The sequence below is a fragment of the Chinchilla lanigera genome, unplaced genomic scaffold (genome assembly GCF_000276665.1).
Source record: "Chinchilla lanigera isolate Chin_1 unplaced genomic scaffold, ChiLan1.0 scaffold00008, whole genome shotgun sequence".
NCBI lineage: Eukaryota > Metazoa > Chordata > Mammalia > Rodentia > Chinchillidae > Chinchilla > Chinchilla lanigera.
In genome coordinates, this window is record NW_004955409.1 from 8924831 (window position 1) to 8996919 (window position 72089).

Genomic DNA, 72089 nt, shown 5'->3' on the forward strand with positions numbered 1-72089 from the left:
CCAGAAAGTGCGGTTTCCTGGTGCTTTCCGTAACTGGAGCTCTCACTGTAAATTCATACTCTACACTGCTAGGTGCATGTACAGTACAAGCTTAGCCGGCTCTACATCGGCACTGGAAGTGACGTAATTCCTTCCCTCCTCCTTTCCCTCCTTCTTTCTTTCCTTTTCCTCCTCCCCTTCCTCCTCCTTCTCCTTCTCCCTCTCTTCCTCATCCTTCTTCTGACATCCTCCTCCAAGCAACCCACACTTTAATCTCCTGTGGACTTCTACAGCTTTAGAGACCAAGAGGGACTTTGTCACCAGAACAGGGTTCTGGTCACGGTAACGTGGGTTCTCCCGACGGCAAACACGAAACAGCCCTGCTCGTCAGCACGCTGCCGGCCTCTAGCGCCCCGCTTTCCGGCCTGCTTTCAGCTCCTCAGACACTGCAAGCTCCTGGCTTCCCCAGACCTTCACACTTACCCCTCCTGGCACCCTGGGTCTCCTTCCACCATGCTCAGCGCGCCCGAGGGCTGATGCCCTCTTCAGGAGTTGACTGAAAAGTCACCTTCGTAGAGAGGACTTCCTGCGCTTGCTGAGGCAGCGGCCCCTTCCTCGTGGCAGCATTCACATACTGCTTGGTCGTTTGCTTTGTGTCTTTTATTATCTCTCTTCCTTCATCAGATTTTAAGACCTACAGGCAGATTCACCCACAGGATCCTCAGTAGCTTTATAGGGCCTGCCACACAGAGATGCACTGTGAATATTTGTGAATCCAGTGAGTAAGTCCTAGGGTAGAAAGTACCTCAGAGGAAGCCAGTTCCAGGGCCTGTCCTCTGCTTAATCAAGTAACCACTACATGTGTTACGAGACCCAGCCCGTGAGGATGTCCTTCCCTACACTGCAGCTAGCAAGACTGATGAAAACTATGCTCTTTCATTGTCCTCGATATACACAACCTAAGGACTTTCTTCAGAGATTATGCTTTTTCATTTGGGGGTATTGAAATGTCTTCTATTAAACCATGGTGACAGGGAATAGTATCTGGCTGCTTGGTGTATGTACTTGGAAAAATAAAAACATGGCAACTTTCACTGGGCTTCTAGTTTTTCTGGCCTATGAAATTCAGAAGTCTGGGCTGGGTGTGGTAGCACATGCCTATAATCCCAGCACTTGGGAGGCTGAGGCAGGAAGATCGTTGCAAGTTCGAGACCAGCCTGGGCTACAAAATGAGCTCAAGGCCAGCCTGAACTGCATAGTAAGACCCTGCCTCAAAAAGGCAAAAAAAGAAATTGAAAAGTCCGGAAGCCACAGGTTTAGGGGTGGCTGCAGTGGCCACTGCGCCCCCTGGTTGGCTTTGGATTAAGTCTGCTCTGATTCACGGTGGCTATGGCGTGTGCCGCTCAGCTGTCCTCCTGGAGGCTGCTGCCACAGGTGGTGGCTACCTCTAGCTACCACACTTGGGGACCAATTCCATGGTGTTCATGCCAAAGTCACGCTTCCCCAGGGGTGGCCCCAGCCCACGGGTGAGCACAGAATGGGTGCTAAGCAGGTCCCTCCCTGACCAGTGTGAGGCTCTTGCAGGGCAGCCTGCGCTTGGGGAAAGAGACTCTCCGGGGGTGTGCTGTGTCCTGAACCTCCTCCCACCAGCCTTTCCGCCCTGTCTTCTTTCACAGCTTCCATGGCTACATTCTACTTAGAAGGCTCCTCCCGTCTGTTCTCACTTCCTGCTCAGGAGTTACCATCCTCAGGAGCTCCCTGCAGGACATGGTGTGCACGTCTAACTTCTGCTGGGCATTTACCTGAACTGATGCACTTAACAGCTTACGGTGACTCAGCAAGGGACAGGGCATTCCAAGTGTCATCTGCGTGAGCACAGACAAGTTACGTAGGGTTTCACCCACCTATAAATTGGGGATAATTCTATTCCCCTTATTTGAGATAGCATGTGTGGTGCCTAACAGTGCCCAGCACTGGTTAAATGGTTCCAGACAGTCCCACCCATGGCTCCTGGGAGGGAACTGCACTATCAGTTCGAAAGCTGTTTCAGTTGATGAAAATGCTTCTTGCATGTTCAAAGAAAAAGCAAGCCAAGCTGGGTGTGGTGGCCCATGTCTGTAATTCCAGCACTCCAGGCTGAGGCAGGAGGATTGCTGTGAGTTCAAGGCCAGCCTGGGCTATAAAAATGAGTTCCAGAGCAGCCTGAACTGCATAGCGAGACCCTATCTCAAAAAGACCAAGAAATAAATAAATAAAAGAAAAGCAAGCCAAAGCACAGAATGTTTGGAAGTTGGATCTAATAAGGGACCTGGACGTTTCCTAAGATTATCAGTGTGTGATATCCATCAATCTAACATGAAATGAGTTTTAACATAGATTCTCATTTCCAAAGCGGAGAAGCTGGGAGGAGTGCATTTAGGTCAGCTAGAAACACAGCCGGCGGGCAGGGAAACGCTTGTTGGTTGGCAGGAGGCCCGCACGGGTGATTCCTGGACTTGGCCGGGGAAGGCGCAATGACACACTTGCACGCGAACGAGGGCAGGAGTCTTATGGTAAGACTTGGGTGACGAACAAAGTGCCCAGGCTGAAGACATTTGAACGCTGATGTAAAGTGAGCCAAGCTGGCACCTGCACCAGAGAGACTCCTGCAGATGATCTCCAATTCACCGTGGTTCAACTTGTAATTGATTTGATTTCGCCCTTGTGCGAGAATACTACGTCCACCTACAGTGGAAACTCTGCTTGGAATGTTGGCGTTGGCCTTCTCCTAGGCAAGCACGCTGTGCTAGGATCTCCTCTTGACATGCTGAGCAGCGGCAGCAGTGAGCTTCGGCTCCTGCTCGGCCTCACAGAGGGTGAACAGCTGATGCCACGGTGTGCTGAGTTACTAAGCTAGAATGCCTCATGGGTTAGGTGTTTTCAGTGCATTTTCAACTTCTATTTCCGGTTTATGATGGGTTACCTGGACAAAACCCATCCTAGGTTGAGCGGCATCAGTAGCATGCTTCCCATGGAAAGTAGTTTCTATATTTAAAACTATTATTTAAAAGTAAGTATAAGGCTTGCTTTTATAAGCTTGTTAAGAGGTCTAAAAAGAACTGGCACATAGTAGGTACTTGAGAAATATTAATTTTCCCTTTTATATACAAATCAGAGTGCATAATGTGGCAGTTGTACAGCTTGGGTCTGTCTCCCATGGGCACATGCTTTATCTACCCTGGTAAGTCATGACAGACAGCCACGTTCAGACACATTCAGGCTTTGCGAGCCCAGGGTGATGTGGAGGTTGCCTGCACTAATAACCTGAGTCTCCAGCACGGTGGGTGATGGCCGAATAATCCAAGCCCAAACCAGTACTGCAAGTTGGCCCAGGTTAGACTGGCCAGAGAGCGCCGCAAGTGAAGCTCCAGGACTCTTGAGACCATTTACATTTTTTAAAGTTCTTTCTACTCTGACAATGATTTTTAAATATTCTGCAGTTTCTCTAGAATTTGCCCAGAGAGAAGACTCCTTACCCCTAGTTTTAAGTCAATAGAAAGCACTAGCCACAGGCCATGAGCAGCTGGGATTGCTCTTTATAAGTCAAGGTGGAACGTGAAGTGGGTAAGAATATTGACTCCATGAAGAAAGAAAAAATGTATTGTGGCAAAATATGTATACCCTTCCTGCCATTTGTAAATGTAAATTTCAGCGGTACAAAGTACATTCATAATGTTGCGCAACCAGCACCACGATCCATCTCCAGGACTTTTTCTTTTCCCCAAACTGACACTCTGTATGTATTAGTTCGGGTTTGCTAGAGGAGTCGAATCATGAAAAATATCAGTGAAACAAAAGGGTTCATTAGGCTTACAGGACCAGAGTGGAAGAGTCCACAACAGCAGTCTGCGCACGGGAGAGCTCGAGGATCCAGAATGGAAACCACAGGACAAGACAGATGAAGGGTGCGGCACCAGTCCAAGGTCGAAGGCCCGGGAGCTCGCCTGAGAGCTGCTGGTGTGAGTCTGTGTTGTGCTGGAAAGCCAAAGAAACTGGAGATCTGGGGACCAGTGTTCTAATGTGGTGACAGGAAAGAGTGCACTGGCTCAGGAAGACTGGGGCTCTTCAAAATGGCTACACTTCCTTCTCCTTTCCCTTTTTTTTCCACCCAAGTCACAAGCCTATTGGTTGATGCCCTGGACCTATGACCAGGGAGGGTCTTCCCCACTCAGTTTGCTAGCCTTCACGTCAGTCATCCATAGACACACCCAGACTGCAGTTTATGATCTACTAGGTGTTTCTTAATCTATTCAGCTGACATAACATGATTAAGGGTCACACTCTACCCACTAAGCAATAGGTTTCCATCCCTCTTCCTCTCAGCCCTGTTAACCACCATTCTTTCTGTCTCTACGAATTTGAGTACTCCAGATACCATATATACATACAGTCGTACAATATTTGTCCTTTTGTGATGGACTTATTTCATGTAACATCATGTCATCAAGGTTATAACACATATCATTACTGCACTCCTTTTTTTCTTTTTTATCTCCAACACCTGGCTCACTGGGTGTCGTATAATAGTACTCAGTAAGAGAGGCTGAAAAATAGTCCAGGAAGAAAATTTTTGAAGCAGTTTTCTCCAGAATGGAGTTAGATAAGAAGAACTAACTCTAATTTTTCAAACTCTTAAGTATACTGTCATTTTGACTGATTTTAAAATAATAAATCCAAGCCAATTAACTGGCGCAATTATTCAAATAAAATAAAAATATAAGCGAATGAACCACAATTTCAAACATAAATGCAGATGGGTTCACACATCTTAAAAATAAACAAATGTGTGAAGCATTAATTATAGTTTTTTTTATAATCCATAATGTGTCACATTAACTCATAATGTGTCATAATGTGTCACAGATTAACTTTCAAATAAATTCAGACAGAAGGTTACATGTAAGCACTGCAGAACCATTCCTATTTACAGGAATTATTTAGGTCAGGATTATAAAAGTGGGGTTTTTGCATTCATGGAACTTGTGGAGAGAGAATTTGCTCCCAAATGGCATGAAAGAAAGAAAGTAAAAATGGCTCAAGCTGGAAGTCATCAAATCCTTATTCTGGCTTTGTTAATGATTCAAGAACTGTCTCTAACTTTTCCAATTGAAAGTACAATTGAAATGTATCCACAGGCTTGAGTAGTTGGAATATAAATCTAGGGTCATAGTTTTATAACATGAACAAACACCAGAATCCCCTTCTCTGATATTTTTTTTTTCCTCTCTGATATTTTTTTAAAAGAACCTTTGTATGTCAAGAACATCCCATAACTGCTGGCACCAACAGTTTCCTCCTAACCGGGGACTACTGTCTCAGAGGATACTTTACAATCAGTAATGATTAACCCCTGGGCTAGTCAGTTTTCTGTCACTGCAACAAGTACCTGAGACAAAAGGTTTGTTCTGGCTCTCGGTTTTAGAGATTTCAGTCCATGGTCAATTGCCCCATTTCTTTGGGCTGCAGCAAAGCAGCACATGAGACAGAGGCCCTGGTCTCTTGGAAAGGGATCATAAAGGAAGCACGGAGAGGGCTGGACTGCCCCCTTCAGGGCCACGCCCCCAAGACTTGAAGACTCCGGTGAAGCCCCACCCCTTAAAGGGTCCCTAACTTTCCAGTAGCACCAGTCCATGGGGAGCACCTTTACCACCATAGGCTTTTGGGGGATAGTTAAAATCCAAACTATAGCAACCCATCTTTTCTACATCCTTGAGACAGTTTCAGGGAGAATTTTATGAGAAATGGCTTCATTCCGTACTTAAATTGTAGGCCAAGCTTCCTCAGTCTTGGTTGTGCTGATGTTCCTTGTGACTCTTCTGAAGAGTACTCAGTGGTGATTCGTAAACTTCTTTGAGTCTGGAACCTGTATTTCCCAGGTGTTCCTGCAGTGCTAGAGTTGCCTGTGCTATATTTTAGGATATTCTGGGTCTGATAATAGGTAAGAGGAAAGGACTGGGAAGTTGTACCTATCAATTCCATTTGGAAAAACTATGTTTTGCAGATAATATAGAGAGCAACTGAGCCCAAGCGTCAGGCAAGAACAAAACTAGGTTCAAATCCCAAGTCCAGCACCTAGGAGCTATGTATGATGGGTTGATTATCTAACCTCACGCTGTCTCTGTTTTCTATCTGTCTTAGTAAATTGTGCCAGGACATGAGATAATATCTCATTGCATCAACTGATGCCCAGCCAGAAGATAGGAAGCATACCAATTATTTCATCAGAGATTATTAATATAAAGAGTTGCTAATGGAAAAGCCAAAAGGAAAACACAGGGGTTCCACAGAGGTAGCAGTTGCAGGAAGAAACTACCATCCAAGGGCTGAGGAAACAAAGTAAATTTGGACTAATAAAAATGTAGATGATTGGAGGCAGGGCACCCACAGAAGGACACTCAGAGCCCCAGAGGGGAGGAGCCATGCTGCGGGGCTGGGCTGGGGTCCTGGTGGGCAGGCAGAGGGGTGAGGGAGCGGGTTTGGCAAATGTGGGAAGAACTGCAAGCCAGATCCCACTGCTGCTTCTGGAGCTGATTGTGACAACCAAGGTCAAAAGGTAAGGTCCTCACAGCGGCAGGGAGCAGACAGGAAGCCCACCGGAAACAAACAGGAAGGGGAAAGTCCTGCCTACCACCTATCTTCCCATCTCTCTCTCTCTGCTGCTCGGATTTGTGAAGCCTCACCTGGAGGCAGCTTGCAGAGCACAAATGTGGTTTGCAGAGTCCAAAGCTCAGCATCCAACGTCACAAAGTGGAGGACGGCAGGTGGGGTTTAGAGCTGAGAGACAAAACCTGTTTGCTGAAGCAAATGCAAAGCATTTACAGCAGAGAGAACAGAGACACATGCATTCCTCCTTCTCCTAACCTAAATGACTTAGGCCAGTGTTTGCTGCATATTTTTTGCAGAATTTCTGGAGAGCCTAAGTATGATAAAGAGCAGAGATTGGGTGGCTGGAGGTTCATTGATTTAAATAAAACAAATATGTTCAAGATTTCTTTTTTCTGTTGCTATGCTGAGGTATCCAATCCAGGGGTTTGCGCATGCAATGCAGGTGCTTTACCACTGAGCTATACCCCCAGCCCAAGGCAGGCTAAGCATTGCATCTTACATTTAAAATGACCCTCAGACCAAACTCTTTGACTGTGCCCGCCCCCTCCACCAGATCCCCACTTTCCTCCCTCAGGCTTTAAACAGTGCGCTCAGAAAAGCTCAGCTCCTGCGATAACTCTCTGTTGCCTTCCCCCACAAGGAGACGATGCTCGCTCCTGCGCAAGGCCGAGGCCTTTCTCCAGCTCCACCCACTCCGAGTCTCCTTCATTTAGTTCCGGGGGCACCTGCCTTTCCGTTCCTCTCATACCCCAGCTCCTTCTCACTCTGGCACATTGCCCTTCCTGTCCCTTCCACCCTCAATGTTGGACCTGGGCTGCTTCTCTCTAAACCCTCAGGACATCAAAATTGTAGGCTCCTCAGAGAGGCCTTCTCTGACCCTATCTTGTCTGCAATTATGTGGCCTACACGTTATGTTATCTGATTTTGTTTGCTGTTTCCTGTTAGCCTCCCCTCACCCCAACCCATCTGCGTGAGTTCCATGAAGGCAAAGACCAGTAGAGATTTGTTCCTTCTCTATCTAAGCACCAAGAACAGAAGTGAGTTAAGAGTAGACCTTTTAAGGCTTTATCGAGTGAATGGATCCTTGAATAAATGAATAGTATTCTGAGAAATAGAAATGTGAATAAGACAGAGTCTGGCTTCTGAATAGAAAAGGTGAAGTTATCACCCATTTTTTCATCGCTATAATGAATTACCTGAGGCTGGGAAGCTTTATAAAGAAATGAGGTTTACTTAGCTCCATTCTGAAGGAGGTTCAGGGGCCAGGGGCTCACAGCTGGTTACTGACTTCTTGCTGAAAGGGTCTCAAGGCACCACATGGGAAGACGGGCAACACGGTGTGTGTAGTACATGTGTGTCCTCTGGGTCTCTCTCTCTCTCCTTATAAAGTCACCATACTCAGTCATGGGGACTTCACCCTGACCTTATTTAATCCTAGTCACCTCCCAAGGCCCCACCCCAAACACCATCGTTGGATTGTTTCTACCCTCTTAATACCCCCAGAGGGTTTAAATTTCAACACCTGCACTCTTGGGGCCACTCAGACCATATTCAAACCATCATAATGGACATGTGCTCCCAGATTCACTGATACCACCTTATTGAGCACGAATCACCCCCAGAGCTCTCACCCTCACCATCAAAAGCCAAGCTCTTGGACTCTTCCTGTTTCCTCACCTGCTGCTGCAATAGCATCTTGATCCTGATTCTCTTGCCTCTACTCTTCTCCTAACTCAAATGCTAAGCCACCCTCCCAACATGTGTATTTATAGTCTGCAGCTAATCCAAGTGACTAAATTCAATTACTAAAATTTAATCTCTTGTGTAGCTAAAAGTAAACATGAAGCCAGGTAGAGCACACTTGCAATCTCAGTACTCAGGAGGCTGAAGCAGGAGGATTGCTGAGAGTATGAGGTCAGCCTGAGCTACATACTGAATTCAAAGCCAGCACGGACTACATAACAAGACCTTGTCTCAAAATAAATAAACAAACATGAGTGCCAGTACTTTCCCCACCTCCCGATGCAGACTGCTACACTTCGAGCCACCTTCAATGCTGCTATCTCCAAAAGCAAATACGGTTATATTGCTGTTTAAAATCACTGTGGTGATTCCTCAAAAAGATTCACGTCTTTAGCAAATATTTGTTAAATGGTGAGGTCTGTGCACAGCACTGGGAATACACGGCTAAACAAGTCAGTCCCTGCGCCGAGCAGTTTCTAATCCTTCGAGAGACAGAGAAGTAAACAAGCAAATAACCCACTGTGCCTTAAACACCAAGACACAGACAGCAGGGGGACCCGCTTCGGACCTGGAAGGGCAGGCGAGGGCTCCCGCAGCAGACAGAGCCAGACCTGGGTGCTGGATGGACAGCAATCGGCGTGCGCAGGTCACGGTGGGGCAGGGACAGCCGTGGCTATAGCGCAGACTCACGCAGTGAGCATGCGCAGGGAGCAGGAAACAGGGCTGGGGGACAGCGGAGGGACAATCCGGAAGGGGAGAGGCACAATCCAGACTTTCTCTGGTGGTAAAGGGGAGCCATGGAAGTTTCCATCAAAGTGACTTGATCTGCTTTTCACGGAGACCTGTACCACGCCGAATGTGGAGGACGAGTGGCTATTTTGGGGGGCACTGAGGGGCCACAAGGCTGTCAGGAGAATATTTCAAAGTCATCCAGCTGTGGAGTGAGAAGCCTGGCACGTTCTAGGCTGCGGGGCTGAAGGAAGAGTTGAGAGATAGAAGATTCCTCAAAAACCTACAATGAGAAATTCCATTTGACCCAGCTGTACCCCCACCAGGTATCTTCCCCAAAGAGTTAAAGGCATCCTATTACAGCAATCTGTGCACACCCATGTTCACAGCAGCATAATTTCACAACAGCTAAATCTTGGAAGTAGCCTATATGGCCATCAGCAGATGAACGGATAAAGAAAATGTGGTAATTACGCACCAGGGAGTACTACTCTGCCGTAAAGAAGGATAAACTTGAGGCATTTGTAGGAAAATTCATGAACCTTGAGACCATAACGTTAAGTGGAATGAATGAGACACATAAGCTTAACTATCACAGTTTCTCATACATGAGAACCCAAAATATAAGTAAAGAGCAAAATAGAATAGAATAGGAAATAGGGAGACAGATCTTTTGCAAAAACAATGGGGACCAAGACACAGGAGGAGGGAGGGCGAGGGGGATGAACAAAGGATGCAGATGTGTTATGTTCATTTACCAGCTCTCCGTGAGGAGTGCAATTATGTACCCTAAACAAGAACTAATAAAAAAATGGAAAAAGAAAGAAAGAAATGATAGCCATGCTTCTGCTTGGGACCTCATGTGGGGATGGTACCTCCCCGGAGAGGAGGGCCGGGGAGTCCCAACGGTGTTAAGGGGAAGGTGGTGAGCTGAGCTTTGCACACGCTGTGGAGCCGTGAGGCCGAGGAGTGACAGACGGGTGGGGCTCAGAAGACAGCGCGGGCCTGAAGACCCAGCTCAGGGACCGAAGGAATCAGCAGGAGATGGAACAGCAGAGGTTACTGAGGCCTGAGCCGAGATACGCTGACCTTCAACAAGCTGAGCAAAGAGGAAGGTGGTTTAGGTCAGGGAAGGAGACAGACATACAAATTCATCCTACAGGGCAGAGTCAAAATTTGCTACCTGAGCAGGTATAGGGGAAGGCGCCAGGAGCCTGGAGGGGGCGTGGGGGACATAATTCTGAGGTTTTACACAGTTGGAAAGACAGCAGTGCTGCTAACTCAGGAGGGGACAATGGGGGACAAATAGGTCCTGTAGGAAAATACGCTAGAAGTATCCAGAGGAGACCTGGGTTGGGCTGTCCATTAGCCATTGATGTGAATGTCTGAAACTCAGCAGAGAGCGCAGAGATAGCGGAATGGACAGGAGAAGAACTGCTGGGAGTAAGAGACGAAAGTGAGGAGGAGAGGGCAGGGGCAGCAAGCTCTTCGAGAGCAGCAGGTCCACACTGGACTCGTGGGTGTCTACACCATGAGAATGGTGCTCAAGGACGAGACACAGATCCAGGCAGTGATGCCGAGGCCGTCAGAGAGTGGGAAAGCAGGCATCCTCAGCCACGCTACCTGAGGACGTCCGAGTCACACTCACCTATGGGGTCCTTACTGTAAAGCACCCCGGTGCCACTCCAGTAATGAATCACAAGTTTGAGACTGCTGGATCTCAGGAGCCGCAGTTGTCCCTGACTCCCTTGCAGACACAATTCTTTTTTTTTTTTTCAGTCTTTTTGAGACAGGGTCTTGCTGTGCAGCTCACGCTGGCCTTGAGCTCACTTTGTAGCCCAGGCTGGTCTCAAACTCGCAAAGATCCTCCTGCCTCAGCCTCCTGAGTCCTGGGATTACAAGTGTGCGCCACCATGCCTGCCTTCTCAGACACGATTCATAAACACCCCTTTAAAGTGGGGGAGTGGGGTGACTCAGAAGCCAAGCGAAGCGAGTTTCTAGGAGTAAAGGAGTCCTGTGTGGGACCCTTCAGAGGGGCCGAGCAGAATAAAGAAAGAGAAAAGACCCGCTGGGTGGGGAAGCTGGAGCTGACACAGAATAACGGGGGTCTGAAAGGAGAAGTGGAGTTGATGGTGGAAGAGACAGGGAAACAAAAGCGGCTGCAGCGAGGGCCTCAGAGGCCCCCAGAGTCCCCACGGTGTTAGGGTCACCTGGGGATCTTCCAAGTCAGTGTGTCCAGGATCTCATTTGTGCCGGCACTGGGGAATCGCTGGTGTAGATGGCTTTCTCAGGATGTCTGGAGCTCGGGAAAATAGAAAAACGAATGGAAATCAAGTAAGAGCCACAGGACTGAAGAAGCGGGGTGGGGGAGGGCTTTCTTTGTATCGCCGATGTCTAGCACAGTTTGAGGCTGAAGGAAGTCGGTTTCGCTGAAGACATTAGAGAAGGGAGGGGCGCAGGTATTCTTTCACAGCACATCTGATGCCGGCAAGAACGATCCAGCAAGAACGATCCAGCAGAGGGGGAAATTGACAGTGCTACGGATAACAGGAATAATCGATGGACTGCCGTTCTCGAGAAAGCAGAAAAGCCTCTTCTCCTAGATAATCCTAGTTTACTCCCTAGCCTCCTTCAGACCTTAGAGACATTCCTAAGGCCTTCCCTGGCCCCGGCCATGATTTGAAATAGCGAGGCCACCTCTTCCCTGCACATCCTTTACCCACCTAGGCGGCTTTCACTTTCTGCACAGCACGGATCTCCACCTGATACGCTAGCTTTTACTAACTGACCTCTCTACAAGAATGTAACCCGTGAAGGCAAGGGTTTTACCTATTTCACTCAATGCTATCTCCCCAGTACACAGAGAAGCTGTAGTATCTTTAACACTCAGTTATCATTTAATATTCAGTGAGCAGAATCCAGGGAGGAAGCAGAGAGCAGATCAAGGGCACAAGTATAGAGTTAGCCTCAAAAGGAGATGTAATACATTCTTCTCGTGGGGAAGGATGTTTACTGGCTTTGGACCCCTGAGTAAAGCTGTGACAGTAGAGCCATTACACGCAGGGCGTGTCATGGGCCATGCCCAGGTCTGTGCATTTCACACGTGTTAACTAGTAGCCTCACAACAGCCTGCTGGTAGGTTGTATCATCTCCGTCACACAGATGAGGAAACTGAAGTGGACTGAGCTTAGGTAATGTGTCCAAGGTGAGCAGCAAGTCAGTGGCAGAAGTGGGATAGAAACCCACAATGATCGGACCCCAGGACCCATCGCCTCCACCTCCACACCCTACTACGTCTTCCATGTTCTTTGGTGAGAGGGATACAGCAGCAGTGGGACAAGACACTGAGAAGAGATTTGGAACAGCATCTGAGAGCTTACTTAGTACAGGACCACCTGGGAGAAAATGAAAGGCTTTGCTGAATAGTGCGAAAGGCCAGGACACAACCAGACATGGTTTAGTGGTGGGCTCCATCCGCTGGGCAGGTCACTGTAGTAACAGTGACGCAGTTACGCCAAGTTTTTGGGTTGGTGGAACAGGCAGAGTGGTCAAGCAAGCAAGCTAGGATGGAAGCAAGTCTGAAATAGTTAACAAGGAACCCGGCAGCAAGTTAATGAACTTGGAGCACTGGGGACCCGGGAAATAGAGGTCATAGCATCCAGGAAGAAAAGACTTTGGAGAAATATAAGGGAGACATGAAAGCGACATTGTCAGAGACAATGTGCAAGTGTGGGGAATGGGACGAGGGAACTGTCCACAGGGATGAGGGCCATCTGAGGCAGGGCTGAGTCACTGGGTTGACCTCATGTTCTCCTCCCTTTGCAAACCCCCACTGTCTATGTTGATGCTTCAAATTTCCACAAGCCAAGGGAAGCTCTTCCTCCCGTAACTGATGGCAAAGCTCAGAAGGGAGATAAACCAATGCTTTGCGTCAAGTCCTCAGGTAAGGGCTTTCAATTCCTTCCCTAGAGCTCGCTTAGCTACCAAGGATGCTCAGTAGGTGCCAAGGTGGGAAGAAAGAGGTGAGGGCCGGAGGAAGGGACGGGTAATCACTGGGCCAGTCTGTGTAAATGCAGCCCTAGCTGGGACTTTTGGAAAGTAACAACTAATCTATATAAACCGAATATTTTAGCTTTCTAATAATGCATCCAAATCAAATGCTTTTACGTGTGCTCTCCTACCACGTCCCTGGTCACTGCTACTGGAAAATTCTGACCTGAGCTTCCAGGAGTCAGTGTGCAGATGATTTTTGCGGTGGGGTTGTGTTCCAATAGCAAAAGGTAAGGTGAGAATGCTGCATTGAATACACCACCCCCACTGAACACTTTAACTTAGCACAGAACACTGTACACTGTAGTTGCCCGCTGTTTACCTTCATGAGGGTACAGCCACCCAGGCCTGTGGCTACCTGCATGTGCTGCACGTTGTAAGAGGCTATCAAGCTGCGTATGGCAAGCTCAGGAAAATGTAAAAGCTAAACTTTGAAGTACGGTTTCTACTGAATGTGTATCACTCTTATAACATCGAAAAGTTGAAAAATGTTATGTGGAAAGCAGCTTTATTAAGTCAGAGCATTTGTACTTGTTTTTCTGTGATTGTTCTCTGAATTCTTCAGAGTTATCACCACTCGGGGCAGGAAAAACAGCTCCTTTAGCTGCAGCAAGAACAGAGGACATACCGTCTTTACAAGTGAGAAGTAATGGATAAAAGGTATCAAAATGAGTATTATTCACCCTTAAAAGGGATGAAATTCTGAGACAAGCCACAATACGGACAAACCTGGAAAACACGCAAAGGGAAGCGCGCCAGCCCTGAGGGACAGATATGGAAACTCCACTCATACAGGGAAGCTGGCACGGCCAGGGTCACGGACGGGAGGTAGAATGCTGGTGAGCAGAGCCAGGAGAGTGGGGGCGGAGAAGGGGAGTTGGTGTTCTGTGGGCACAGAGCTTCAGTTTGGGATGAAAAAGTTCTGAAATGGATCACGGTGATGGTTACACAACGATGTGAATGTATTTAATGTCTCTGAATTTTACACCTAAAATGGTTAAAATGGCGGGGCATGGTGGCGCACGCCTGTAATCCCAGCACTCAGGAGGCTGAGGCAGGAGGACTGTTGCAAGTCTAAGACCAGCCTGGGCTACACAGTGAGCTCAAGGCCAGCCTGAACTGCATAGCGAGACTCTGTCTCAAAGACAAAAAGACCAAAAAAAAAAAAAAAAAGGTTAAAATGGTAAAACTTATGTTTTGAATATTTTACCGCAGAGTTATAAAAACAAAATATGAAAAGTAGAGAATTACAGGGTTGTTAAAATCTACTTCCCAAAAGAAAGCAACCAGGATTCCAGGTCGGCTGAGGCACAAATAGCTATGGAAAGAAAGGCAGGATGGATGGCCAGGCTAGAGGACATGATCTGTGTATCCCAATTTCTAGGACACAGTGCGTGTTCAGGATTCTTTGTTACACTGCTAGTGACTGCAAGCAGGGGCTGTAGTGACTTCCGGGGCAGTGAGGATGTGTGTCCAACTAGCCACCAATGCTCCTTTTGTGCACAAATATTTTGAGGTCAAGAGCTTTGCCTGACCCTTTGTAGCCGGGTCCTACAAGTTATTTACGGTGTAGTTATTGAGTGCAGGTCAAAGCTTGATTTGGTTTACATAAATGAAGAACAGATTTTGGGGGGCAGCACTGAGGATTGAACCCAAGCCTCCTAAATGCTAGGCAATAGCTCTACCCCTGAGCTACATCCCCACCCCTCAGATGTCCTCCCAAAACTGCACCGTCTGACTGGAATGAAGTGAGATTAAAAACACCAAGACACAGGCAAACCACTACTCTTAATACAAGCAGGACACAAAAGGCTTGAAAACTCTCCCTGAATGCTATAATTTATTTTCCCTGGTCTACAGTCGTGGTGCGCCGAACGTTACGTTCGTGGGAGGCAGGGGAAGTTCAGTTTTCCCTTTATTCCAACTCAGTCATGGCGAACCTCTGACAGCTTTCAATGACGACACACAGCTGGCTGCGCACGGGTGGCACAGGTTCACCACCACCATTCTAAGTCATTCTGGGAAGTGGCATTTTACCTGTCAAGTTCCTCAACTCTCAGAAGGATGTAATAAGGGGTAAGCACAATACTTTGTAGTTCAGAGAGACACTGGGTTTATTTGGAATAAAAATACACTAGAAAAAAATGGCTGTTTCTTTTACCAATTTTTTGAAAACCCTTCTTTTTGTGAATAAATTTGCTACAGGAGGAAATCTAAGGGAAGGCATTACCAGTCTCACAGATCTTCCCTGATAATTTTGCTAATCTAACATCTAACAAGCAAGCTGATAAATTTAATTATCCAAGAAATTTTATTACCTGGGTTTCACATATCTGCCACCTATGGATCAGTATCATTTTAATATATGATACATTGGGACAGTAAAGAATCGTATCTTGCATTTATGATTTAACAACCTATATTTAAAAATTAGGATTTGTGCTTGTGTAACTATGATGTTAAGGGCAATTAGAAACCAAAGAGATTGACATTTATAAAAGCGTGTTTCAGGAAAGGACTTAAGCCCTTTCCAACTCTTTTATAAACTGAGGTACATACAATTACTTTAAAGAGAAATAAGTTTCTTCCAAATTTCACTCCAGATTACGTCAAAGGCAAAATATCCAGCAATCTTTAGACTTTTACCTTCCCAAATTTCAGATGGATTGCTTTTCAGAATGATTTTTGCAAATGATTGTATGAAATCATCTAGTGACAAAAAGCTGAATGTTTACATTCTTCTGAATTTTATGTATTAACGTAGTATTCCAGGGTTCACCACACTGAGCAGAAGGGAATCATTCACTTCCATCGTCCACGTATTGCATAAATAAAGCAAAAACCAGAATTTTCTTTATGGTCAATACTGTTGACCCCGCATCAGGATTAATGCTAAGGACACAACTGTCTGCATCTCAGGTAGAAAGTGTGTTTTGCAGTTGCAACAGCATTTCAAAGAGTTTTCAGTTTGTCTCTGTCCTGCTCTTTCTGACTGCAGAGTGCAAAGGATTCCTGCACAAACTGCCTGCACATCGGGCACTGCTGGAAATACCTGACGCAGGCATCACACAGGCACGCGTGCCGGCAGGGCAGGAGCACCCAGTTCACGCTCCCGTTCTGGCACACCACGCAGTCCTTGCTGGTCTCCTCCGCTGGCTCCGCCTCGCTCTCACACAGTCCGGCCTTTTCCAGCAAACTGCGGTCCACGTTCTTTTCCTCTGGTGAGGGATTGCTGGAGGGAGTGGAATTATTACTTGCAGACATGAAAAGTTGCTGGAAAAGAAAGTGTAAAGATAATTATAAATAACAATTACACTTTAAGTCTGGGGGTCCTAAGAACTACATAAAATTTATGAGCTAGCAAGTCCAAGAGCAAAGAACAGTTACTTCATAGTCACTGAAGAGTATAGTTACTGCTTTATAAACACCCATTCTTTGAAACTCTGTAAACAAAAGAGATAGAATAAGGTACAACTTACCTTAAGATCATGAAATTGACCCTGAGCCAGGAGTAAATATTGATACAATATTCTGCAGGGAAGTTTATAAGTCTTATCAGGAATATGAATTACTGATACCATGGAAATCTAAAATAAAAATTGAACACTAGTCAGTACTTAAGCTTCTTATATTATTTCACAAACATTAAAAAATACTTCAATAAAAATAAGAGACCAATATAATTGGGAATGCTTGTGGTTTATATGAAACCACAGAAAAATTTTTAAAAACCTAAGCACCACAAAGAAAATGCATGTGTACACATTTTGCAAAGATACCCATGCCCTAGAGAAAAAAACAGTCGAAGTCTGAAAGGCAGCTGGCCCTGATGGACTACCTTCATGTGATGGCCCATAATTGATCCTTGTAATATCTTCTCATATGTCAAATTTTTAATTAAACATTATCTTTCAATTTTTCCCATTATTTTAAATTGTCAGCATGATTCTTACAATTAGCTATGCTGTTTTCACCTTCACATTACTTCCAATACCAGAGGTACAAACCGTGTAAAGCCTTTCGGAGAGTTCTAATTATTTATGTATTTTTCACAAACTGGAGTCCATGGACGTGAACACTGACTTTGTGAATGAAAGTACTGTGTACAGAAATGTTGAAACTTCTCAATAAAGATGAAATGTCCTTTATGCACATCTGCATTTGTGAGCAATAAAATTTCTTGAGTTCTCAGCTGTTTGGAAAAATGCATACAGTAGGGCCCATTAGGGCTTTTTTTTTTTTTTTTTTTCTTCTGGTACCAGGAATCGAACTCACGACCTTGCGCTTGCCAGGCAGGTGCTGTGCCACTGAGCTAAATCCCCAGCCCAAAATATTTCCCTTTTTTCTCCCTGGTACCGGGAATCGAACTCAGGATGTTGTGCTTGCCGAAAGGCGTTTATGCCCCAGCTCATCAGGGCTTTTGATCCCTCTCATCACAGGACGGAGGTACTGGTCAGGGTACTCAGATGAACAGCAATAAAAAGGCAGTACCCACACTTACCACTGATAGTGGTATGTCTTTGGACAGTTTGCTTTGTGACCTCTTTCTCTCTGAATATAGCCTGTGTGCTTAGAATTGTTACACCTGTCAAAAGCTATTCGTATATTTCAGGGCTTATGGTTGCAAAAATATGTAGGGGAAAACGGCTTGATGATTGGTTGATGAATTCTCACACTCAGACACTCATCATGAAAAGAAATCATGAACAAGACAGCCAAGAAATCTGGGGCACAGTTAAAAGACCAAATATATGAATGTTTAGTGTACAACAGGGTGCAGAGGTTCAAACTAGTGGCACAGAAAATCTACTCAATGAAATAACAAATCTTCCCATGTCTTGTAAAAGATAGGACATCTAAGTTCAGGAGGGATTCAGAACCCCCAAACAGGCACGAGCTAGGTCAGATTCTGGTTAAAAGGTCAAGAGTACAGAACAAGGAGAGAATATTGAAAGCTGTGAGACAGAAACGCCGCGTCACTTATGGTGGTGAACCCAGCAGAACAACTGCAGACTTCTGTGCAGAAACTCTAAGGCCAGGAGGCCATGAAATGATGTACTTAAGCCCTGAAGGAAAATAACTGTCAGGCCAGACTGCTATACCCACCAAAGCTATTCTTTAAGACTGAAGGAGAAATAAACATCTTCCAAGATAAGCATCAATGAAATAAATTCATGACTACTAAGCCAGCATTGCAGACCATACTTCAAAGAACCCTACATACAGATGAGAAAGAGTAATTAAGGTATTGAGAATTAGAAATAATTAGACATTAGAAAAATGTAAGACACCTGAATCTCTGGGATACAGCCGAGGGAAGTTACAGCTGTGAGGGCCTGTATCAAAAAATCAAAGCGAAGTCAAGTAAATAACCTAGTAATACATTCTGAAGTCTTAGGAAAACAAGAACAAATGAAAGCCAAACCTGGCAGAAGGAAGGAAATAATCAAGATAAGAATGAAAATTAATCACACAGAGAGTAAAAAAGCAATACAAAGGATCAGTGAAACAGTGTCGGATCTTTGAAGAGATAACCAAAACTAATAAAGCCTTAGCCAAAGAAAAAGACAGAGGAGACCCAAATAAACACAATTAGTGATGGAAAAGTGAGATGCTACAACAGACAGCATTGAAACTCTGAGAAGCATTAGGGACTACTTTAAAAGCCTACATTCTAATAAACAGGAGAATCTAGAGGAAACTGACAAATTTCTAGACACATAAGACCTACCAGAATTGAGCCAACAACACACAAAAAACCTAAACAGATCAGTAACGAGCAATGAGACTGAAGTAGTAATAAAAAGTCTACCCCCAAAGAAAGCTCCAGGATGGATTCACCGCTGAATTTTACCAGACATTTAAGGAAGGACACCAATGCTCTGCAAACTACTCCAAGTGATAGAAAACTCATTCTATGAGGCCAATATTATCTTGGTAACAAAACTGGACAAGGACATTACAAAGTAAGAGAAAACTACAGACCAATATCCAAAATGAATGTAGATGCAAAAACTCTTAATAAAATACAAATTGGATTCAACAACAAATTAAAAAGCTCATACACCATAATCAAGTTGGTTTCACCCCAGGGATATAAGGATGGTTTGACATATGCAAATCAATAAACATAACAAGCCACATAAATAGAATGAAGGGTAAAAATCACATACTGATCTCAATTGATGCACAGCCTTTGACAAAATTCAACATCCTTCCAAATTCAACATTCTTTCCTGAAGAAAACAAGAACCAAAGGACTGTACTTCAGTTTAATATGCTACCTACAGCAAACCCACAACCTATATCATACTAAATGGGGAAAAACTAGAAGCATTTCCTCTGAAATCAGGAACAAGACAAGGATGTTTGTCCACTCTCATTACTCCTATTCAGTACAGTACTTGAAACTTTAGCTGGAGCAATTAGGTAAGAGAAAGAAATACAAAGGATACAAATAAGCAAGAAAGAAGCTACTGCAGATGATATGATCCTTAATAAACCCTAAAGACTCCACCAAAAGACTTGTCAAGCTGATCAATTCAGCAAAGTAGCAGGATACAAAATCAATATTTTAAAAATCTGTGGCTTTTCTATACACAAGAAATGAACTAGCTGAGAAAGAAATCCAGGAAACAGTTCCACTCACAATAGCTTCAGAAAAAATAAATAAGGAAAATACTTAAGAATCAACCTACGTAACAAAGAGTGCTAAGAAAACTGGATATCCAGCTCTAAGGAGTTGAAAGACGTCCACAATGAAAATTACAGAACACTGAAGAAAGAAACTGAATGCATTAGAAGACAGAAAGACTTCCCACATTCCTGAATCGGCAGAATTAATATTGTGAAAATGGCCACATTACTGAAAGCAATCTATAGGTTCAGTACAATCCCTATCAAAATTCCAATGATATTCTTCACAGAATTAGAAAAAACAATCCTAAAATTTAAATGGAAATACAAAAGAGCCAGAAGAGACAAAGCAATTCAACACAAACAGAGCAAGCTAGAGGCACCACAATACTCAATTTCAAATTATACTACAAAGCCCCAGTAGCACAAACAGCATAGCATGGGCATAAAAGTATACATGTAGACCAACAGAATAGAATGGAGCACACAGAAACAAACAACTGCAGCCACCTGATTCCTGACAGAGGAGCCAAAAAGGAGTGTTGGGGAAAAGTCAGCCTCTTTAACATACAGTGCTGGGAAAAGTGGATACCCAAATGTGGAAGGTTGAAACTAGATCTCTATCTCTCACCCTGTACTAAAATCAATTCAAAATGGACCAAAGACCTCGGTATGAGACCTGAACCTTTGAAACTACTAGAAGACAGAAAGAATACTGGAAGCCACAGTCACAGGCAAAGACTTCCCGAATAGGACCCTTAACAGCATAGGAAACAATAGTAAGAATCAACAAAAGGGACTACATGAAACTTAAAAGTTTCTGCACAGCAAGGGAAACAACCAACAGAGCAGAAAGAGCCATAAAAGGCTGTGGAAATGTTGCAGGTTAAAGGAGGCTAAAGATAAACAACAAATATAAAACCTGATTGTGGACTGGAATCTGTCCTCGAGAGGAAAATACCGACACAGGCAACAGGTTGGATAAACTGTGACAGCAATGCTAAACTGTACCGTGGTTATATACAAGAACATCCTTATTTGGAAACATACACTGAGGTATTTAGGGATGAAGAGTCATCAGGCATATAACTTATTCTCATATCATTCACTTACAAATACGAGAACACAGGATGTTAATACAGATATGGAAATAATAATATTGCAAATGGCAGAAATGTTAATGACTAACAGGTGATGGGGATTATCTCAGTTTTAGTTTTTGCAACTTTTTGGAATTATATACAAATAAAGGTTTAAAGCCTATTGTGGTTGTAAAAACACAATTATTATTTAAAGGTTGTGAGTATTTATTAATTTAGTCATGGCTTAAGAGGTTTTTTTTTTTTTTTCTTTTTGAGACAGGTCTCACTATGCAGTTCAGGCTGGTCTTGAATTCTTGAGTTTACTTTGTAGCCCAGGCTGGCCTCGAACTCACAACGATCCTCCTGCCTCAGCCTCCTGAGTGCTGGGGGTGGGGGCATGCACCACCATGCCCAGCTTAAGAGGCTTTTAATGCTGAAGCAAAACAGGACTGGCAGAGGGCAGTCTAACAAGCCTGCAGGGGGGTTTGGTGTGTTCGTGAAATTCCTGTCACACTGGTCATCCGCAGGCAGCTGCCCCTGCCGCAAAGATGCTGAGACACCACTACTAGTGAAAGCAGGTTACAAAACAGAATGGACAACCTGACATTTAACAAAAGTACGTGTGGAACTGTCTGGAAAGACCCAGGCAAATGCAGTTGCCTTTGGGTAACAGGACACAGGTGGTTTACTTTTCTCTTTTAGTCTATCTAGATTTTCTTATTTTTTTCTGCCACAAATGTGTTCTTTAAATAATACAGAAGAAAAACCCTAATGTAACTCAGTAAAAAATTTTAAATCAAAATCTTATAACAGTTCTTGCTTTTCATTCTTTATTTAAACAACAAACTGGCTCCTAACTAGACTAGGTAATTCTTTCCTGTTACAATGGAAATGGAAGCGTTATTTTTTCTTTCATTTTGATCTAGAGTGTATGACCCCACCATAAAATGCTGGCAAACCACATATGAAGAACAAATATGAAATAGTTTATGTTAAAAATTGTGAACTGGACATAGTGGCGCACTGGGGAGGCTGAGGCAGGAGAATCACTGAGTTCAAGGCAACCTGGGCTACAGAGAGAGTTCAAGGCCAGCCTGAACTACACAGTGAAACCCTGTCTCAAAAAAATTTTTTTAACTAAAAAAATTAAAATTATGAACAGAGAACAGGAATGCAAAGTACACCAACAAATACGCTTCGGCACAAATGCTAGCCCAAGCTCGGAGGTTAAAGACAAGCAAAGATCAACAGGAAAAGGCAAGGGAGCACAGAGATTCGAATAAGACACAGATGGGACGCAGACAGCGAAACATGCAGAGGACAGGAGCCAGGCGCCGGGCCGTGAGAACAAGCTCGCACAGGGACAGGCCGGCCGCGGCATCTCTGTGGCAGTGCAGCTGCGCAGACCCTCCCGTCTGCGCCCCGGAACCCTACCCGACAAAGTTTAAAGGGGTAAGTGTTCTGGAATAGTTTTCCACGCCCAGAATTAGCTTTTCCTGTTCAGATACAGGAAGAAAGTTAGACAACCAGAAGAAGCCCTGAGCTTGTAAAGGGACGGCGGGCACCTGAGAGAGGACCCAGGAAGCCCGGGGGAAGCGATCTGACCCTGCTGATGCAATACACAGAGAAGCAGAGAACTGGAGGCCAAGGGACCCAGGAGCGACAGACACAGCGTGGGACGGGTGGCTTTGGCAGGTGAGGGACGAAGAGCATGGAAATGTGCAGTGCCAACGCAGCGGGTCTCATTCATCCGAGCTGAAAGGGAGGGAGGGAACAAGGCAGGAAAGGCGGCTTTCTCCTCCTCACCGCCACACGCGCACTGCTGCGGAGTCCCTGCTGCCAGGTCTCAGGAGAGGCGCTAACACTGCTTGCAACGATTCTTTTCTCCCACTTGCCTGACCTTAACTGAACCTCTGCTGTGTGCCAGGTAACGTACTCCTGTTGCTGTGAGCTCTTCAAAGACTGCGTGCCTTGAAGGTATTCAGCATGCTTTGATATTCACATACTATCCATGGTGAAAGCGTTACTACAGTCAAGCAAAAGAACGTAGCCATCACGTCACCATTACCCTTTCCCTGGGGCGAGAGCACTTCATCTTCTAGTGAAAGAACCCAGACAACATTACTAACCGCAGTCTCATATTGTGGAAAGCTCTACACTTGCTTATCTTACTACCTGCAACTTTTTACCCTTGACCTGCATATCTCCGTTTCTCCCCTCCCGCCCCCATAACTGTTAATTCAGACACAATCTCTCTGCAGAGTCCAGGCTGGCCTTGAACTCACTCTGTAGCCCAGGCTAACATTGAAGGCAAGGCAATTCTCCTGCCTCAGCCTCCCAAGTGTGGGGTGACAGGTGTGTGTGTGCCACCACTCCCACCTTTCATAACTCTTAATTGAAAAAAAATTGAAAAGCTGACTTCAGCTCCACAGATCTTCAGTTTGACAATTTAAAAAAACAATCACGCCTCAGATAAATCTCATTGGCTACGATACTGCCACTGTGCAAAGCTGTTCTTTTAAAAGAAGTTAGGGACGAACTTGGGATGCAGTTTAGTGGTAGAACATCTGCCCAGCGTGAGGCTGGGGTTTGATCTCCAGTAGTGAACAAATTAAGGAAACAGCTGGGATTTTTGACTCTGCATCAGCTTCTATAAGGGCATTTGCCCTAACACTCTAGATTGTTGGAAGGAAAAAGTAAGCAAATATTAGTGAATGTACTTTATACATTACACAAGTTCATGAAATTGTTACTGTATTTTTATCAATGAGCATGTCTATATGAAGCACTTCAAAACTGTAGTAAATTGTGTATAAGGGTATTATTACACTGATAGATTATTACAATTTCACCACAAGTTTATTTCATGTACAGGATGTAACTAAAATGCTTAAGACCATATGTGCTTTGGACTTTGGATAGTTTTCAGATTTGAGAATTTTGTATGTATATAAAGATGTCCTGGGATGGGGCCCAAGTCCAACTGTGAAACTCATTTCCGTCTCGAACATACTTTATACACAGAGCCTGAAGAGCATTTTATCCACTATTTTAGTATACATGAATTTAACTGTGACGGTCCACACACAGTCAGGTGTGGAAATTTCTACTTGCAACAAAAGTCAGTGCTCAAAACATTTCAATTCTTGAAGTATTTTGAATGGTGCAGTTTTAGACCAGTTATGCTCATCCTGTAAAAATTCCCACCATCCTTAGATGCTTGCCAAGGCTCAAGTCCTCTTCAAGCGCTAAGATGCTTTTATCTTCCTAGCAGGGTTCACCTACCAGACTAAGGCATCATTAGCACATAACGAGAAAACGAAGTCACTGCAATTACTGAGAACGTAGGGACCAGACACACAGCGAGCGGCAGGACACTGAGGAAGCAGAGTGACTACAACTACCCAGAGGAAAATGGAGCTCTCTGGGTCACCACGGTGCTTAATTATTCCGTACTAAACTGTTAATAAACATTTCCCAACAGATTTCTTCCATACAGCAAATTAACAGGATACAGACAGAGACACTTAACTTAATTCAATAATAATGTATCTTTTATTTTCTAAATAAAGTCATAGTCTGATGACCCATAAAGAAAAACAGCTCATACCCTGAGGGTGCTGTTACACGTATAAAAACCACAATGGCACACATCCTATATTATTACTTATCAAGAAAAATGTGGCCAGGATGAATGCATATCTTCAGCAATTAAAATAATTTTTCTACTTTAAAAAAATAATGAAGAACCGCCAGTTAAAGGTAATGCTTTCAGAAGCTTTAAATTACTTACAATATCATAAACTTCTCGGTCATCCTCATCAGCTAACGTCAACAGCGCCACTAACGGGTAACGAGATCTGGGCACTGTCCCGAAGTCCTCAATTTTAGTGTCTCTTGGTAACTGGCAATATATTTCTTCTCTGCTGTCCTTTTTAATACTTTTTGAAAATGTAAAGGCAAATCGCCACTATAGCCAAAGGATAAAAATATACCAAAAATAAGGAATAACTCAGTAACATTTCATTGTACCATCAGAAGTCTGGTTCTCACAGGCTAATGGTGGTATTAGGTCAAAGGATACAGATACTGCTCTTGGTGGAGATACTCGCTGTACAGGGCATCTTCTAAGGCCTGGGGGGTGCTGATTCGGAAGCAGTACATGTGCTTCTGCAGGGCTTCATACACTTTTTGGACACTGCAGCCCCAGTAGCATGTAAGGCGACAGTCTTCAAGGCAATCTGTTGTCAAGGTTATGCCAGCTGCAGGAAACAGAGCAGGAGAATGGGAATCGCCTTGTGTACTAGAGGTGCCACTCCGCAGGGTGAGAACCATGAGCGTCTTTTCGGGTGCGGGCATGCTGCCCGTGGCTATGGGGACAGCTGACAGGTGTGGGCTATGTACCTAGAAATGAGGGCGGCTGCCTCTTTCACTAGCTGTTTAATTTTTGTGCTCTATCTTTCTTCCTCCTATGTGTTAAGCCTAGAATTTATCAGTTGGATCTTCCTTTTTGGTGACTCCAAGATGCGTCCCGCTCTCACAGTGCAGAGAGCCCGAGTGACAAGAAGCAGGGCAGCAGGGCACAGTGGTCTCCAAAAGCGGACACACGGAACCCACGGGCTGCAGAAGAGGATCACGAGGGAGGAAAAATATTAAAAAGAAACTGAGTTTCACTAATATTAATAAACACATCTGTACCATTTAATAGTCTGTCACATAGTTAATGTCCCATGTAATATGCAAAATAGCCTGAGGAAGGAGTGCAGATTCCAAAACTGAGGTGGTTTCATAGCAATATCCTTGTTGTTTGTTTTTAATGGAAGAATGCAATTTAAATACGTTGAAAAGTAAATATATTAATTGTAAACAGACATGCAAATTATATAGTTATTTACTTTGCATTTATATAGGACCAGGTAGGTGTTACCAATGTGGTGTTTTCTCCTCACTCGCGGCAACTATACATTATCAAGTTCAAGGACAGCGATGCCCAGGACATCCGTGTTCCACACTGTGGCCGAGGCGAAGGACACTAGACCACGGAGCACACAGTTTTGGGCATTGTTCCCCGCTGAGGAGTCTGGCTTCTCTGTTTCTCTAAACCTACCAGCAATTCTACGAGCTACTCAGTATCATTTCATTGGAATCTTTTCCGTTACTCGCTAAGAAATTCTGACTGACACATTACTCATTTTTTAAAAATGTGATCAAAAGTACGTGTGTGGAGCAGACGCATGTGTAAGCGAACGCTGCACAAGATCCTAAACCTTGACTTTATCTTTTCTCAGTATTCAGTGGTATGAAAACAGGGTCCAAGATTCTGGGTACGCACAGCACCAGTGCCGTGGCCATTTCTAATTAGTTGGGGGAAATTTTTAATTGGTGGAAGTTCTACATAAGTAGTTGAAGCAGAATTTGATTTCAAGTTTTTATATGATTCTAATCATCAGGCATTCATTCAAGAATAGAAAGTTCCACTAGCTATTACACAGCTGGAAAAACACTCTGTCTATACAAATTTATATACAAACACATAAAATCACACTGATTCTTCTGTATCACTGCAGACCCTCCCCAACATGAGACAGGAGAAAAAGTTGGATGTAGATAGGAAAAAGAAAAATAGAAAAAACACATGAAAAAGGGGGAAAAAATAAACCCAAAAAGTAATTAATATTATTGTCCTACTGACAAAAATGTGGAAAGATTATGTATTGTAGGGTAGACCATCACAGCAAAGTGTTAGAATCAACCCTGGGGCCCATCAGTAGGGATTATATGAATAAACACTGTACAGGAAGTACTCTCCCGCTATTAAGCAAGAATTGAGGCATGCAGGGGATGCCGCTCAGTAGTAGAGCACTTGCCCTGGGTGTGCAAGGCACTGGGTTTGAGGTCCAGCACCACAAAAATACATATACACGTACATACATTTTTTTTAGGCTGGTCCCGGTAGCACATGGCTATAATACCAGCCACTCAGGTGGCTGAGCCAGGAGGATTCCAAGTAGAACCCAGCACTTGCTTTTAGCATATGGGTGGCCCTGGGTTCAAAGCCCACTACCACCAAAAAAATTTTGTGAAGCATACTGGAATAGGCATATGTACTAATATAAAATGATCTTCAGAATACATTATTAAATGCAAAAGCAAGGTAGAGAAAAGTACACAGACATACACATATATATGTATGTATGATAGCACTGTTTATCTCGTAAGAGGATACCCATACATATTTGTTCACATTTGAAAAGAACACCGGGGGCCAAAGGTGTAACTTGGTGTTAGAACAGCCGCCTAGCATTGCGGGCTTTCATGGGGGGGTGAGGTGGGGGAGGCCAGACAAAAGCCTTAAAAAATAAACTCAACTTACAAAACTTACACAACTACCAAGTTAACTTGCTTTGTAAAAAACCAGAGCTCAAAAAAGAGCCTAGAGACTCATAAAACAAGCATAAAACACTTGTTTACAGACTTTGTATATTTGACTGGAAGGACATGCCTGAGACCTTTGACAATGGCATATGAATAGACATGTGCCTCTTAAAATAATATCAGAAATAAAAATAAAATAAAATAAAATAAAATAAAATAATATCAGAAGTTAATAAAAAGAACTATAGGAAATCTTTTTTTTTTTTTTTTTTTTTTGGTGCAGAGAGTCAAACTCAGGACCTTGCGTTTGCCAGGCAGGCACTGTACCAATGAGCTGTAGCCCCAGCTAAAAAGAACTATCAAATTTTCTTCTCTATATTCTTTCACAAGTTTGACCCTATTACAGAAAAGAATTATTGACTGATACCATCTGACAGTAGTTGAAATACTCCTATGCAAGACTACTCCCTCCTTAGTTTTCTCCACTTCTTCTGCAGAGTTCCCCACTTTTACATTATCTTAGTCTTCTAAATTCCAGTGCTCACACAAAACTATCTTTGGTCAATACCAGAATTGGGACATAATTGTAAAGCAGAAAATTTAGAATCAAAATTAAGTGAAGAAAATAGTGCAACTTCTCTCAACCTGCTCTTATTCAGCAGAGCTGCAACAGGGAAATAAAGCAAAGTATGAGACAATTTTGTAAAAAGCTGAAAAATTTTGTAGAGTATAAGTCTAATGCACTGTGTCAAAAAAATAAAAAGAAACAAACAAGTGGACAGGAAAGCCACAAATCTTCTTGAGGAAGAACCCCTCAAGAAGTGAGAGGGGTAATGTGTAGGAGACCATGCATAACGATAATAAGGATGAGGCTTTAGACTGTGGGAAGGGAATTCCACAGACTCCTCCCAGAATGCTGTGCGCAGCAGTCTGCCCAATTCTCCAGCTCTATGTTAGCTCTTATTATGGGAAATAAGCTAAAAATTTAAAAAAGCTGTTTACAAAATGACAGAATTTCTGAACCAAATTAATTCAACTCAACAAATACATATCAAACACCAAAATTTTATTAAATCCTCTATACTGGTAACACAGAAACACAAATCCAAAACACAGCATCAATATATAACAATAAAAAATATCCAATAACCTACTCCTAGTAAACAACTAAGTAACTAAAATTAAAACTGATTCTCTCCTTTGTTTTCAAGTTAAATCAGGTTTCTAGATGTTTTCCCCTTTCTGCCTTATGTCAGATACTTTGGGGAGAGTGGTTAAAAAAATCCTGAATTACTAAACTATCTATATATCAAATGAAAGAACCTTTTAAAATGTCACAAATATTGTCACAAGATTATCTCAGCATCCTGTGTAGACATCTTTAATGACACCCCTCCTTTCCACAGATAAAACAAATGAATTTTTATTCTGTTAAGTACAGCTCCCACCAAAATCCTTATTTTCCCTATAGAAGATAGATAATAAATAATAAGCATTGGCATTTTAAGGTGCAGTTCTTCAGTAATCATGCCAAAGTGCACACATTGAAAAAAATGTCTGCATGTGCTTAAGTAATACTACATCTAGCGTGTGGGCACAGCTGGGAGGTCTATGTGTGGGGCTGGCTCTGCCTGGGACTACCTCTGCCGACTGACGCGTTTCTGGACACTCTGCAGCTCACAGGTGTCCCGTGTTTTGCTTACACTGTAGCAGCTCTCATCACTTCTGCAGTATTGGCAGGCTGTGGAACTGTACCATAGGAAGGACGCCTCCTGGTCATAGGTATGTTCGTTTGCAGTCCTGCTCACTGGCCACATGCGACCCTGTCGAAGTTCAGGTCCAGAGCTGCAGAGGTGGAGCTGAACCATCACCATTCTGTATTTATCAAGTATGCAGAGCTGGCTGTACTCTCAACAAATTAGTGTTCTCTATGTCCTATCCTAACAGTTACTTTCCTGAGATGCAAAATGTCAGAATGAAGTCTTCTCATCTATTTACTAATGAGTAAAAAACATCCTGGTTCTTTCAATTCATGGTACATTATTTACACCCAGTGCAAATAATGTTAGGGAGGAAGAATGTGACATTTTGTACTTTTTTTCTTTTAAATCAAGCTTTACTCAAGGTTAACTATCAACAGTGACTAAACTGATTTCTGACAGGAAGTCAAGAGTCATGGGGACTACATGTTAAGAACATTCTCGTTGCAAACTTTCACAGATGCAAACAGACCTCACATTATGAACATTTGTAGATTCAAACAAATCGTGGAAGTAGCTCAGGTGTCTGCCGGACACTGTCACGGTTGTGTGCTTACTGCAATAGTGTACAGTAGTAGAACCCAGGATGTCCGGGAGCAAGAGGAAAAGCAGCGGCGATGTGGAGGGGACTGTTAGGAAGCGCAAAGCAGTAACCATGGAAACAAAAGTAAAAATAACTGAGAGATTGAACTGAGGGGAAAAGATGGTAGATATTGCTTGTTTTCTTTTTAAATTATTTTTTTTAGGTACTGGGAATGGAACTCAGGACCTTGTGCTTGCCAGGCAGGCACCTGTGCCACTAAGTTGTATCTCCAGCCCCTGCTTGTTCTTTTAATACGAATTGTTCAACCCCTGGCATTATTCTAAAGAACAAGGACAAGATCATAGGACATGTGAAGTTTTTTATGCTTTATGCTGTGTATTTGTGTCAAAAGTGTGTAAGACTCACTTTGTTGGGCTTATAAACCACTCTGACTTATCAACCAAGTTGGGGGCTCACTGTACTAGGTAAGAATGGGTTGCAGACCTGGGCATGGTGGCCTGTAATCCAAGAACTCTGGGAGGCTGAGGCAGAAAGATCATCATCCGAGTCACTAAGAAACTTAGTGAGATCCTGTGTAAAAATAAAAGATTTTAAAAGGGCTGCGGATGTAGTTCAGAGCAAATGCCCTGGGGTCAATCCCCAATTCTATAAAAACAAAACAAAACTGGTCCACAGAAGTCAGGGGGTATGACTCATCAACTCTGCCAAACACCAAGAGATCACATCAACTCGGGCCTGAGAAGCTTCCATGAATGTGATGACCACTGGCAATCTGAGGTCAGGGACAGAGATAGTAATCACGGATCTTGAGAAGCCATTTCAGTACAGGGTTATAAGGAAAGTCATTGCACTGCTCAAAGGAGTAAAAGGGAACAGAAGAGCAGAAAGTGAATGCAACTAGCTTTTATTTTAAGAGAATGGCTGAGAAGGTGTTATGACTTGTGTCTAGATGTTCCCCTAAAGCCTCATGTGATCATAAGTTTGGCTTTTTCAGAGGTGGCCGGATCTAGAATGGGTGAAGCCGGAACTGATTCATGGTGTGATGCTAGGATCAAGGGCACTAGCGGTAAGACAGCGAGTGCTGCCTGCCCTAAGTAGCCTGGATAAGATGTAAGGGACAGAAAAAGCTGTTTACCCCTTGTTGCTTTGCTGCCTTCCGCCCACCATGAACTGTTTCTCCTCTGTGATGCCCCTCTGCCATGCCATTTTGTCTTCGAGCCAGCTGATTGTGGACTGAAACCTCTACAAACTGTGAGCTAAATCAACCTTTTCTCCTTTAACTTTGGATGTTGGGTATTGTCACAGCAACACGAAAAGTAACTAAGATAGAAGGAAAGAAGAAAAACAGGGCAGTAGCTAGAATAATCTGCTTGTAAGATACTGAAAGGTGACAAGAATAAAAGGTGCACGTCTCAGTCCAGAGCCTTTTAGAGGCTACAGAACTGTACTTAGAACACCCTACTCTCAACTCCACTGGACGCATCCAACGGCATTCTGGAGGCTACAAGTTCAAAACTGCACACTTTCTTCCAACCCTGCCATTCCCCGTTTTCCTTAGCTCTGGAGCAGGATCTCCCTATAGAGACCAAGGGAGAAACCGAGTCTCCAGAGGCTAATCTCTCACCCATCCCACCCTGTGTATTCCCAACAAGCGACTTCTTGTTTCTCTCACATACTATACTGTTTCTCAACTACCTCTAAACTTTGTTCCTGCTTCTCCCGCTACCTAGAAGTTTCTCAAACCTCAGGTAAACACCTACTTATCTTTTAATCAACAGGACTCCAAAAAAAGGAAAAAGAAAGAAGGAAAACAATTTTTAAAAAAAGCCTTAGCGTATTCTTTTCTATGAAGTCTTTCCTGAGTAGATCTCTTCACTTCAGCAAATGCAACCATTTCTTTCTTTATAATTCCCTACAATGGTTCCTCAATCGTCCTCTCAAAAATTTATTTTTTCAAGTAAAATACAGAAACAACTGCCATCCATTATTATCAGCTACAAAAATAACATTTATATGAAAAAAATTGTACCAAAACACCATAATTTCAGATTAAAAAATCACTGTTCTTCAGAGTACAGCAACCTCACGTTAATTGTCGATAACTGTCATTTCTCACTTAACTGAAGACCAATAGGAATGGCAGTGTCCTAACAGACGTCTCTGGTTAATACTGGTGATACTTCATCCTTCTCTTGTGTATGAGTATGTGCCTGTTTATTAGCTGATAAATTCCTTAGAACAAAATTGTTAAATTCTTAATCTATATATCTGCAGTATTCAGTCTAGACCCTGGAAAAAAACAGGTGCTCAGTAAATGTCTGATAAAAGTTTAAAGAGAAAGCAACAGAGAAAGAAAAATGAGGCTAAACGGGGTGCACAGTAAGAGGAAACCCTTGTAAAATACCACCAACTTGTAATTGAAGCTGTGGATGGATTAGTGATCTCCAAGCCAAAAGGATTCTTCACTTGTCTCATTTGCTTTTTGAAAACTCTTGTGCTGAACTGGGTCTCTTCTGAATTTCTCAGAATTACTGGAACATCCCAGCCAAACCTGAAGAAAGGAAAAAATAAAACATAATTTTAGCAAGTACTGAAACTTTATGCCAGCTTGTAACTCATTAACTATTCTTTTAACCTGTCAGAGAAAGAGGTTAAGGTACTCAATTTACACTATTTTAGTAAATCAATTTAGAATTCTGAAAAATTTAAGGTCCCATATAATTGCAATATATTGTTCACGTGGCTGAATTGACATACTCTTAAAACCAAAGACATAATTCTTAATATTAGCAATAACAAGAAAAAAGCATAGTGATTACAAATAATACTTAATATAAAAGCAAACATTATAGAATTTTAAGTACTTTACAAAGATGTTAAAAATATATATTCAATATGATTGGCAATGCAAAAAAATTATTAAAACACCAAACATAGTGCTTCATTTATATATTGTCTACTTTTAAATTTCACATAAAAAGAACTCTAACTGAATAGACTTGAAAGGAAAATGAAACAGACTAAACTCAATTTCCAGTAAAATGAAAAACCAGCTAAGTTCACTCAATTTTAATAAAGTAACCTAAAATGAGTATACACATTGAACTTGGAGACTTCACTTAGGTTCATACTTTGATGAACTTCCTTGTCTCCAAGTACACAGAACTGACAGATGAGAAATAAAAGAAAAATCAAAATGATGCTGTTGAAATAAGTGAATAAGCTGACATATTTGAACGAAGGAATAGTAGTATTAAGTACTGGGGAAAAAAACAATGTTTTGCTATAAGCACCTACGTAAATTTCAAAACATCCTGCTGTGCAAAAGAAGCCTCACATGCAGCATGAGTCCCTACTAGGAAATTTTAAAGTAGGCAAGCAAAACTAACCTAGGGGAGAAATAAAAAGGAGAACAGTGGTAGCTTTTGGAGTGCAGGACCAGGAAAGGACCAGGAAAGAGCATGAGGAAACTTTCCTTGGTAACGGAATCTGTATCTTGATGGAAGTTTGAATTGTGTGCATTATTTGTTTAATGACACTCAGCAAATGGGACCCGTAAGTACTGTACATTTGATTGTATATAAATATCACTTGAAAAGAAAACAAACTATAAACAAAAACAAACACTGGACTGTAGCTAATAATATTCACGCTCCAGAACTTGTGGGTGAAAAGTACAACTTATTTTGAAGTGCATACTGAAACAAGATGGACCGATGGTTGGACAGAAGGATGAAGGAATGGGCAGATATGTAACAAAAATTATAGTAAAATGTTGATGGGAGAATGGGTAAATGTGGGTTCCCTGGACAGTTCTTCCCAGTGCTCTGAATGTTTGAAAATTTTTGTAATGAAATGCTGGGGGAAAAAGAGACACAGCTGGGTGTACGACAAGTGTATGTATGGACCAAAAAATAGAAACATATTAAGTAAGACTGATTCATGTTTGGATAGGCTCTGAGGCTGGTAGTGGGAAAAGGCAACTATGACTTCATGTACCAGGAAGGCAGGAAGGCTGTCCACTCTGGTTCCAGGAACTGGGTTAGGTCAGTGTCAATCTGGGACAGAACCGTCATTGTAAGACCTGGTCCTGAACTGGGGAAGGGTGTCTAAGAATCGGTACAGATCATTATAAAATGTCTAAATAGTGAAGGTAAAGTTAAGGGGAGAAACAACAACAAGAACAAAAAACAACTCTTCACTAAGATTTAAGTTGCAAACTAAAATTTGAAAACATACCAATAAATCTAATGCTAAGAGAAGGCCAAGAAAGTTAACAAATAAAAGAGAAATTCACTCAAAATGATGCATTTAACTTAGGTAGGTAGGGCTGCTCTCTCCCCAAGTAACTTCACTATAACCCAGAACAAAGCTCAAGGATACTTACAGGAATACAGACATGCCCAGCAGCCTATAAGGTAAAATTCACAATGTTCTGCAGTTAATAAAAACAATTAATAGTCACGCAAAGCTGCAGAAAAACGTTACCATAGTGAGGACAGAAACTAACTTATAGAAGTAGATCAGAAACGATGAAGATACTAGAATTAGTAGACGAGGACACCAAAACAGTTGTTACAGCTATAGTCCATATGTTCAAGAAGGTAAGTGAAGATTGAGCACGCATATAGAGACATGGCATATAAAACGCCCCGATCCATTTTTAGAGATGACAAATACAATGTCCGGAGATGAACAACACACTGTGAGGGATGAACAACAAACTACAAACTGCAGAACAAAAAATGAATAAACTCGAAGCCAACACAATTTAGAAAGTACTCAAAATGAAATAGAAAAAAACAGTAAACAAAAATAGACGAAACACGAGTTGCTCAAGGGGCACCTTGAAGCATCATCATATACAGCCAATTGAAGTCTTCACAGTGAGAGCATGGAGCATTTGAGCACATAATTGCCCAATATGTTGAAAACTATGAACGCACAGATCCAAAAATCTCAATAAACTCCAAGCATAACAAACAGAAAATTACACGAAGGCACATAATAATCATACTGCTCAAAAGCAGCAGTAACGGGACACTGCCAGGAGCGAAGGTATCACGAGGACTGGGCAAGGTCTCGCGGGGTTTGAGAGCAGAGCAGTAGGTGGGCCGGGAAGGATGGGGCAGGGCTGCAGCTACCCAGCTATCTTCTGCTAGGGAGGATGTCGGGCTCATTGTTCCCCATCGTCCTGGTCCTTTGGCTGTTGCTGGTCTCTGGCTCCTTCCTCCCAGGGCTAGGCACCACTCAGAATGAGCCAAGGATTGTCAGCAGTGAGGAGGTCATTATTGGAGAGACCCCTGTCCTGGTCACCCGGCAGTGTAACCTCACTTCTGGTTCTCACACCCTTGGACTAAGAAGGGTGGAACTCACTGCCGCTCCTGAGAATGCAGGCAACGCGATCAACAGGCCGAGAGCAGCGGATTCGGGCGAACACCACCGCTGCCTATCATTTTGGTCAGCACTCCCGGCGCAAACGCCACCATCGAAGTGAAAGCAGTTCCTGACATCGCTGGCCACAAACGGCTGAAGAACAAGAAGGAAGGGCAGGATGCCACGAGGTACTGCGCGTCAGCTGGCTGCCCCCACCCGGAGCAGCTGGCACAAGCAGGGGAATGGTACGCCCGAGCCGATGCTTCCGGCCGTCATCCTGGAGGAGACCTACACTCAGTTAAGCATTCTGAATCTCCAGATCACAGAGGACCCCGGAGTACAAATGCCACCTCCATCAGCTCTGCCTCCGTGGTCACCATCCTCGGAGCAGGAAGCCGCCTGGCCTCACTCTGGTTTTTCTTGGGAATTTAGGCAGAAATCATCATCCTTGTGCTGATCCTCGTTGTGTAGGTGAAGAGGAGGAGGCCAGATGAGATTGGTTTTTTTCTTTTGTTTAATCATGTAAATTCTTAAATCCTTCTGCACTGATGTGTTGAACCTTACTCTGGTGCGTTCAATCAAACCAAACTTTCATAATGTACCTTTTTGTTTCCAGTGACCTTGACATGTTAGAGCATGGTTGAGATTCCATGCAACTAATTACACTTTTTGGGTTGACCCTGTACTCTTTCACACTGATGTAAGAGTGGATGGCAGATTTTATAATCTGACCAGGCTCTCATGCAGAATGTAACAGGCACAAGATACATGTCCTCGTATTCTATGTAATTGTTGAAAGAGTGGATTCACCTGTTTTTAACAATAAAACATTTATAAAGGGGGGGGAGGATATCTTAAAAGAAGCCAAAGAAAAAGATATACTACTTACAGAGGAACAAAGAATGACAGTTTTCTTATTAGAATTACTGAAAGCCTGAATGTCTTTGAAGAAAAAAGTGTTAATCTAGAATTCTATACCTATATTTTTCAAAGGCAAAATAAATACCTTTATGCATAACAAAGCTAAGCTAAAAAGAATCATCAACAGACATGCTTATTAACAAGAAATATTACAGGAAGTCTTTGGGAATAAGTTGATTGATAACCAAATGGCAATTTGTACTGATACAAAGACATAGCACACAAATGGTAACTGTGGGAAAATACAACTTTTTTTCTAGCATTTAAACATCTTTAAAATGCTACTGAAAGTTAAAGGTATACTACAAACCCCAAAACAACCACTAAAACAAGTGACTGCTGATAAATCAACATGTTAATTAACTATTGCAACTAAAGGATGAATAAGAGAGCAAAAGAAACAAACTACAGATTGGGCAAACAGAAAGCAAACAGCTACATGGTGGCCCTACACTCTGCCCTGACAGTAACTCTATCAAATGTAAACAATTTAAACTTTAATTAAAAGATAAAGACAATCAGACTGGATAAGAACACAAGATCTAATTATAAACTGTGTCTAAAAAACCCACTTTAAATATAAGGACAAAAATAAATTGTAAGTAAAGCACAGACAAAGATTTACCTTGTAACACTAGTCACAAGGAAGCAGGAAGGGCGAGGGATATAGCTCAGTGGTAGAGGCCTTGCCTAGCAAGCACAGGACCTGGATTTAATTGGCAGCTTGGCGGAAAAATGCTGGAGCGGCTATATTAATAGTGCTCAAAATAGGTACCAGGGCAAAGACTATTACACAGAGTAAAGCGGGTCCATTTCATAATGATATGGGGGTTAATTCATCATGCAGGTATAAAGATTCTAAATGATTATGTATCTATTCAAAATATGAAGCAACTTCAAAATATGAAGGAAAAACATATGCAGTTGCAAAGAAAAACACACAGAAATTCCAATTCTCCCTAATAGCTCAATAATTGGTAGTACCAACAGACAGAAAATTAGAACTGCAGACTTAAATAATGCCATCAACCAATTTGACTCAATTGATAGTCACACAACACCTTGCTCAACAGTAGCAAAATATATATCCTTTTTAAGTTACTAGGACATTAACCAAAGAGGGACCATATTTTGGCCTATAAAACGTATCTCAACTTACAGTAAGTCACATTATAAAAAGGATGTCTCTGACCACAGTGAAATCAAATTATAGATCAATAACAAAGATACCTTTAAAAATCCAAATATTTGGATTACATAACAAGCTTAACTAACCCAGAGGTAAGGAAAAAATCATAAAGGAAATTTTCTAAATTATGAACTGAATAAAAATGAAAACATGTACCAAAGTTTGTGGGACACTGATTAAAACAATACGCTTATAGGGAAATTTAAAAACCCTAAATGGTTTGATTTCCAGAACCAAAACAAAAATAAAAAGCATGAAACACCTCTATCCCTTATTACATAGAGGCCACCACTGAATCAATCGAGTTTCAGTTACCTAAGCAAACGAACATGAGTTAACATTTTGGATCCAGGATTTCTCAAGAATATATGCAAATGAGTAAATTTGGTTTGATTTTACCCTTTGATGTAATATGCTAACAGTCTATTCTTACACATAATTCCCTAGGTTCCTGCACATAAAAGGTTACAAAGTTTCACAGTTCTTTTTTAGAGGTCAGATTTTTGCTCCTGTTCCTTTGAACATCAGAGATCTTGGTCCCAGGGAGAAAGGTAGGAACTAAGTGAGGTATGGATATTCCTTTGCAACTACCAAGTTGAGGTTGTCACAGGAACTTCAGGCAAGGGAAACCTAGTTTTCTTCACACATGGAAGGCAAACTGCCCTGCCGGGGTCTCAAGATTCTCAGCTTTGTCCGTGTCTATCTAGACATCCCCATTCCAAGCCTCGGGGTTCAACTTCTCATCAGTGTCCTAAATGAGATGTGAAAAGCCTGTGCAATTCTATTGGCACCATAATTAAAACTGGGTTCCAGGTTTGGAAAGCTTTATTCTGTGGCTATACAAAATAAAGTGCTTCAGAACCACAGAAACTCTAACTTTCTAAGGCCTGGGCTTGTTGTTTTCTCTCTGAATGTGCCAGCAAACTCAGACGCAGTCGTCTCACCTCTCCCTCAGTCCTTAAAGTCACCACTACTGCCATAACCAAATGCTTTAACCACTTACTTGGTACCCCGAGGCACCTGCTTCAGAAATCATTTTATCGCACACAATCAACCAATGGTAGTAATTTAATTAGTTATGGTGCCATTATGCACCACAGTGAGCCTGATTACTCATTAGCAAGGAACTGAAGAATGAAACAACCCCTAAATGCTTTCTTTGAGGGGTTTTTCTCCCCAGCATCCCATTCTTAGTCACAGACTAGTCAAAAAACAAAAACAAACAAACAAAAAAAAACCATAGCAGTTATTCTAACATAGAGAATTTAATATTAAACAATGTGAACCAGGGCTAGGGCCATGGCTTAGTGGTAGGGCACTTGCCTAGCATTCAGTAAGGCCCTAGGTTCAGTCTCCAGCATTGGGGAAAAATGAGCCAAATGCTCAAGAACTAAAAAGGCAAAAGGAGCAACTAAATGTCAGAGCTGTAGTAACAGCAGGAAGCAGCTATTATTCCCAGGACAAAGGAATAGAAACGTGAGAATTACTACAGTTTAGAAATTTGGAGTATGGCTCCCATGGAACTAGAACTCGGATCTAAAAAGCGGGTAACAGTGAGTCTGGTTCTAGGGGAGTAGAAAATAATAAACTGGAACACCTGACACCACTGCTAGAGTGAAGCATCAGTGCTGTGGGAAGACAGACAGAAAGCAGCCGGGCCCTGCCTCCTCTGCCAGCCCTCCGGCCTGTCTCCCTTGTTGGAGAAGCCTGATAAGCAGCCAGCTGGGAAAGGAGAAATGTGGCTTAAAGTTCCGGGGCACATCTACAAACAGTGAATCAAGGTGGTGTGAAGCTGACACATAGCACAATAACTTATCCTTGGAAGTAGCTGCTGGGTCAGGGTCCTTGTTGAAGGGTGTATGTGGCATTTGGAGCCTCTTTCTGCACAGTGCTTGGCAGGAGCTATTAAACCTCACAGAAACCAAAATACCATACTTCCGGTTGCATGATTCTTTGCTATTGCGTTGGGATCCCATAAGCAGGTGCTCCTGTTCTTTCTCCACCCCACCAATGCGGGTGGACACAGTGCAGCGGACAGACCCAAGGGGAAAGAAGCTCAGCAGTACTGAGGTAAGAAGCATGACAAAGAAAACAGAGGACCAATGGGGACTGTAGAGGGCTATCTATTTGGTTCTTCTGGCAGGAATACTATTAGAAAGATGTTTTGTGAGATCAAAATTATATCCAAGTGTTCAGTTTCTGGCTAATAAGTCTGCAGCTTTGGCTTAATCTCAGAGTCACACAGTAGAGTTTATCTACAGAGGTAAAGCTAAATCAGGTGGAAAAAATGCGTGCATTAGGCTCAAGATGACTGGTTAGGCCCAAATCAGAATGAAGTGACTGTACTTTCATGGCCCTGTGGCCTCAGCAGTGCTTAACCCAGATTTCCAGAAGTTTGAAAATTATCTGAGCTTCCACCCTTATAAAAGTGATTAACCAATTAGTATTAAATGTGTAAACCAAGCTTTAAACCTGGCAGAACTGGGATCTGAACCTAGGTCTGTGTGACTCCATCAGAACCAGTGCAAACATGAGGTTCCTGTTTCCCTTCAACGCCGATGTCAGAATCGTTATCAATGTGAATTTCATTAAATTTCCTATGCTAAATGCTAATGTCTAAGATACCTAACTACCTGGCCTATTTAAAATAAAAATGCAACCACAGAATGTAATTATCAACTAGGTAATGATTTTTTTAATGGAGAGAAATTATGTTGCTTTAGGAGAGTAACACCAACATGAGAGTCATTTAAAAATCTTGTGTTAAGACTGCTTTTCTTGCTGGGCATGGCGGGCGCACGACTGTAACCCCAGCACTTGGGAGGCTGAGGCAGGAGCACTGTTGCAAGTTCAAGACCAGCCTGGGCTACAAAGTGAACTCAAGGCCAGCCTGAACAGCAGAGTGAGATCCTGTCTCAAAAAAAAAAAAAAAACAAAAAACAAAAACTGCTTTTCTCATCTGACACCTTCCTAATTCGGATTACAAACTCTCTTTAAGGAGTAACAGCATTAAAACCTGATGGGTCAAGAATAACAAAATATGTCCATTGGTCTTTATCTTCCCCCAAACAGGGATTTTATGTTCACCTACTGGCAGGGGGAGGAGCAGTGTGAAAATGTTAAAACTTTAGTTAGTTGCTGTTTTAAAGTAATGACAAATATGTAAACAAAAGAGATTTGTGAACTTGTTTTACCCTCTGCTTGAGTTACTAACGTCCTCCTCTGCTCATGCTGTGTTCTTGAAAATGCTTCTCTTCACTGTCCACATTCAACTACTCTTCAAAATATTCATTCTCCAAATTACAGCTCACGTCTCTTTTCAGTGGGGTCCTCTCGCAGCTCTTCAGGCCATGGCTTGTTATCTACTTAGGAAAGCTGGCACATTTTGAACCTCATCTTTTCTAGAGGCTAGGAAGGCTAGAAAACGGTTGTGGGCTAGTAAGATGCTTTTAACCAGTGTGTGTTCATGAGGCTTTCCTACTCACGACACAGTGCCATCTCTTTAAGAGAGGAATTGGAGACTCCGTGGGCCGAGGAACTGCTTGCTCAGTGGTTATCCAACAGCCTATTCTCATCGACATCAGGTAAACTGCCTCCACCCCCTAGTGCAACTTAATGCTAAGACTTCTAGGGGCTGGGGATTTAGCTCAGTGGCACAACGCCTGCCTGGCAAGCGCAAGGTTGTGAGTTCGATTCCCGGTACCGAGAAACAAACAAACAAAAAATTCTAAGATCTCGTCCAGCTCCACAATTTTGATTTTTATAGCTCCACTGGCTAACTATTAACTCCAAAAGTATACAGCGAGTATAGTATAAACGCTCAAAAGGTAACCGAAGTCAGCTGTAAGTTCCGCAGAAAGACCTGCGGCCAAGTTTCCAATTCAGGTCAGATACACAGCGACCAGCCCGGTTCACGGCGGGGGCCGCTAGCCCCGCACACAGGGGGCCCCGAGCCGGGACGCAGCCTGCTGGACCAGCACTTTATCCCGACTCCAAGTCCAGGCGCTTCCTGGCTGCAGTGTCGCCTGGGAACAAAGCTGGTACCGTACGGAGCCGGAGACGCAGGTGCCGGCGCGGCGCACCGGGGACAGCGGGGCCCCACCGACCGCGATGGCCGCGGGCTGCTCGCGGAGACCCTCCCTCTGCCCGCGTGTGTGCCCCTCCGTCCCCTGCTCCCCGTCCAGGCACACTCACCATCCCAGTACCAGGCCGGTGGTCACGATGAAGCAGGTGAAGACTACCGCTATGTAAAACAGCGGCGAGTATTCATAGAGCGTCACCAGAAACACCGCAGCCATCAGGGCCGCCTGGGCTGAGCCCGGCTCCCCCGCCTCGCCTAACCCAGCTCAACCCACCCAGGCCGGACGTAGGGGGCCGGGAGGGTAGTGGTGGTGTCACAGCCTCTACGGTGCTCCGGAGGGGACAAACTTTGAAGGTCTTGCTTGCCTAGGGTTCCGGGGAGCTAGAAATCAGGATCAGCTCGGGCAGTGGAACCAGCGAGCCAATCATGACATCACTAGCCAGGCGCGCCACGCCTCCTTCGAGCCCCTTCCAAGTTATTGGCTCTGAGGAGGGGCGGGGCCCTTACTCGCACCGCCCCGCACTTGCCAGGATTGGTTGCCGGCAAGCGCCTTAGTCGGGCCGAAGGGTCATCGCTGCTCTGTCCACAAAGTCTAAGTCGGAATTGAACCAAACCTGTCCAAATTAGGTAAATGCACGTTTTCTGATGCCTAAGAGAGGCTTAACCCGTGTGCATCGTTTAGAAATCTTGAAACCCTAAATGTCAGATCCTGGGCTAATTTGGGAAACGGAGGGCACCATAGGTTCTACAGAGGGAAATACCCTCACACCTGATCTCCTCGAGTCTGGAAGACGTGGAAGTAAGCACAGTAAAAACATAAAAAGGAGCCTCTACCATAAGCAATTTTTACGAGCCTTGTCAGCCGTTTCCAATTGGGCTTAATCATAAAGGATAATTAGCATTGTGTAACTAAGGCTCTTAAAACAATCGCCTTCCTTCCACACCCCTCTTTTTCTCCTCTTTCTGCTCTCCTCGGCTTGGAATTGGCCAGACCTTTCAACGTTTTAATACTGATTTTCACTAATAATTTTTAAAAACCTTAACGAAGAAGACTTTAAGTGCACAAGTAGCTAAGTGGACTCAACTTGCCTCCCTGAAGTCTCTCGCAACTCTTACATCTTTTTGGTTTGCATTTAGTCCTAAAACAACTTGGTTACAGCAGAGAAGGGGAAATTGTGGTGTTATTCTAAGCGGTAACACCCACGTTACAAAATCAGGATTTTGTTACTGCGGCAGCGAGGAAGAATGAACATCGGGAGGAGAAGTCACCAGCAATACTCATGCGGGAACCAGAGAAGTTAAGTTTGTCCGGTGGCCTCATACATCCCTTGGGAAATGCTCATGAATCCTCTGGAGTAGCTCTGTTTGAGAAGCTTGCTTCTACATTATAATTTTAATTACCTTCTAATTATTATATACCTGATTTATGAAAGCGTAGTTTATTTAATCAGCTCTCCATTGTCGAAAATTGTTTCATTATCATGAACAAAGCTGCAATGAGTATCTTTAAAGTATTTCTTTAGAGTAGATTACTAGAGGTGTGATTTTCATTTTAAAACTATGTACATTTGTAAGCTTTTAGAGAAATGCTGTCATCCAGAAATGTACTAACTTGTACTGCCACCCTTTCAACCAGTTTTAAACATCATTTGATATTGTCACTTAGCAAAAATCTTGGTCAATCTGAAAGGCAATTTATTGCAATAAAACAATAAAGAATATTCATCACAAAACAAAAATGTAGAAAGTAAAGTGGCATTAAACATCTAATTTTGCTCCCTCCCTAACTCCACTAAAACTATGGTGGAGAGACTTAAAGTGTAAATACAAATCAAGAATTATAGGAAATAAAATCATAGCAATGATATATGGGAAGATGAAAATCAGATGGATAATTCACTCCTCAGGCCATGAAAGCTAAATCCCAAGCCAGCAATAAAGAAATCGGAGACCCAAGTTTATACTGAAGAATTTTCTACACAAACAGGAACACAAACTTATCTCAAACCCTTATTGCCCACATGAATTTCTACTACAGCCAGTGAACCTTGTGTCTCTCCTAACAGATTTTTTCCCAATGTATCCTGTACAGTGCTGGCAAGGCTGGCTTTTCTATAGCACATATTTTATTCTACTGCTGAAAATCTAGGGTTGTCATGTGATATTTCTTTGAGGACAAAGTCTGCAAGCTCATTTTTTGGCATATCCACTTTTAGGTGACTTGACTCCCTCTTATCTCTCGTTTATTCATTTAAAAATAATTAAAAATTATTTAGCGTTTGATATGTGCTGACATGGTAAAAGAATTTAAAAAACAATAAAAATGGCACATTCCCTTTTTCATGGAGCTTATCATCTAGTGGAAAAGGTAAATGTTAACCAAAGAGCTCTGAACAAAATCATAAGTGCTCTTTAAGAGAGGTACATAAAGATATGGGGACTTCTAATGAGGTAATGGAGGAATGTAAGGTACATCAGGGGAAATTTCCCCTACGAGCAGATGATTGAGATGAGCTTGGATGGAGAGGTTTACCAAAGAGAGAGCAGAGAAGAGGCATTTAGGGCACAAGCTACCGAACACACAAGTGCTCGCAGTGTAGAAATGACAGCACACTTGAAAAACTGAAAGGCCAGTGTGGCCGAAGGATGGAGTTCAGAGAAACAAAGTATGAGCTGACAGCCCAGACCATACAGGAGTTTTGCCATTTTAACTACTTAAATTTACCCTAAAAGCAACAAAAAACCTTACTGATCTGCTTAAAGGGGGCAAGGGCAACCATCCACTTGCATTTGTAGTCCATCACTTTAGTGCGGAGGAAACCGATTGGACAGAAGCTGAGATGAATGCGAGGAAATACGCGGATACAAATGACTAGATTGTGTCAAAAAGCCAGGCAAGAGACACCGCTAACTCTGATCGGGATACTTGCAGCAAAGTGGATTATTACTGGGAAATGGTTTTATCTGTGAAAGACAAAAATCCAACAATAATAGTATCTTAAGATAAAAGTGTGTTTCTCTCAATGCAAAGTCCCGAGGCAGGCAAAGCAGAGACAACATAATGTCACGTTGTACAAGAGACCCAGACACCCGTTTCGTCCACTGTATCTGGCCCCCGTTCCTAAGGTCACCTCATAATCCACAATGACTGCTCCACCTTCCAGCCATCCTGTCTCTATTCCTGCTTGCTGGAAGGAGGAAAAGCAGGAAAACTGAGACACCACTCCCGTTCAGGGGGAGGGGCGGGTAGGGAGAGAGAGAGGGACGGAAGGAACTCCAGTCTCTTCAGGTTTTGCAATACTCCATTTGTTTGGGTGAGTCTGGCTACCAGCTCGTTCCCACCAAGGCACTACTTCCACCCCTACAAGGCAAAGGGAGAGGCGGGCGCTCGCGTTCTGACTAGGTTTGAGCCGCGCCTCCTGCCGTCCTTGGTCACGTGCGGGTCACCGACGCGCTGATAGGCTGGGGCGACTCAGCCGGGCGCCAGGGCCGGAAGGGAGGCGACCACAGTACCATTCTTAAAGGGGCCGAGGAAGAGGCGACGGGCTGCGGACGGCCGGAAGGAAAATGGTGAGCTGCTATGGGAGGGCGGGGGCCAGAGGGCTAGCTCAGCCAGCTGCCCGGCTTTGCTGCTCTCCAGAGCCGAGGGTGGCGGGCAGCGCCCGGGGTGGGTCCGGCTGCTGGCAGGAGCATCCTCCATCCCGCCCGGGTCGGCCGCCCGGCGGAGCCCGGGACGAGGGTGCGGCCTCGGCTGGGGAGGGGTCTTCTCCGCTCCCGGCTGATGGAACAGGGACCCGGGTCGGGGAGCAGGGTCCGGCCCAGCGGAGGGTTCCCCAAACGCCAGTGTCCCTGCAGCGGCCGCGAGGGCCAGGCCCGGAGGATGACTTGCCCCGGGCACCTTCTGCCTAGCGGTTTCGGCCGGAACCCGAGTTCCGACTGCGTTCTCTCGGCCTCGCCCTAGCTTCCGCCTGTCCCTCCGCCCCGCTCCTCTGAAGATCTCTCCTCACCCATGCATTCTTCGGATTACAGCAATTGGAATCCTTCGACCCGAGGCGTCGGCGGTTGGCCTTAAAGTAACTGTCAGAGATTTAGTTTGCGAGTCTCGGGGCTATGGCTTCCGTTCGCTCTGATGGGCCCCACACGTAAAAATTAAGTGGAGAATTAGATCAGTTGCCAGCCAGGATGTTTTGGGTCTTTCCCAGCGGGTTTTAAAATATGCTCAGGTTTCATCAGAAGCAACAACAGAGAAACACTGCTGTGTGTCCGACCTCCCGTTAACTTTGGAGCCCGCTTCAATCCAGTAGCTCATGTGGAGGTCAATGAATCAATGGACTTTTCAGTTCTCATCTTTTCTGATCTTCCAGCTCCACTGCGGGGTGTTGGCCCTCTCCTTTTTGAAGCGTTTTCTTCCCTTGTGCTTTCTTCTTGGTTCTGGGAGGCAGAACTTTAGGTTTTTCTCCTCCTCCTCTTGGTGCCCATCTGTCTGCCACGCAGAAGATTCTCTTTTCCCTGGACCGTACACGTAGGAATCTTAGGCTCCCATCCTCATCCGTTATTTTCCATTCTGTTTTCTCTCTCATACATCGTGGCTTCAGTTACCACCCATATTCAAATGACTTGTGAGTTTATCCTCAGATCTAGTCCAGATTTTATACTACACTCCTTAGTTAACGTTCCACCTCTTTTTATCCAAAAAGAAGCCATGCACTTTCACCTCAAACCTAGTGTTCCTGCAGTGTTCCCTAACTCGGTGAAAGGTGGTGCTGTTCATTGTGTCGTAGGAGCCAGATGCCTAGGAGGCATATTTCTAACACCTCTTTTTCTTTACCCACTCTACCTCCCCTATAACCGCTCTTGTCCCTAGCTCCTTTGTAGTGGGCTAGAGTTCAGGCGCCTGGGTTGAATCCTGACTCGACCAGCTGTGTAATTTTGGGGACAATATTTAACCCTCTAAGCCTTACTTTTTTGCAAAACGGAAATAATAGTACTCATCTCATGGGCTGTTGTGATCGTGAAGAGAAATGTGTGTAAAGGACGTGACTGTATTTCATGGTGTTTAATATGTCCCGTTATTAGCATTATTCTCTTTTCTTGATTGTAATCATCTTCTCTAAACTACCCTTCGTGTCTCATCGGGGTATCTTGGCCTGCCAACCAGTCTCACTGTATGATTTTGGGTCTCTGCCTGTTTGCTTTATACCACAGCGCATGTGACTGTTTCAACCCGCAAATAGGATCATGTTTTCCTTCCCTTCCCTACTTGAAACCCTTCACTAGCTTCCCTGCGCGTACTGGAGAGAAAGCAAAAGTCCTAATATGGACGACTTCTTCTGGACCATGTTCCTGCCCACTGTCTGTGCTTGAGTCTCACTGGCCTTTCATTATCTTGGTCATATTGTGACCAAAATATGTTAATCAAGAGGTTAATCAAGAAGCATGGCAGTTTTAGTCCCGCAGGTGCCTTTTTTGGGGAAGACTCCTCTGACCGTGCTGTACTTCACCAGTCGTAGGGTCTCACAGCATCACTTGTCTCCTTTTTAGCCCTGTTGCAGGTGCTAGTTGACATGTTTTTGCCTAATTCTTTTGATGTAGGTTCCTGCACCACATCTTTTATGTGATTACATCCTTAACACCCCGAACATTTCAGGCACTCATTAAATATTCACTGGATAAACTAACAAATAGACACTTTCCACTTTACCTTGTGTGTTAACATTCACTACACAGTTGTTTTCATGGTGTTACATTTATTCCTAAGTGCTGTTACTAAGTGTAAGTGTTTGAGTTGGCTGAGTCTGAGTCCTTCCTGGTAGGAAATTTTTGGTCTGATTGTAGAATTGCCAAGTGTGAACGCACAAGTATATGGATTCCAACACAGTGTATTTTTCATTTGATTTCTGATCCCAGGGCATCAGGCTTACACAAGCTCTGAGGAGCAGAGCTTGAAGGTGAGACTTTCACGACAAACTGATCTTTATCTAAACAAAAATCAGAGAGAATAGAAATTCCAATATTCTGGCTTCATTAATCTTTCTTGAGACATAGAAAAATAACGAACTAGGGTTGAATCACAGGAAGTCCCCTGTGATTTAGCATCTCTGAAAAGACCTACAAGGATGGAAATACATAACTTCTATAGGCATGTTATTTATTGGGTAGTGCCTTTTGATGGGATGTGCTTTCTGGTTGTATAATAGCGTATACTATGGTACCTATCAGACTGTACTATTACCAGTGTTCTGATAAAGTGTTTGAAATTGCCAGTTTTGCTTTAGCCTGTGTTGTCTTTTACCTAACAGAGGATCAAGCAAACAGGCTTTTATTAAGTTTTTATCTTAATGTAAAGATGGAAGCCTTAAAGCTGATGAGACGGTGTTGAGCGTTGCTCTCGGAAGTGTCCTGGCTTTGTTGAAGGAGGAGGGGGGCATCCTATCTATGAAAAGAGACCCAAGTGACATGACATGTTTGGGACAGTCAAGCCAACTGTAGCAACAAAACAGTGAGGGAATTTGAACCATATTTGGATATTGGAGACTGGAATTTTTGTCGGTTTTTCAGGTGGGATAATTTTCCTGCCTACATTTTCCACGGCCTCTGATGTCTTTTATTTATTTATTGTAGTACCGGGGGTTGAGTGAGGGAAAGGTGAGCTACATCTCCACCCATTTTTATGTTGAGACACAGTCTAGCTAAGTTGCCCAGGCTGGCCTCAAGTGTTCAGTCCTCCTCCTGACTGTCCTGAGCTGCTGGGATCACAGGCCTGTGGCACCCTACCCAGTGCGAAGTCTTGTAAATGACGCATGCTAAATTACTTCCGGGTGAAATAGCCCCTGCCTTGGTGGTGACACAGTCCGTGGGGGCGTTGTTGAGGGTGTCGGGTGAAGGAAGATTGCCAGTGGGTAAAGCTGAGTGATTGGTACCTAGGGTCTCACTATTGTTTTCTGCTTCTCTGCACGAAGTTTCACACGTTAGAAATAATTATTTGCATGTTCTTGTTTGCAGTCGTGCATTGCACAACTGAATGAATGCTTTTGATCATTTCCTGGCGAGATTTCCGGGGAAGCTTTTGTATCATAATTTCTAAATGATTCTTTTAGCTTTTGTGTTTCATCTGATTTTATTTCCACACATTCTGTGTTTTTTCCATACATTCTTTATAGCTCCCACGGTCAACTAGGATATGAAGTGTTATTTTTATGCTCAGGGTTTATTTTGAATACTTTTGTTGTTTTTATTTTGCCCCATTATTATGAAATCCAAAAGCAAGATCATTTTCCTGTTCCTGTGCTGTAAAAATATTATGCTTGTCTTATCTAACAGCAGATGGTGACCCTTGACTTCCCATTTTCCTCCCTTCCTTTCCAATTTTTTCTTTTTCCTCTCTAATTCTGCTGAAATATGCACATTATTATGTGTCTAATTTTTGAAACATTTGTTGGCCCAGGAGAAAGTTAAAGTAGCGCTTACACAGAAGATAAAGTTGTATAATTAAATAGTATAGATTTAAAGGCCCGTAGGTGTGAAAGTTACCATAATACATACACTGAAGTCATGTCACTTTATTTGTTTTTGCTTTTGTTTTCTATGTTGTAGAGTGAATCTTTGGTGGTTTGTGATGTTGCTGAAGATTTAGTGGAAAAGCTGAGAAAATTTCGCTTTCGCAAAGAAACGAACAATGCTGCCATTATAAGTAAGCTAAGTTTTCTTGTTTTTTTGTTTGTTTGTTTGTTTTCTGTTTCTTTCCACTACTGGGAATCGAACTCATGACCTCGTGCTTGCCAGGCAGGCGCTGTGCCGCTGAGCTAAATCCCCAGCCCCTGTTTTACTTATTTTATAGCCGCATTGAATACCCTGGGCCTTCACACAGTAATGTCGCCTTCACCTGTCAGACCCCCAGACTGCCTTTAAAAATTAAGAAACATGATTCTGATGTCACGAGCCGGAGGTGGGCTGTCCCGTCTCCTGCATACTCCTTTCTCGGCTGCTCGCACTGCTCTGGAGAGGATGATCTCAGTCTGGAGGAGTGAGGGTCCCCACTTGTGACCCGTCCAACCCCATCCTTCTCACAACTGAAAATAGCCTGGCACTTCATCCTCATACAGAAGCCTTTGCCTCCATCTAAAACGGTCACGTTCACCCTGCCTCCAAAGTGACTCCAGGCCTTGTGCCAGTTCTGAACCGGAGTTCTCCTTTCGCGGGCCGTGCTTGTCACTGTCTGCTGAGAATGGGAAGGATGGTTTGCATGTTGCCCCTCCCCACTGAGCCGTGCGAGGCTGTGCAGATTCCTCTCTCTAAGTATTTAACATCGGGATGATTTAAAGATGAAGGAAGGATGGGGCGGACATACAAAACTGTGTAGACCGTGCTGAGGTGGTAAGACCTTGTCATGAATTGCAGTTCTGTTTCAAATAAATGCTATAGCGTGGGCATATGGTTGTTGAATGTAAAAGTGTATGGCAGGGCCGTTTTACCACCAAAGGTGAAGCTGTTTGAAACCAAACAGTATTTCACAGGACTTACTAAATTAGTACAAAGCCAAATATGGTCAAATTAGTGCAAAACCGAACATGGTTGACTTTTCAGATGAGTAGGAAAAGAGTAGAGGCAGAGATGATCTAAACTTATTTGATTTGGCTTGGGATCACGTCAGATGTATTTGAATATAGATCAGTGCTGTTTGGTAATTCGCTTTGTCAGAATAACCACCGAGCTCCTTGAAATTGTGACGCAAGAGGCTGTGTTCTGCAGTCCTGACCCAGGGTCTCCTTTTCGCTTGGAGTGGTAACAGTGTGGCCCACGGACTGTTGTCAGTCACCAGCTCAGTCACGGTCGCCCCCTCAGGGCCTTCTCTGATCCCGGAAGTCACATTTGTGTTAGGAAGGGTTTCCTAGTCTCATTAAATGTAAGGAGCTGACACTCTAACTAGGCAAGTTAGTGTTGGGAATGATGGGCGGAAACTTAAAAGCTGAATGCTTAAAAAGCAAAACTAGCTAATAGACCATAAATTAACGCTGCCTAAAAGGCTGAGATTGTGGGGTGGGTAGGTCATGGTCATCGTAGAATCCCAGTTGACTCATACTGTATTTTTATCTCAGTGAAGATCGACAAGGACAAACGCCTGGTGGTACTGGACGAGGAACTTGAGGTTTGTTCAAGAGATAAATATTTTTATAATTAGAAATGATTATTCAAAAGATGCTTTTGGTCAGGTGTAGTGGTGCATGCCTGTAGTCCCAGCACTCAGGAGGCTGAGGCAGGAGGATTGCCATTAATTTGAGGCCAACCTGGGCTACATAGTGCGTTCAAGGCCATCCTGAGCTGCGCAGCGAGACCTAAAAACCAAAAAAACAAAAACAAAAATGTTTTCTTAGTTACGTGAACTTTTACAGTGCATTCTAAACCTCCTTTGGATACTTACTCATTATGCATGAGCGCAGGGGTTAATTATCGTGGGCCACACTGTCTTGCTCACTGAAGTGCCTTCCCTAAGGCCCGAACAGAGTCCGGGAAAGAAGTGGTAGACGGCAGGCTGTGTGCCCAGTCAAGAGTGAGTCAGCTTTATAACTTCCGCACTGCTTGGGGAGTAAGTAATTAAAACCCTATAAATGTAAGCATTTAGTTATGAAGCAACTAGCTCAGGGTGAAAAGAAATGAACTTTTTTTCTGAAATCTGTTATTTCCTCTGAGGTGTTGGCTTGAGTCACCCACTGTTTCCTGACAATGAAAACATAAGCATGGAATGCCATGTCTGTGTTTAGTTAACGAGTGGGAGTCATTTTATTTTGTTATGTGATAATTTATAACCCTTAGGAAGTGTGTTGTGAGTATCTCGTAAGAAGTCATGGGTAAGAAATTGTTTAAAAGTTGCTTTTTCTCTGTGGTGCTAGGGCATTTCACCAGACGAACTTAAAGATGAACTACCTGAACGACAACCTCGATATCCTTTTCTTAGTGCTTTAGAAAAGTCTGTTTTGTTTAGTGGTCACAATTTTGTGTATGAGCTTATTTGTTAGATTTTCAAAAGACAGAATGTCTTTCTATATTGTGATTATAACCAAATTAAAATATTTGTGCATATCTTGGACTAAGGCAAATGTAAAGTTGATGTTTTCATGAGATAAATTATTTTCCTGAGTGTGGTGGTACTCACCTGTAATCTCAGTACTTGGGAAGCTGACGCAGGAGAATTGCAAGTGTAGAGCCAACCTGGGCTACATAACGAAGCCCTGGAAAGAAGAAAGGGGAAGGAAGGAGGAAGATTTCCTTTATTATATTGTGGGTATGATAAAAATTGAAGCAAAAGCTGGGAGGCTGAGGCAGGAGAATCACTCCAAGTTTGAGATGAGCCTGAATTACATAGTGAGATCCTGTCTCAAAGAAAAAAAAAAAAAACAAAAAATAATAATGTAAACTGTTACAAATATTTTTGAGAGGTTACATGATTTTATAACTTAGCTTTGGGACCCATTTGTAATTTTGTGGAAAGATAAAAATGAAGTGTGGCCTGAATGAATAAGATCCTAATTTGTGGCACAGTAGCAGCCTGGGTATTGGTAAGTACCTGTCTCAGAGCAGTGACTTCAGTTTCTTTAACTTGAGAAAAACCTTCATTGTGTATAGTTATAAGTATCAACACGATGATGGAAGAGTGTCATACCCTCTGTGCTTTATTTTCTCCAGTCCTGTTGGTAAGTGAATCTCCAAGTAATATGTATTTGGCCCCAATCTAATTAAACCATCTTACTGGACAGATTTTATGCTATTTTTAAAACAGAAAATTGTTGAATAACCTCAGTTGAGGTGTGTGTGTGTGTGTATGTGTGTGTATGTGTGTGTGTATTTACACACACTTGCCGGCCTCCCTAGAAAGAATGTAAAGCAGCATCTCTTAGAAAGTGAAGATAATTGTTGGGTCAAATCATGCATAAATTTTAATGATTCTGAAATAGGACACTTTTTAGCTATCAGTAGTTTATTTTCTTACTTATTTTTATCTTGGTTGTAAGTATGTGAGCTTTGTGTGATCATGATAGTTTGTTTCTCTTTTAAGTAGTCGTTACCAGCGATAGACCTGTAATCTTGAGCCTGGCTCCCAGGTAGTGTACCTTGTATTGAAGTGGATTGGACTGTGATATAGCTCTGTGATTGGATGCTTGTCTGGCGTGTGTGAGGCTCCCTGGGTTCTTCCACCAGTGCCACAAAAAATGAAAATAAAAAGAAAAAAATCACTGGTGTTTAAGGAATTCATTATCACTAGAATTCCGCTACCGCCAGTGCTCAAGGCCACAGCAGAGGCTGTACTCACGGAACTGTTTTCTAAACTTGATTATTTGTGTCTTTTTCTTAGTCCTTAAAATATAATCATTTTAACCTAATACATAAGTAGACTGTAACTTCCGTTCATGGCACATCTACCTGTTCCACCATCATCGCTTACATATTTTTTACTTAGTTTAAGCATCTATAAAATTATGATATTTAGTGTCAAAATTAAAATAAGATAGTGCTGAACAAAGTTTTTGAGTGTTTGTAAGGTTTTAGAAGTTGAGATCTAGAGCCAGGCGTGCTGGCGTGTGCCTGTAATCCCAGCACTCGGGAGGCTGAGGCAGGAGGATCATTGGAAGTTTGAGGCCAGTATGGGCTACAAAGTGAGCTCAAGGTCAGCCTGAACTGCAGAGTGAAACCCTGTCTCAAAAAGACCAAAAAAAAAAAAAAAAAAAAAAAAAAATTGAGATCTACAGAAGTGTGGAACCATTTACTTTTGCTAACCTGTGGACTTTCTTATAGCTATGTCTCTTTTTGCAAGCACTCTTAGATTCAAAGTAGAGCCCATATGCATTTAAACCAACATTTTTGTAAAACTAAATAGCAAAAGAAATCCTAGATGTGTCACTATCTTTTTTTTATTTTAAAGAGAATAATAAAAAAAGAACAAAAGCAAAATAACAGACAAAAACAAAGCAAAAACAATAAAAATAATACAGGGTTTCGAAACAAAATGGTAGGAATTAACAATGGCTGCTATATTATACACTGTATATAGAAGGATAGCTGCGATCATTGTACTGCTCAAGTCTAATGATTTATTGAAAGGAACAGTTAACGCCTAAATTTGTCATTTTCAAAAATAAAATTGATGAAAAAATAAATAGAACCAGTGAAAACGCATCATGTTTTCCAAGCCTGTGCCTCGTTTCCACACTCTTTCTTTTCCAGGGTGTAAGCCTGAGCAGCAGATGATGTACGCGGGGAGCAAGAACAAGTTAGTCCAAACGGCGGAACTGACCAAGGTGGTATTTCTCTTCTACTTGCTTGTTGAGATTATATTTCCTTAGTGTAGAGCAACAGCTGAAGTAACTGGATGGTTATGGTTTTTTATGCAGGTAAAGGTTATTGAGACCACAGCAGTAAATTAGCAAAGCTTTCGATTAGTTGGCAATACTAGAATGCTAGTGGTCTGAACCAAAATGTGATTTTTAGTCAGTGGAATAGAAGAAATCACGTTCTGAGCAGCTTCAGAAAAGCTACTGTAAGCCGGGCATGGTGGTGCATGCCTGTAATCCCGGCACTTGGGAGGCTGAGGCAGGAGGATCGTTGCGAGTATGAGACCAGCCTAGGCTACAAAGTGAGCTCAAGGCCAGCCTGAACTGCAGAGTAAGACCCTGTCTCAAAAAGACAAAAAAAAAAGAAAAGCTACTGTAACTATGAAATCTATCATGAGATCTTCACCTCCTGTAACTTGATCCGGAGTAGCTAGGGATCAGCACTGAGGCTTTCTAGAGCCCTGTGAGTGTAAAATGAACTAGATTTTGTGCTTGAATTCTGTATCATCCAGCTGACTACAATTTCCAAGTCTAAAATTAAATTATTCAAAATATAACAAAGCAACAGCGCTGTTTTATGTGAGACACTTGTTTAAGATTTAATATACTCCCCATTGTGGTGTGGCATTTTTAAAGGGTAAGGTTCAGAGGTACAGGGTCTCAAACTTCATCCAACTTCCACGTTCCAGTTTCAAATGGAGCAGCATATACTGTTAGGATTTTGAAACAGAACATAGTGTCATTAATGCTACTGCACAGTATTTCCTCTGAGGTTTTATTTTTAAAGACAGCAGTAGTGTCTACCCCTTGGGTGCTTAAGCATCAACTCAGAAAATCTTCAGGCACTCTCTACTTTTTCCTCTCCAGTCCATATGATCACCATTGATGCCACCAAACTATAGACACTACTTTTTCCTAATTTTTACCAGGGGAAAATTCTGGAGTTGTAGCAAGGGGTTGAATGGTTAGAAGGGAACTGTATACTCAGGAGGCTGAGGCAGGAGGATTGTTGTGAGTTTGAGACCAGCCTGGTGTATGAAGTGAGCTCAAGGCCAGCCTGAACTGCATAGTGAGACCCTGTCTCAAAAAGACAAAGAAAGAAAGAGAGAGAGAGGGAGGAGGGAGGAAGAAAGGAAGGAAGAAGGAAGGAAGGAAAAGAAAGAAACAAAAGAAAGGAAGGAAGGAAGGAAGAAAGAAAGAGAAAGAAGGAAGGAAGAAAAGAAAGAAAGAAAAAAAAAAGAAAGAAAAAGAAAAAAAAAAAAGAAAAAAGGCACTGTAGAGTGCCTAGCACCTCAACGCCCTGGACTAACCCCCTGGCCCCCAAAAAGGAAGGGGTCTTTTATAATCCTACATGTGCCCTAGAGTGCTAGAGTGGACATGTTACAGTTATTTTTGTGAATAATCTCATTGAGTCCTTCAGCGCCTGCCCGGTGAGGTTGAAGGTAGTGCTTCTGTCTGTGGATTGGAAAACGGGTTCAGTAATGAATGGCACGGTACTGAATGACAGAGCTGGGACTCAAACTCCCTCCGGCCCCCAGTGCCACCCCTTCTTCTGTACTTCAGTGTCTCGCCATAACCATGACACCTTTCCAAGCTGTGTTCATTCTGATTGCTGTTGGAGGTTTGGGCTATGGAGCTCCCTTCTGTCTTTAGCAGAACAGTCCACAGCAGGTGTTTACATTTGGTGCTCACATTATGGAGGATCTGCACGCTGTTCTCCAGCTCCTAACTGGGCTGTTAGTGCATGTACTTGGGCGTCCCTTCTAAGGGGTGAGGTTTTCAGCACTGCTCTCAGAGTGATTATAGATTTGTGCTTTTTATGGAGTTTTGGTTTTATGCCATCTTGTTTGCTTTCCTGTGGTTACTGAGATTTTAGCATTTAAAAGAAGCAACATGCTGTCTGCAAGGTGCATCTAATTTGCACAGGTTAAGTCATGACCAATATGAAGGAAGCATAATTTGATATTTAATGTTCAAATACATGTTATATATAATGTGCTTTTGAAGGCCTCGGACAGAATGTGACCTAAGTGTTTTTTTTTCCCCTTGCAGGTATTTGAAATAAGAAATACTGAAGACCTCACTGAAGAGTGGTTACGTGAGAAACTTGGATTTTTTCACTAATGTGAACTTCTGTGTCTCTAAAGTATTTATGTATTAACCTGACCATACTGGAACCAGACATAAATACTTATTTATTCCTAAAAAATGCACTGTTACTTACAGTTTATTTCCTGCAGTAAAGAAAAATTCATTTGTGCAAAGTTTGAACAAAGAGGAAATCATCTCCATAGTAATGCAACTTTGTAAAGTGTTTCCTTATCTTTGTAATTGTTAGGTGGATCCTTTTCTCCAGGGACTTTTTGCACTCTTGTGACTAATTTGTATAACTTTGGTTCAGAATTTGTTACTATTTACAGACACCATTGGAAAGTGGGTATTAGATTGTGATAGACAACTGTTGCCTCCTTTTGAGAAATACTGTATATTAGCGGTTTATGTATGAAAATAGCATATTATCACTTGTCAAATTATTGACATTAATTTGGAGTTACAGACTTGACTACCCAATTGTGAGCCATGAATACTAATTAATTGAGTGTCACCTGCGTTCTAAATACATTTTTCAACCACTTTCATACCTCTTGATTTCCTGTATCTTTTTAATCAAGCCCAGAAACTATGTTCATCAGTCATTCATTCCCAAGGTCTAAGAGTTAGATTTCATGATAGGATTATGACTATTAGTTTTTCTTCTTATGGAAAATAGCATCTTAGTGTTAGAAACTGGTGGGTTATAATAACCAAGGGCTTCCTTCCTGTTTCTGTTATTTCTAGATAGTTTTTAACTAGGTTAATAACACTTTATTTATATATACATTTCCTAATGTCTTGTGAGCACTAATTATTTTAAGTATGTTAATATTGTGCCTTTGATTTGTTAGTTTTATAGTTTAAGATTTTTACACTGCCAGTATTCTAGATTTGGTGAAATTAATACTTTTTTAAAGGGTCCAAGTGAAACAATTTTCTAATGTGTGTATCTGAAATTTGTAATAAAATCAGCCTCTTATTTTTAAAATTCCAACTATCTACTTGCATTGGTGAATATATGACCCTTGAGAGTGAAAATTCGGGGTATATTTGGGATTAGTTTTGTGCCATATATAAAAATTACTCGTTTTAAAACTTTGGCCAGAGTTAACAACGACACATCAATAGAACTCACATCTTTTATCCTGAATGTCAGAACATGTTCTAAACTGGGCATGTGAATGACTGACTAAGCCATTCGTGTTAGAGGACAGCACCTTTGGCTTAAAATAAGCACACTAATATATAGCATACTTTAAAAACACTCAAGATCCGGACATTCTAGAGGCTAACCCAATTGGATGAGTGAATTCTTATATTAAAAATACTGTAATCATTTCAAAACTAATAAAGGTATTATATTTATGTTGGCATATTTTCTATTTCTAGGTTCTTTGCATTTCATTTTTGAGGGTTCTGTGCCAACTTTAACAGGAAGTAAAGAGAGTTGGAACTTTCAGAACACTGAATAGGGCATCTTCTGTCCCCAGTAACGTTTGGCTTCACTGATCAAGAAGTTGGGAAACAATCCCAAGTTGGAGATGAGAAATGGCTAGAGTAGATAATTTGTTTTGGTTAATGAATGGCAAAGTCCTTCATTTCAAGAGAGAGGAGAAAACAGCCCAGAAAATTTAGGAATTTTTGAAGTAGATATTTTGATACTGGAGAATAACTTGCTCATAATTCTGCAGAAATGCACATGAAATCCAGGTAGAAAGTCGTTAATGTTTTTGAGTGAAGGGAAGGAGATTTTGTTTTACCCAGTTTTCATCAATAAAAGAAACTGGTGCTGCAAGAATGTATTTTTTTGAGATACGGTTTCTTACTCTGTCTTTCAGACTTCGGTTTTGTTTCTGTTTTTTTTTTTTTACTTGAGAAGTCCTCCACAACGTCCGATCATACCGACCTGCCAACACAGACCTCGCAGTTCTCTTGTCCCTCTGCAGGAGCAGAGAACTGTGAAAAAACTGTACTTTTTGGAGCTTGTTTGGCTTCTTCATCAGAGACACGTGTTTTGCAAGACAACAGGTTGTTTCCTTACGGGATCTGGAAAGCGTGTTCCTTATTGGGTGTCCTGTGGGAAGATCAGACCCGATGTTCTAAAGTGTTTCTCAGATACTTGTATACACTTCCGTTTAATCTAACTCAACTTTGTATTGTTCTTTTAAAGTGTATTTCCTATTTAGTCTGTTCTTCTGCCTTCCATAAATAGTAACTACAGATCTCATCACTCCAGCTTTTACATTCCGTATCTTTCTCATATAACCATTCCCACTCAACCTGAAATCTCAGTCTTTCATTTTTGGCAGCAGCTTTTCCCTTGGAACCTCCTCCATGGTCTTCTAAGTCAGCATTAGTTTTGCAATGTTTGGTCTGAAGTAAGTTCTGCATAGCATCTAATGTCAAAAGAAAACCAACTAGCGATCACAGTATGAACTTAGTATGGTTTTTGTGGCAACATAAATGACATATGAAGAAAACTGTCCTCAGGTTACTATGCTGGAATTCCAAAATGTCTGAGTTTTAAATAATAATCACTTTTTCTGGTATTGAAGCAATTACGTTAGGAAAAAAGTTGATTGTTTTTGTTCAAACTGGCTTCTGAAGTAAATGTTTGAATTGTGTATTTCTAAACAGTTTACCAAATGCCTAGTGCAGTTAAACATACTCGTTTAAGAGGGTGTTGCTAAATTTTTTATAGTCATTACTAAATAATCCATGTGGCAAAATGTCTGTCAGCACTTTCCTCCCTTTTTTATCTCCTATTTTCAGGAGTCAATCGTAGCCATAAATGCATCCGGGTCTGACACTTTAACTAAAAGTTTCTGGTTAGGGGAGATTATTTGCCAAATTAAATTTGGCAGTCCTTCCCCCCACCCATATATGTAGATGCTAAGGAAGGTGTACTTAAAAAGTTGTTTGGACTACTTTTAAAACTCAAACAATGTCATTAATCCATGTGTGGACTAGTGATGAATAGATATTTTCATAAAAGTGTAAATGCTGATATTTGGTGGAAGTAGAGAATAACTCGTATTCTGTCAGCTCAAGTATTTTTCGGATGGTCGCACTCCCTCTTCGTGGACTGATAATACTGGAATCTATAAAGTTTGAGCCTTTACAACTTAATGTGAAGAAGTGTTTCAAACATTTCTGGACAAATCCTATTTTGTATTTCTGGAAGAATGTAAATAATCTTCTAGGCTGCTTAAAACCAATGGTCCCAGGTTGAATATTCTTGAGAAACTTGTTCCTTTTTAGGCCATTTGACATTTCAAATCCGCGAGCATATTCCTGTCATGTGTAACACAACGACATAAGCTTGTGATACAAAGTGTGCTTTCCTGCTGTGTGGAATATAATTCATGTACATCTAATTACTTGAATATTCTTCGAGATCACTAACATGCTGAGGCAGTTCCCACCGATGGAGATACGATGTAATCTCATCCAGGAGGCTTGAAACATTAATGGTTTAGTCTTGTGAATTTTAACAGTTCTCTGTCATTGTTTAACCAAACGGACAACTGGTACAACTTCTTAAGCTGTGGTTTCCGTCTCTGCTAGCTCATCCTGCATGTTTATTTTGGACAGTCTTTTGTTAAGCATGGTGCTTGTACTGGTTTAAATAAAATGTTAACATGAAAAGACTTTCAGCTTTTCATTTTTTTATCCTGCCCTCCCCCCACACCAAGTCACTGATACCTGCCTGGCTTGGTTTGTGTGAGGTACACATGGACTCAGCAGTTTTACCTTACCTGGAAAAACTGGGAAGCAGACAAGAATCACTTGGCAACTTGGGGTGGGGAGGGGGATCTAATAAGACTGTGAAAATATGTCAGATTCAATCTAATGTTGAAATGATGGCTTTGTAGAAAATCTCAAATAATACTAGGGGCAAAGGGAGTTGTTTCAAATTGCAAACCCTTTGAAAGGAAGAATTAGAAATTAGGAGGTACGTGTATTTCCGAAGAAATCAGATTATCTTGTTTTCTATTCAGATTATATTTAGTTTGAAAAAAGAAATCAGATTAGAAGTTCTCGTTAAATATTGTTTATCATTACTTATTAAACTTGGAAAACATCTTTGTTTTTATAGACTATGTTTAATAAATGTCTGTTGGAAGGCACAGAAATCACTAATACATATTTTATTGAAGAGTTTACCAAGTATTTGTGGTTGCATATGTAGTAAGTCAGTGTTTGGATTGCAGAAGGAGTCATTTATACCTTCTGTCTTGAAGAATCTCACATGGAGAATATAAAATATAAAATCTTTACTCCTCACGTTTGGCTGCTTTAGCTGCTCCAACAGCCAACTGCTAAAAATTTTTCTCCATCCCTAGAAAATATCTTTACTTTTTGTCCTTTTTGCTCTTCAGCAGTGGAAAGCGTTGGTAAGCACTCTGGCTCACAGCACAGCCACAGTCCCTGGCAGGAGGGCGCACCCCGAGTGGCTGCGGAACCCTTGCACCGTGTATTTTTAGCTGTGTCAGGGAGCCAATTAGATTACAGATGTTACTGCTGAGTGTCAGGGAATTTTCACACGGACACCCCTTATCCTTGACTTCAGCTCTGCCCCTCTGTAGCATGAAAGCTCGCTGCTGAAGTTGCCCTTTTTGAATTATAGGATGGAAAAAGCAGAGAGCCTAAGTTATGTCCAAAAACCAACAGAGGGAAAGGTTGTGTGTGTGTGTGTGTGAGACTTCAACACAGCTGAATGCAGTTTCCCTTCCTCTGGGAAGTGAACAGTTATTAAGTCCCAGGCCTGAGAATAACCCCTGACCCTGCTGAACTCCAGATGCTGCCTGAGGCATAGGACACGCTTCACCCAGAGAAGCTCACTCAGACAGCGCCCCTTCTTGGTGGGGTCCTGAGCCGGCAGCTGTCCCAGTGGCTACACACTGAGGGGACTCTATCTTGTCCTGTGGACCCCAAAGCTCTCTTTAGGGCACCTCTGTGCAGTGTCCTCACAGCTTAGGGACCCACAGGTGCGGGTCCACACTGTGTGGACATTTCCATGACTTGCCATCTGTGCCTTCCAAGGCGCGGCCTGAGCCTCTTGGGTCTGCTTGAGCACAGTTCCCATGGCCTCGGAGTAAGTGAGGGCCATAGCACAGAGAAGGATCTTGAAACTGTTCTGCCATGCTGGCCCTAGTGTTCTGGGCCTGTGGTGGGCAGAGCAAGTTCTCAGTGTCTGTGGGGTCCGTCACTCTTGTTTTGGCCTGATGAATGGCATCTGGTTTCCTTCTGTCCCATCAACCTCCTTATCAGCATCTTTCCCACATCATTCACTGTGGCACTAGGGATTGAACCCAAGGCCTTCACATTGAGCTACATCCCTAGCCCATTTTTTATTTTGAGACAGGGTTTCTCTCAGTCATTAAATTGGCTAGTCTGGACTCAGACTTGGGACCCTGCTGCCTCTGCCTCCTAGAGTGCTGTCTTTTCATTCTTTCCAGCTTGACCAGGCTGAGAAATTCCCAGGTCAGATACTAATGAGGCACGATACACTTCTCATTCTCCGCTGTAGGTTTCCCACGGGAACGCATGCTTGGAGGAGTTGAGGTAGCTGAACGGGAAAGGCAGGGAAGGAACTCAGCAGAGAGTAAAAGTATCAACATCAGACTAGCCTGACTTTTTTTTTTTTTGGTACTGGGAATTGAACTCAGGACCTTGTGCTTGCTAGGCAGGTGCTTGTGCCACTGAGCTATATCCCCAGCCCTAGCCTGACTTTTATCACCTTAAAAAGGTGAGCATGATTCCATCATAAAGCAAAGCTACGAGCCAGAGGCTTCCTCTGTAGACAAGAAAAGAAACAACTGAAATGCCACAATAGATTTCTCTCTAGAATGTAGAATTTTTCTTCCTTTTGCTTATTTGTATTTTCTCATTTTTCTCTAAGTGGTATGCTAGTTGTTTAGTTAAGGTTTGTTTTTTTTAGAGGAATACTATATTTAGTTCAACAAACAGCAGACTGTGGTTTAAAAGGCATTCAGGATCAGTTTTGAAGGCTGTTGATTTGGGCAAACAGCAGGGCCATGGGAAGAGAATGTTTCTGTTGGTGGAGGATGATGAGGCCATGCTGTGTTTGTAGGTCAGGCTGGAGCTGTGGACGTGTAGGGAGTAGTTAGTGTAAGGGCAGTTGGTGTAGGGAGCACTGCCAGGTGGAAGCAGAGCTAGTATGGCAGTCAGGCACTTTTTGTGTGTGTAAGTCAACAGATACGTACCCCCAAAACAGTAAGGTACCGAAAAATACAAGTCATTCTGTTCCTTTAATGCTTTGCTTAGAGATTTCTTCTGCTCAGTGTCTCATCACACATTAAGTTCTACCTTCCACCAAACACAGGGACATAAACAGAATTCCACTGGTTCTTTGTCACTTTATAACAAGGATGGCCTTTCCTGCTGTTCCCAGTCACATTCCTCCTATTGGAGACCTCGTCTCCTACCAGCGTCTGACCACTGATGTATCCTCTGAGAAACTGGAGGCTCCCGGCTCTCATCTGCACCCTTCTCAGCGTGGCGGGCTCTTTTCACAATGGTGGACCTCAGGACCCTTCCAGTCTCTTCTCCTTGCCCAGTTCCAAAGCCACCTCCACGTTTAGGTATCCGTTAGAGCTATATTCCATTTCTGGTATCAAGTCATGCCTTAGTCTGTTTGGGGTGCTGTCACAAAATACCTTAGGCTGGGTAATTTATAAACAACAGAAATTGACAGCTCTTAGTTCTGGAGGACAGGAAGTCCAAGATTCGGAGAGTGATGATGACACTTTAATGTTTCCTCGTGTGGCGGAAGACACAAGGGGCCCCAGAGGCCACATTTTCTAATACCATCACCTTGGGTGTCAGGTGCGACCATAGGCATTTTGGAGGGCCATGTGTGGCATACGGGGACCGTATCTGCCCCAGGAAACTTGTACCTCTTTGCCTGTCCCATCAGGAAAGGCATAGCTTGTTCCTTCTGCTTTATCAGGGTTATTTCTCAGATCTGGCCCTTAATGAGCGTCTCTAATCTCGTTTTATCCTGTTTTCATCCTAACCCACTGCACTGATGCCTTGCTGGGCTTACTTTGTTCTTTCTTCTTCCGGGGAAGATTGCCCACTCTCCCTGTATCTTACCCCAGTATTCTGAACTGGGCATACGGATATCCTCCTCCAAGGCCCTTCCCTGCTCTCCCATTCTGCGGTAAGCAACCCTTTCATTCACTGGCTTGAATCCTCACATAGTGCTCACCTCCCTGCCTGATATTTTTCTAATTTTCTGCAGCTAGTCCAATTGAGGACTCTCGTGGAACAGTGTGACACTTCCCCCTGTTTTTGTTAGCATACATTTACAGTCCCTAATGATGACATTTATCGTGGGGAGCTGGTACATGTGCATAATAACACGTCTTCATTTTTTTTCAACCCTTTCCCCTTCCTTCCAACCCTTTCGTCCTTCCTTCCTCTCTCGATCCTCTTACCTTTTGCAAAAGATCTCCCTATTTCCTATTGTCTATCTTTTGCATCTCTCGTATAAGAGAAGACATGTGTTATTTAAGATTGTGTGTCTGATTTATTCCACTTAACATTATGGGCTGCGTACATTTTCCTATAATAACAATTTTTTAGTTATTTTTCAAAAGCTGCTAGGGGCTGGGGATTTAGCTCAGTGGCACAGCGCCTGCCTGGCAAGCACAAGGTTGTGAGTTCGATTCCCAGTACCAGAGAAAAACCAAAAACACCAAAAAAAAAAAGAAAAAGCTGCTATTTCTGTTTCCTGTCAAACCTCTCTTTTTTTCCTCTGGCCAGAAAGCTTCCTTGGAAAAAGAAAGAAAGAAAGCAAGCAAGAAAGAAAGCTTCCTTGATGATACAGGATTTCCATGGTATACCAGCCACTTAGTTCTCTAAAGTGCCTTTTCTGTAACTAGGACTCAGTTCTGTTCGTTTTTAAAATGTAATCTCGTACTCAATTCAGAATGATTCTCCTTCCACGTGGGCTAACCTGTGGCAGTGTGTAAGGGGGTGAGGACACACCTGTCTTCACACCTGCTGCCTAACTCTGCCATCCTCTCTGGGCAGGGGAGGAAGGAGATGAGTTAAAGATCATGTAAGCATCTGCATGTTGCTGTGGGTCAGCTGTTATTCTTTTGGATGCCATGGTGTCTCTGTTTTAACACTGACTGGCAGAAGTTCTCAAAGTAGGGGGAAGACAGTTCTTTCCAAGCATCCAGATGATGGCTCTTTCCGAAGGGTCATTCCTGGGCTCTTCAGCTGGCTTTGTGGGTCTTCGTCAAAATTAATCTCTCTACAAATTTTGCTGTGCTTGGATTGTTGACCATCTTTTCCCAGTTCATTCTTTTTCTATGTACTCGTTGCGGTTGTTTTCTCTGAATACTTCGACAGATTGGGCAAATGCCTAGCAATTTTTGTGAACGATGATCTGTTGGTTCATTTCTGTCCTCTTGGAGCCTGCCCTCCCCACCTTCCATCCTCCTCTTGGATTCTGGCCGGGTTGCTCACCCATCCTGCGGTGAGCAGCTTTCTGAATTGGAGCGTTGCATCCCCGGTATTGACTTGTGTGCATTTCTATTATTCACTCGTTGCCTGTTCTTATTCTGAGAGATTTTCCGCAATTTTCTCTTCCAACCTTTCTGGTAATTAAAACATTTTAGTGCAAAAAAATTTACAACCATACAGGTTTCATTTGAAAGAACTAACAATGCCAAGTTAAGCAATAGAAATTAAAATGTCTTTATATCCCATAAAGGATTCCATAAAGGATTTTTTTATTATCTTGGAATAGGAAGCTAACAGCATCTCTATAGTTAATTAATTAGTTAATTAATTTATTGAGACAAGGTCTCACTACGTAGTTCAGTCTGGCCTTGAACTCTATGTAGCTCAGGATGGCCTCAAACTCAGGCGATCCTCCTGTCTCAGCCTCCCGAGTGCTGGAATTACAGATGTGTGCCACCACGCCTGGCCTTGATTATATTTGAAAAGATACTGCTGCAAGTTCTGTAATTCTCTTATGCAAAATGTGATCCATCTTGAGTTACTGACAAATTTTAAGTTAAAAAGCTATTAAAATACTTCTCCACTTCATTTAAATGATACAAGACACATGGGCCACCTTTCTTCTGTAGCTTCAGCTCTAGGTAGTCCGTGGTTGCAGCCTCTTCCAGGTGACTTTGGCCCCCGGATTCTGGTCGTTCTGTCCCTTCTTAGGGTTGGCTTCTTCCTAGCAGTGTTCATGGCTTTTTTTGGTGGCACAGCTCTTATATTACCTGCCAGTGCTGTGTCATATTCCATTCGTTAAATTACAACAATGTTTCTGTTTTCTTGGTGGGATTCAAATCGCTACCAGGAAGGTCCTTTAACTGGACAGTCCTCCACATTTAACCTAAAAGCCTCAAAGATTCCCATGATAGCTCAGTTTCCACACTAAAATTGATACTGGCTTAAAGATATCAGGTTGCAAATAAGTGGGAAGCCGGTCCCAGTCTGGGCTTCCGGGCTGGTGTCGCCGATAAGCTGGGAGCTGTATTACTTCTTTACAAGTCAGTATTGATTTCTGGTAATGTGTCAGATCTGTAGACAGGAAGGGGATGCATTGCCCACCAAATATACTTCCAGATCTCTTCTTCTGTTTTCCATTTGGAAAACTGTCACTACTTAATGTCTGAGGTGAACAATCCTTCACTTGCACTCTTTCCACGGAAGTCAAGGGAATTAGTAGTTTCTTCCTGTTTTTACAAATATGAGGTGTTATTGAAAACCACAGTGAATGTTTAAATTTTTTTAAAAAAATAATTACAGTAAAAGGCACATTGGTGTTAACACTCTCCTTTGCTTCGAACACACTCATCGCATCGTTCCTGCCCCTTTCTAACGCAGCTCTGGAAGTCCTCTTTTGTGAGTGTCTTTGCAATCTTGCGGCTGTCTTGATGCCCTGAATCTATTCAAAACATTTGCCGGTCATGGTCATTTTGACTTAGGGGAAGAGCCAGAAGTCATATGGTGCCGGATCCACAAGGTGAATAAGGTGGAGGAGAGCATACCATAATTTTTTAAGAACCTACTTTTCCTTTGGATGGCACTTGGCGGCAGTATTCACCGCATTTTTAATCACATCTTATCAGGACACTCAGGAAGGACTTCCAGATCTGCTTCAGAAAGTGCTGAGAATGATGGGATGAGTGTGTTCGAACGAGAAGGTACCTTTTAAGGAGGGTTAAAATGGCAATGTGTCTCTTACTGTAATACTTTTAAAAATTTAAACAGTCACCATAAATTTTGATCACACCCCAGAGTTCTTATTTGGAGTACTTTTCATACACCAGCCCCTTACAAATACTTTGCATGCATTATTTCATTTCACCCTCACGGCAAGTCCTGTGCCTAGCACGCCACATGTTAGTTGCTCAATAAATGCATACTTTAACCTTATTTTGAAAAAAATTAAATGTGTATTCTTAAGAATAGTATGATGGCTGGGTGTGGTGGTGCATACCTGTAATCCCAGCACTCGGGAGGCTGAGGCAGGAGGATCGTTGGGAGTTCAAGACCAGCCTGGGCTATAAAGTGAGCTTAAGGCCAGCCTGAACTGCACAGCGAGACCCTGTCTCAAAAAGCCAAAAAAAAAAAAAAAAAAAAAAAAAGAATAATGTGATGAGTTGAATGTGACCTCTGTCCTAGTGGGTTGTTTTTTTTGTCTTTTTGAGACAGGGTCTCGCTATGCAGTTCAGGCTGGCCTTGAGCTCACTTTGTAGCCCAGGCTGGCCTCGAACTTGCAATGATCCTCCTGCCGCAGCCTCCCGAGTGCTGGGATTACAGGTGTGTGCCACCACACCCGGTTTAGTCCTAGTTTTTTAAGGAATCTCCACACTGATTTCCACAGTGGTTGCACTGTACATTATGAAGATAATAATACACAATATATTAATTATTGTTACTCTCCTGATTTGAAACTGTTTTATTTTAATTTCTATTTTTTCTTCTTCTCTTTAAAATAAAATTAAAGCAAAATTTAATTTCAGGGATATATGCATTTATATATAAGCTACACATTATTTAAACCCTGTGTGAACAGTTGCGTGTTTTTTCAAATTAAAAATACAACAAGAAAAAAAAAAAACAGAATAGTATGATGAACTCCTACATCTCCCACCTGGATTTGGGTTTGGGAGACAATTGTTCACAGGCCTTTCATTTTCTGTACCTCTCCCAAGCAGAGGCACAGATAGACTTTTCCAGACTTTTCTGGATTATCTTTTGAGGGCTTGTAAAGTGAGCAGCTTGAGAAGACAGTGTCTTCTTTTGGCTTAAGAGACAGTTTTGTTTAATGCCTGGTGTGATAAGTACAATGTCCCTCTCTGGTGCAAAGGTTGTACAGGTTTCCCTACAGCCGGTTATAAAAGATTGGGGGTTTGCACAGCTCAGAGCTTCTTGATAATGAGATTTTATTGCTCTGGGTCCCCTGGGTATGCGGTGTTCACCTGGGGCATTCTCCATAACCTGGTACTTGAAAGGCAAGAGAAACTGAAAGGCAGGTGCAAGGCCAAAGTTATCTATTTTAATTTTTTCAATGTATCTGCCCCACTCCCAAGATCACAGGAGTTTACTCATATGTTCTCTGTAGTTTTCCATAGTTTTAGCCATTGTATTCAGGTCTGTGATTCACTTGGAATTCATTTTTCTGTAGGACGCAAAAAGGGGGTCCAACCTTATCCATTTGCACATGGATATCTAGTGGTCTCTGTACCACTTGTTGAAAGGACTATTCTGTCCCTCACTGAATTCGTTTGACCATAAATGTGAGGGTGTATTTTTGGATTCTCGGTTCTATACTACTGACCTAAACATCTAGCTATCTTATGCCAATATCACACTTAATTTCATCACTATGATTTTGGATTAAAGCCATAATCCAAAACTGGAAATGCGAATTCTTTGAAGCAATTAACTTCAAATTTTGTCCTTTGGCTGCTTCACTGAACTTTGAGCAAGTTGCTGGACTTTACAGTTCACCAGTGTTTTTATCAGTAAGTAGTGTTAAAGTAATGGCTTACTATTTAATTTTGTATGAGTACCGTGCAGGTATTAATCATGCCTGGGGCACAGGCAGATTGGACAACAAAATCTCATTTATTGAAAAGGAAAAGGAGGACAAGCTAAATTTAAGTTAATTAAGTCTGAATTCCATGACTACATTACTGAAAAGAGCTGAAGTTCACAAATGATACATTTTTTTGGATAAAGTTAAGATTCTGTGATCTAAGAACTTGGGCTTTTTGCTGAGTATTTGTTGCAGGGTATGTTATGGTTGATACATTGTGTCAACTTGGGGAGTCTAGAGGTTTGGCTAAGTGACTCAGCAGCTCTGCATCCTGGGGTGAAAAGGACATGCCCTTCCTGCCCTAGGATGTTGTTCATTGTGTCAGTGTGAGAAGTTTAGAAGGTTAACTATGTGACTCAGCAAGTAGCCAGGGTGCTTACTTTGTAGTCATCCTGAGCCTGGGCAAGAGGAGGGCATGCAGATTATGTGAGAGCTACATGCCCCCTGGGAGGGGGAGCCTGCCCACAATATAAGGAAGGAAAAGAGGCTTGCTCTTCCCCGCCACTCCTCCCTTGTGCACTTGTTGCTTTGCGGTCTTCCACAGCAATGAACTGCTGCCCTCTGCCATGTGCCACTCTGCCTTGGAACCAGCTGAGTATGGACTGAAACCTCCACAAACTGTGAGCTAAATAAACTTTTCCTTCCTTAATTTTGGGCTTTGGGTATTTTGTCTCAGCAACGAGAGAAAAGGAATCAAGACAGAATTACAGCAATTTTATCATTTGTTTAAACATTTGTGCCCTTTTAAAGAATAAATATTTGATGATAACCTCAGAGTGCATTCCAGATAAACTCTGGATTAAGGCCAAAGCCAAACTGCCTATGTCTTTTCTATCCCTTAAAAAAAAAGTTATTTTATTTTTTAAAGCTATTTGAAAGTGTATTTGTCACTGTTACAAAAGTGGTAAATATAGAATTGTAAAAGGTGGGGGAATTCTTATTACTCCACCCTGTAGGGTAATCACTGGTTATGTTTTCACATCCATTAGTTTCCTTTCAATCTAGTATATGGCACGTGTCCAACTTTGTATCATGAGGAACATTATTTAAACATTCTGCATTTAAAATACCTACAAATGCCTAGTTTAATGACGTTTCCAGTGTATAGATCATGATTTACTTAACCATTTCCTTATAACTGGATGTTTTGGTAGTTTTGAAAACTGTCATCATCAGGAAAGCTGCCACCATCGCTGCCACCCCCTTGGGTCCTGAGCACACGGAGCTTGATAAATGGGCCCAGCCATACCCTGGGTTCAACTGGCCGCGAGGACGCTGAGTTGCCCGATTGGTCTTCCTAAGAAGGTGCTAGGGGTTTGGAGCGCCTGTCGGACAGAATCAGCTTCCCTACAAGCTAGTAAAGGTCTGAACATGTTCCTGGACATCGTTCCTAGTGTGGATAAATGCCTTTGTTTTAGACATTAAACTTCCCACTTGGGGCCCGCACATTGAGTCTGTTGTCTTCTCTTGGCAGAGATTATTGTCAGGTGTACTTATGTACACCAAGAGCTTTACCTCGAGTGGAATCCTCAGAACACCTTTATGATGTGGGTGTTATTCTCATCCACATTTTTTCAGATAATGAAACAGACTTTGAGAGGCAGAGTTACTTCCCCAAGGTGACTCCAGCTCTAGAAGTAGCAGGGCTGTGATTTTTGATTGCAGTACTGACCTTGGGATCCTTGGCTGGGGTCCTTCCTCACAATAGATCCCAAGGGCAGTGTCTGCCTCTTACAGTGTGTGGTAAGGAATGGTGGTGATCCCGCCTCTGTGGCTAGGGAAACAGTTTGGGTGGTAGCCTGTTTCTTGTATTTCCAGCTCTAGGGACTTTTCCAGAAGGGAAGTCTTTTCTCTCACTCACTAATCTGGGTGCTATTATTACTAATTAACTAGAGCTTTTAGGTTTTATGTGTGTGTTCAGAGTTAAAACTCAGAGTATGAATTAATGTTTGCAGAAGGCTTTGCATGCTGCTTACATGAGATGTGATCAAGATATATAGTGAATGTTTAAATTTTAAAAATGTATTACAGAAAAAGACACATTGCCAGCAGTTCCCCTCAAAACAATCCCCTTTGCTTCAAACACATTTGCTCCATCCTGCTTGACGCTTTCTGAAGCAGTTCTGGAAGTCCTCTTTTTTTGTGTCTCCAAAGGATATGATCACAATTACTGTGAATGCTCTTACTGAGCACCAACCAACAAAAAGGCAAGCTTGTACAAACATTAGGGTGTCTCCTCATGCACCTCACTCACCAGATCTGGCACCAGGTGACTGACTTCTGGCTCTTCACTACAGTCAAAATGACCATGAAAGGTTAAGTGTTTTTAATCCATAGAGGAAATGGAAGCAGCTATGACAGCTCAACTAGACACTCAGGAAAGAGGACTTCCAGAACTGTTTCAGAAAGTGGCAAGAATAATGGGATAAGTGTCTTTGAAGCCAGGACTGGTAATGGTCCTCAAAACGTCAAGTGAACCTATTATTTCTCACCTCCTACATGGATTGTTGATGTATTTGTTGGTTGATGTATTTATTGATCTCATTTTAATTCATTCATTCATTCATTTATTTTAGTACTGGAGATTGAACCCTCACATACACACACAAGGCAAGCACTCTACCACTGAGCTTTATCCCAGTCAGTTAAAAAAATTTAAAAAAAGTTTGTGAGAGCTTTTTTTTTTCCTTCCGGTACCAGGAATCAAACTCATGACATTGTGCTTGCCAGGCAGGTGCTGTGCTGCTGAGCTAAATCCCCAGCCCCTGTGACAGCACCTTGCTCAAGCTGGCATCCAGCTTGTGATCTTCCTGCCTCAATCTCCTGTGTAGCTGGGATTACGGGCATGTGCCCCCTTGCTGATTTCATTAATAATGGTTGGTTGATTTAATTGGCCCTTGGACCCCATTAAATTGAGTGCATTTTCTAACAGACTGTAGCTGTGTAATGTTGTCTAAAGCACTGCTGCCCAGTGGAACTTTCTGTGATGAAGGAAATATTTATCTACACCAGCTAATACAGCAACTATGGGTCACAGAAGGCTACTGAGCCCTGGAAATACAAGTAGTGTGGCCGAGGAACCAATCTTTAAATATAATTAATGTGGAAATAGCCACCCATGCCTTGTGTCTCCTGCGTCAGACAGCATAGGTCTGAGGTTCGCTGCAGTAGCACGTGGAGGAGGCTGGGCGATGCCATGGTGTGGGAGCCTGTTGCATTCCACCTGACACAGGATGGTGCCAGACGTGGGAAGACCATTTCAATTGAAGCTTAAGGAAAGCCACCTACCAAAATGTAGGATCTTTTGGCACCCAGAGCTGAAAGGGTGCTTCCCAAGGTGTAGACAGATTCATTTAGAAGGGGCCCGGACCTCATGGTTTGCCTTGGACAATTCCCCACAAACTCTTTCCTCTGGGCTCAGGGAATGTCCCCTGCCTCAGTAGATGGTGAAATGTTCTGAACAGAAATTGCCTGTGCTGGATTCTGCTCTGCCTCTGTGACCGGAAGTACTGTGTAGATCACCTTTTCTCTTTTCTTTCTCTTACTTCACATCCAGTTATTCAAGTCCTGCTGAGCTGTCTCTCAAACACTATCAGATTCTTTCTTCATCACAGCTTCTAGTGTTTAGTCTGGGTTCACAGTAACTTTGCCTGGACCATTGTTGCGACCTCTTTCCCACACGAACATGTCTCTGATCAAGGTTGCTGTGCACAGCTAGACGTTTTGTGTTCTGCACACAGGTGCCTGAGAAACAGGTTAGTGGGGCTGAAATACAGCCTACGTTCCTCTTCTCCAGTGTAGGCCTCTGTCTGTGTGTCTGGAGAAAGTACCTTTGCGATTTGTCCAAAGATGTCACATAATCCAGGCGGTACAGGCCTGCAGGTCCCACGTGGTAGCCTCTAGCCACACATGCTTACTTAAATAGTAATTAAGGAACATGATGTAAAATTTAAAGTTCAATTTCACAGTAGCCACACTGCAAGTGCTCCATGGCTACAAGTAGCCAGTGGCTATTGTACAGGACAGTGCCGCTATAGCAGACTACACTATCACAGAAAATTCTGTTGGCAGCACAGGACAGATCCTTCTTCCAAACTATTCTCACGATTTGCCAGGCAGGTGCTTGTGCCACTGAGCTAAACCCCCATCCCCAAGTGAGTGCTCTTTAATGCAAATCTAAACATGCTGCCCCTTGCTTAACTACCTTAACTAATTTGCACTTCCTCAAGCAGCAGTTAGGAGGTAGTGAATCAATTTTGTGGGTTGCAATCAGCATTAAAAACAAAATAAAGACAGATGAGGTGGCACACACTTATAATCCCAGCACTCTGGAGGGAGGCTGAGGCAGGAGGATCACAGAGCTGGAAGCCAGTCTGGACTACATAGGGTGGCCCAGAAACAAACAAAACCAGGCAAAAAGGAAGTAGTTATGGATGTTTAGTGGTTTTGTGAAACTTTT

At 42.7% G+C, this 72089-nt stretch overlaps 2 protein-coding genes and 1 pseudogene across 3 annotated transcripts; 2 read left to right on the plus strand and 1 right to left on the minus strand.

Annotated features, from left to right (window-relative positions):
• Positions 1-14962: 14962 nt before the first annotated feature.
• On the minus strand, positions 14963-41521 carry Cgrrf1 (cell growth regulator with ring finger domain 1). Of its 2 annotated transcripts, none has more exons than XM_005376766.2 (6): positions 41224-41521; positions 31955-32094; positions 24949-25126; positions 24658-24805; positions 16626-16733; positions 14963-16419 (listed from the first exon to the last, which is right to left on the minus strand). In XM_005376766.2, the coding sequence occupies exons 1-6, from the start codon at positions 41325-41327 to the stop codon at positions 16099-16101; spliced, it is 999 nt and encodes a 332-aa protein (XP_005376823.1). In that variant the 5' UTR covers positions 41328-41521; the 3' UTR covers positions 14963-16098. The 2 variants fall into 2 exon arrangements, with proteins under 2 accessions (XP_005376823.1, XP_005376824.1); XM_005376767.2 differs by lacking the exon at positions 41224-41521 and adding an exon at positions 40224-40629.
• On the plus strand, positions 34642-35677 carry LOC102003418 (annotated as a pseudogene).
• A 3046-nt stretch (positions 41522-44567) lies between the features above and the next one.
• Gmfb (glia maturation factor, beta) lies at positions 44568-59178 on the plus strand. Its single transcript, XM_005376765.2, is given in 8 exon segments — positions 44568-44680; positions 48704-48800; positions 50206-50255; positions 50998-51047; positions 51716-51798; positions 53327-53400; positions 55486-55545; positions 55547-59178. Coding segments are annotated over 8 exon segments (465 nt in total). The 5' UTR covers positions 44568-44677; the 3' UTR covers positions 55595-59178.
• Positions 59179-72089: the final 12911 nt, after the last annotated feature.

What these genes read in the sequence shown, in the direction of transcription:
- Cgrrf1 (XM_005376766.2), bottom strand. Translation starts at nt 41,327, where the DNA reads ATGGCTGCGGTGTTTCTGGTGACGCTCTATGAATACTCGCCGCTGTTT. An exon ending in CTCCACCAAGAGCAGTATCT is followed by an intron (nt 24,806 to 24,948) that starts GTATCCTTTGAC and finishes ATTTTCAAAAAG; the next exon opens with TATTAAAAAGGACAGCAGAG. An exon ending in GTCAATTTCATGATCTTAAG is followed by an intron (nt 16,420 to 16,625) that starts GTAAGTTGTACC and finishes TTTCTTTTCCAG; the next exon opens with CAACTTTTCATGTCTGCAAG.